At 42.7% G+C, this 72,089-nt stretch overlaps 1 protein-coding gene across 1 annotated transcript; it reads right to left on the reverse strand.

Annotated features, from left to right (window-relative positions):
• Positions 1–1,316: 1,316 nt before the first annotated feature.
• Positions 1,317–29,876, reverse strand: SMURF1 (SMAD specific E3 ubiquitin protein ligase 1). The gene is made up of 17 exons (XM_082671021.1): positions 29,845–29,876; positions 28,588–28,696; positions 26,795–26,928; positions 26,573–26,638; positions 25,253–25,328; positions 23,524–23,765; positions 22,728–22,812; positions 20,950–21,096; positions 19,720–19,918; positions 18,192–18,295; positions 12,290–12,404; positions 10,982–11,160; positions 9,872–10,009; positions 8,806–8,926; positions 7,665–7,866; positions 6,134–6,209; positions 1,317–4,593 (listed from the first exon to the last, which is right to left on the reverse strand). Exons 6-17 carry the CDS (start codon positions 23,717–23,719, stop codon positions 4,494–4,496), a joined length of 1,662 nt encoding a protein of 553 aa, XP_082527147.1. The 5' UTR covers positions 23,720–23,765; positions 25,253–25,328; positions 26,573–26,638; positions 26,795–26,928; positions 28,588–28,696; positions 29,845–29,876; the 3' UTR covers positions 1,317–4,493.
• Positions 29,877–72,089: the final 42,213 nt, after the last annotated feature.

Raw genomic sequence — 72,089 nt, forward strand, 5'->3', positions numbered from 1 at the left:
TGGTGCTGAAGTTTTCACCCATCATTAGAAAAATCAGTGCACCAAAGTGAGGTCTTCATAAAAGACAACCAAAACAATAGTCTTTCATTGTGAAAAGTTTTGATGTTAAATGTCCTTTTAAAATGAAATGTTGGTGATACAGATGATTTTTATCTGGTAAGTATATTTTACTGGTCTATAAAACAGAAAAGTTTGGGAAATACTAGTCTAAACATCTCATGGCTATAAGAGATTCCTTATCACTAAAATAATGTAAGATATTTTTCACCTGTAGCTTATATTTAATTCCAAAATCTAATGAAGAGTCCCCCCCCCCAAAAAAAGTGTGGGCCTATATCATGTATATGTATAGATAAAAAAGCTTAAATAAAACACCACCAAATAAAATTCAGGACTGTTTTTACCCCTATGCCTCATAATTGTAATATGATAAAACAGTTGTGTGCAACACAACCTAGTTATGTTATTCTTTTTTATATTTTTGCATAACATGTATTCTTTTTAGTGAATTATCTAGTTACTATATTCATCTTGAACCTACCTGTCTACCTTCAAATATTCTATTTCACCTATAATGTAAGAATCTTACAACTGTAGACTTCCATTTCTACCCCTCATCCTTGGTGCTGTTGTTACATGTTTTATTTCTACATATGATATTAACTCCACAATACATCATTATTACTTTTGCACTAGACTATGCATTCTTTTTTATTTTTTAATTTTATTTTTGGCTGCATTGGGTCTTCGTTGCTGTGTGCAGGCTTTCTCTAGTTGTGGCGAGTGGGGTCTCCTCTTCGTTGCAGTGCGCGGGCGTCTCATTGCGGTGGCTTCTCTTGTTGCGGAGCATGGGCTCTAGGCATGAGGGCTTCAGTAGTTGTGGGGCACAGGCTCGGCAGTTGTGGCACAAAAGTTTGGTTTTTTATGGCTGAGCAGTATTCCATTATATATATGTATATTTTATATATATATGTACCACATCTTCTTTATCCATTCGTCTGCTGGTGGACAGTTAGGTCGCTTCCATATCTTGGCTATTGTAAATAATGCTGCTATGAACATGGGGGTGCATGTATCTTTTCAAATTGGTGTTTTTGCTTTTCTTCAGGTATATGCCCAGGAGTGGGATTGCTCTATTTTTAGTTTTTTGAGGACCCTCCACTGTTTTCCAAAGTGTTATCAATCTCTCCTACAATTCTGACTGTAAGTTTGCCCCTTTTCTTTAGAAGACCCTTGCCAGACCGCTGACTTCCTGTCTTATGGGATGTAAAAAAAAAAAAAAAAAAAAAAAAAAAAAACAGCTGTTCCACACCAAATAACAGGCGCCAGAAACGTAAAGTTGTGAGTTTATTGCATATGTAACAAAATGAACCTGACCTCCGGGGTCCAGCCTGCTGTACAATCACTGTTTGTTTTGTGTTTCCAGCTGGTTCTATAACCACATTAAATAGAACTAGTATTTCTTTAAATACTTTTGATTTTGACATAAAACAGAACATTTAGTGTACAACTTTCACAAAATAAATCAGCAATAAAAACAGTGGGAAGGATAACAAGGATAGCAGCAATACTTAAAAACAAGACATTACAAAATAAATTAAAAAATACATTATAAAGTGGTTGAGAAACAAAAATAAACAAATTTTTAAAATTCATACTATGTTTTGGGAAGGCTGCCGTGCAGCACACACCTGGCTGCGGACGGGGGCGGAGGGGCGTTTTCTCGGACAGCTCCGATCGGAGGACCACCTGACCTGCATTTGGACCACGCGGCCCGGCAAGCTCTGGGGCCGCAGTTCCAGGCGCTTCTCCCTGCGGGAGTCAGGAGAGCTCCGCCCACTGTCACCCCGGGGCCCCTCCGTTCTCCCCACAGCACTGGCAGAGCGGTGGTTTGCTACATCCCTGAGGGTCGGCTGATGACCGCTGGTGAGGCAAGCCTGGAAGTCGGGCCCTGAAGCATCTGGGCAGAGAGCTGAGGGGACCAGGTGGGTCGCTGGGGTTCCCGAGAAGGGCGACAGATGGGGAGGCTCCCGCAGACCCCAAAACCCACGGCTTGCCTCACTATTCTTTGGTGGGGGTGGTCAGGGGGTGGGGAGTGTTCCAAAGGCCCAACCCACTGTGGACAGTTACGGTTCTAGGAGCAGTGCCACCGACAGCCCTGTTTGGCAGGAGTGACCTGGGGCTCCGGAAGGTTCTGCTGTGCCAGGCTCCACAACAACCCACGCAGCTGGTGAGGTGCCCGCGTCCCAGTACGAAAGCGGAGACCCAGGCTTTGCGGGCAGGTAAGTCGACTTTCCCCAGCAGCCCGTGGAGGAGCCAGGACGTGAGCCTCTGGAGCTTGCCGAGGTGACACCTGACACGTGAGGGTGGCCTGGGGCCGGCAGGGGCACTACCCATCCCACCCCCAGCACCCGCCATCAGCAGGAAGGCAGCTTTAAAGGAGGCAAATGGCACGCTCCTGCTTCCAAGTCTTTCCAACCACTAGACCCTTGTTTCCTTCCTAACTTCCTGCGGATTTTGGCCGACACCACAGGATAACTGGGTGGGCCTTCCCCCCTCAGTCTCGAGGGCCTCAGTTCCCGGATGGCAGTCTCCTCCTTGCGGTTTAGGTCCGTGTTACAGAGGAGACCTGTCTGGCGGGTGAGAGTGGTGGTGGTGGGGGTCTGTCTGTATCATTCATTTCCTCATTCCTCCAGAGGAGGACCCACGGCAGCCAGCTTCCAGGACGCCAGAAGGTGTCATGGTGAACGAGACACAGGAGAAGCCCAACGGGCAAGGCGGGACTTCGGAGAGACTCAGCCCGCAGTCCATCCTGGACGTTCTGAACGGATTACATTCTCCTTCTGCAGCCAAGGCATCCTTCCTATTCTAGAACCTCAGCAAGTCACCCAGAAGCACGGCTTTCTCTCGCTCCTGGAACCTCCAGCCAGCGAACTCCGGCCTGCCAAACGTCAGACCACTGGCTGCTTCCCGGTCGAGCCGAAGAACCACAGCAAGGTGCAGGGGGTAAGTAAGTGCGCCTCCAAACCTAGCACCGTCCACAGGCGTTAGGAACAGAAAGAACAGACGGGACAGTCGGCCAGAAAGCTCCTTCCAAACCCACCTCAGACCCGCAGCTGGATCCCAGCACTGAACTCGGAACCTTACAACAAAACTTCAACAGTGCAAGGTCTTGCTAATGAATTACCCTGCACTCGCCCCCCAAACAAAAACCACCACCATACGGGAGAACTTGCTGCCACTGCTGTTTTTCTGCTGAACTTTATCTGAAATCAAACCACTTTGTTAAAATACTTTTTGATCTTCTGTGCAAATTGGAAAATGCTGGTAGAAACCTAGGGTCAAGGCTTGCTTTGGCCTTGCTCATATCTGGACAAGTGAATGGAGCAGCAGTTGTTAGTGTCACCATCAGACGTTGGGGAAGTGGGCTGAACGTGTCACGGTGGAGTGGCCCCTCTCTGCCTTCAGGTTTCCATCCACGACCTACTTCTTGTAAACGAGTAACCTGGGGTGGATTTAGGTCATGGAGGTTATCCGTTCTCTCTCTCCCTTTCAAGCTAGTTTGCACCAAGCCAGCAGCTACAATGATGGAATTTTGTTCTATTAGTTTAGTGCTTTCCACAAAACGGTTTGTTAGCATGCACGTGGCCCAGTCGACGCCCTTCCAAGTACAGCCTGCGCCTGGCTGCGAGCATCTGAAGCTGGGTTTGGGCTGCTTGTTTATAAGCTCTGTTATGTGGTGTTTTCGCTGGGAAAATATTTCAGACTGGATAGATAACGTGGCTAAAGGGACTCTTAAAAGGAAAGATCATTTTTCTTTATGCAAAACAGATTTTTCAACCAGGAAACCCTGAAAAGAAATAAATACCCAGGCCTCCAGCACAAGCTGCCCCGATTCCCTTACCTTTCCAAAAGGGAAGCACAGTTTTGATGCCAGCTTCCTGCAGTGGCAGAATTCCAATAAGCATATATTATACGGTTATTGTTCAGGTAGAAATTAATCTGCTACCCAGAGCAGGCTGCTAGGATGTGAAATTTGGAATTTGAGCTGCTGAACTTGAAAACCTCAGGTCTGCTTGGAGACAGAAGAGCTAGTCCAGCTACCAGGGCCGAACCCTCAGGCAGCCCCGCTCAGCTCCATAACTGTGAGTCAAGACTCCTCTAAAGCCCCCAGGGCAGTGAGCCTGTCACCAGAAGCGTTACAACCGTAGCAGAATATCCTGTGTGACCGAAGCAGTGCTAAACCTGGCTGCGTTTTATTGGATGGGTGATGGAAGGGGTGGGGGGGTTCTGTCAGGAGGAAAATATGGGTGAGAGCCACCAACTGAAGTCCCCCCGCCCCCTTTGCTCCCCCAACGAGAAGCAGGGGAGACAAGCCTTTCCCTCGGGTGTTCTAGGATTCCAGGGCCTCAGCCGGCTTCGCGGAGGCACACAGAGAGCATCGCTTGGGGTCTGGTGGCCGTGAGCTAGCATCTGCTGCCTTGGGCTGCACTTCACTCCACAGCAAACCCACAGGTCTCCTCCACTGCTGTCAGCAGCTTCTCATAGAGCTTCTCATATGACTCGTAGGGTGGAATGTCGATCCGGTTAAAGCTGGAACGGGACAGAAAGGTGAGAGACTCACTGCTGGTGCCGCCTGGCCTGAGGACCTGCTCCCAGGACAGGGTCAGGGCCAGGCCACAGCAGAGCCTTTGCGGCCACAAGCACACACATGGTGGGGACAGAGCAGAGAGGACGGGAAAGCATCTCATCCACCTGGTTCTGGGAGATGGAGGAGAGTTTTCCCCTCTCCTCTGGTGCTTTTCTGCTTCTTAGGCAAAGATTTTCAGTCAGTCAACACACAGCAAAACAAATCTTATAAGATCTTCCAAGTGAGTATGTACTGCTTAGATTAGGACAAAGCTCTCAACTTGTTTTTACTGTTGTTTTGGGGAGAAGTTATTTCTCAGACCCAGGAACACCACGTTTGCAGAGCACTGCAGCCCAGGCTGGCTGCAGTCAAATCACCACTAACAATTCACTGCCTGTGGATCTAATCCCCTGTGACTTAGATCTGAGAGCAAAACGGGGCAGTCTGGAGTATTTCCTGCAAAAACAGAAACTGTATCTCAAAAATAATAAAACGTCAAATCCCTGATAGAGGATTAAACGACCGGGTTAGCATTTCCTCAGGGAAGTTCATTCCCAAAGCTGTGCCCAGAAGACACCTTTGTAGACGATATTACCTCATAACAAATCAAAAACTGCAAGATTCTGACTGAGAGGACAGAGTGCCTCCTGAATTACTAGAGGTTAAGTGGTTGAGGATGGCTTTTGTCAAGAAGGAGTCGGGCTAAACGGTGTGGAGGCTTCTCAGGGGGCTTAGCACTGGACGTTCTTCACGTCCGTTTTACTCAAAGCACTAAACCATTAGAGAACACAGCCTGCTGGCGCGGGAGCAGCCCTGTGCGTTAGCATGCGCCACCCCGGGACGGCCATCCTGGGCGCAGACCCTGGGCCCGGGGAGGGCGCGTCCTCTATCTCAAGGACATGGAAACCCAGTTTGATGTCATGGACGGCGTGGGAACCCACAGCCTTGGTTCCCAACCAAGAACCTCCCATCACATCACCATGCATCCCGGCAACATTTGCAACTGACTCTCGTGAACCAGAGGTGGCTCTCGTCTCAAGAAATGGCTCCCAAAGTGTATGTAAGTGATTTGATTTTAAACCACAAAGGAAATAACCCACTACGGGTATTGTTTAAGTGAAAATCAAGGGAGGAAACATTTTTCAATACACAAGGTGCATCTGTCATACGCAGAGTTCTGAGAGGAGACCAATAGCTCCAAACTTAAAACTGCAGTGTTCCCTCCTGACACTGCACATGTGTGCGCGCGTGCACGCACACACACACACACACACACACACACACACACACACACACACACGCACATGTGCGGCAGGACCCAGCGAGGTGACGACTGGGGCCGGAGAGCGGCTCCAACGTCAGTCACGTCTCCAGACAAAACTGGGTTCACGAAAGAGCCTCGTGCTGACCCTCACGTGCGTGCTGTCCACTGCAGAGTCCAAGTAAGAAAACAGCTCAGAAAAGTCACGCACGGAGACAGGCTCCCAGGGCGCTGGTCCTTACCAGGTGTGGGCCTTGGGCAGGTTGTCTGTGTTCGCGTCAATCAGGTGGATGGTGAACAGCCGCGGCCCTGCGGCGCCTGTAGAGCCTTACAAGACAGCATTCTAGTTAACACGCTTCAGAGGCCGAGGCTGGGCCCTTGTCGCCACCCCGAGGCCCTGGTGCCAGGCGGCCGTCCTGCCAGAAGGTCACGGGGCTCACACGGCCACACGAGCCTCTGCCTGCTTTCAGGATGCACCTACCGTGACCATTAAGTGACTAACACCAGACATTTTAGAAAATCACAGGAGCAAGGCAGAGCAAAGGCGGGGACCGCTCTCCTCTCACCCGACCACGAGCCTGCTCCAGGGCGCTTATCTGAAAGCAAAATCTTTCAATCGCCAGTGATTTTTTTTTTTTTTAACAGAAATGTCTAGCAAGCAGGATATGGAGTCAGGAAACCTCCCCAGGCAGAGGCCCAGTGGCAAAAGAAAGACACAAAGGCTGGGACCAAAGCCCTAGGACGAGAAGTAACTTCTCTCACTCCAAGAGGGAGGCGTCGTCTACAGGGAACGTACACGTGAAATCTATCTGCTCCGCTAAGTTTTAAAATATTAAGATTCTTCACCTTACTCCTGCCGGTTGTCAGGGTTATCAAGTGACAAAACCCCCTAATTTTACAAATCACAGAGCCCTGAAGAGGCCTTCAAGGACTTTTCCAGTTGGCTGTGCTGACCACGAGCCCCTCCAGAGGCTCAGAAGCCTCGTTGTGGACAGCCTCCCACCCCCTCCTCCTCCAGCCCCCAGCTCCAGACCCAGGTGAGCCAGAGACCCAGCCAGAGCCGGAAGGGATGCATGAGAGGACAGGGACCTAACTGGACAGGGGAGCCTCTCAGGCAGGCCCCTTGTACAGATGAGGAAACCAAGGGCCCGGGAGGACCCCTGGAGCTGTGACCCACATGGCAGCAGTGTGCTCTTAGAGACTCAGGACTGCAGTTAGAGAGCTGCTGTCAGAAAGTTCAAAAATTAACCCATGGTGCATTTTTAAATGGCTTTCTTTCCCCACAGCCTTGCTCTTTGTACCCCCTCTCTGTCACCAATTCTGTTGAGGGAGGGAAGCGGAGGCCCCGGCTCCCCTGGGCCTTCCTGGCTCAGGTCTTTCCAGACCCAGCCCTGTGTGGGCAGCAGCCGGCCGGCACCCACCACTGCTGTGTCACGTGGCTCAGAGGCCCTGGGAAAGGTGGTCTGAGGTGGGCGGGGCTCTGTGTGATGGACATGCCCTCCTACATCTTTCCAGATGTCTTCTTTCACCTTGGGCAAAGGATAGTAGAGCCTGAAGCCCTGGGGGCAGCAGAGAGAAGGGCAACCGGAAGGCCATGGCTCGTGTGGAGGGAAGAGGGTCTCTCCAGCCCCTTGGCCAGGCAACACCCCTGCAGCACCAAGTGTCTGTCATGAAGGACCCGAGGCCATGTCGTCTCCTGGCGACACCCCAGGACGACTGCCCGCCGCCGCCCGCGCCCCAGCCCAGCACCAGCCCCACCACCACGTCAGTCACCTTGCAGCGCCTTGAAGCCCTGGAGGGGGACCCGCGTGGAGCCCGTCACGAACTGCAGCAGCCGGGCCCTCCTCTCCTCGTCGAAGGTCTCCACCGCCTGCCAAAACCACCGGACCACGTTGCTGTCGGCCCCGCAGTGCTTCAGCCGCGTGTTGGACTTCCAGTCGTCCAGGTCGATCTTGTCCAGGCCGCCGATGATCAGCTGTGAGGGCGTGAAAGCAGGTCACCTCCCCGACGTACAAACCGACGGGTGCCCAGCTCCCAGGACACGGAGAGCGTTACAAACCACGTCCCGACAAACCGGACACGCATTCAGACAAGTCGACAGACACGTACACAGCGGGCCTGAGGCCCACGCTCTGTGTCTGCACCTCCGGGCCGGCTGCCACCCCGAGGACGCTGGTGTGGCTACTCATGTGACGTTTCCTTAGCAGCGCGTGCGTGTGTGCGTGTGCGTGCACTGCACTGGGGAGGATGGAGGACCGAAGGACCAGCCACAACAGCTGCATGGAGCCACCCGTAAAGTGGGGCCGCCTCCCGGGGACGCGTGGGGCTTGAAGTCTGAGGAGGAGGGAACAGGTCAGGGACATGCTTGTTGCTGTGACCTGCTCCGGAGCCATCGCTCCCCCCAGGGAGGCACCTCGGGGCCCACAGCTCTGGCACCGCCCTGGGGCCAGAAAGGCCGGGAACAGCCTGAAAGGCAAGGGCTACTTGGCACCAGAAGCGGATGGGGTGCGCAGGAATGGCTTTGTTCACGCCCATGAAGAGGGACCAGAAGCGACAGTAATACTTGGTTCTGGGCCTAGTAACAGCCAGAATCAAACAAAGCAGCTGGTCATGAGAACTTCCTCCATCTGAGGTGACCCCCAGGCGGGGCTTAGGAAGCTGTGCTGCGGGGAGCTTGCCCACCCAACAGGACAAGCCGCACAACGCCCGGCAGGATGTCGCAAGAGTTACCCGGAATCCCTGCCGCCAGGCGGGCACCAGGCCTTGGCATCAACTGCTCAGGCCTCCCCGACCCCCCGCTCCGCCCCCAGCCCTGCCTCTGCTCTCCTGCAGCCCCGGCGGCCCCTGGGCCTGCGGGGATCGAGCAGCCGAGGAGCACCCGTCACGCGCCCCGGTTCCCCCGGCGCTCACGCACCTCCAGCTCCTTCTGGTCAAAAGGCTTCAGTAAGTGTTGAGGGATGAGTTCATTAAACCCCTTCTGAAGAGCCAGGAACTGGGCCTCGATCCCCCTCATAAACCTCCAATTTACATACAACCTGAAAGAAAAATTCACACGTCAGAAGCAATATCAAATGGCTCGTGAACGTCGTTTTTTTCTCCATTAGTTGGTTCTGATATCCGCTGAACCCTGCCCACCATCCTCCCCTAATGGGGAGGAAAACCCCACTGGCGGGCAGTACCCAGCCTAAGAGTCAGGTTAAAACTAAATCAGGGGCTTCCCTGGTGGCGCAGTGGTTGTGAGTCCGCCTGCCGATGCAGGGGACACGGGTTCATGCCCCAGTCCGCGAAGATCCCACATGCCGTGGAGCGGCTGAGCCCGTGAGTCATGGCCGCTGAGCCTGCGCGTCCGGAGCCTGTGCTCCGCAATGGGAGAGGCCACAGCAGTGAGAGGCCCACATACCGCAAAAAAAAGATAAATAAATAAAAAATAAATCAGATGTTCTGATTCTTCGCTTGAAATAGCAGTAGGATGTAACCTGGCCTGTTACAGGTGCCATAATTTAAAAATATGTTTGAAAAGAAAATACAGGGCACAGTGAGAACTACACACCAGTCTGACAGCCTGAGCACAGACATGCCCATGTGTCTAAATTTCCCATGGAAGTCACTAGTCATTTATTTGCCTCAAGAGGTGGGAAAACAGACTATAAAGAGGTGGACTTCCATCACACCAAGCTCAAGGAAGCTTGCCCCAAACTTGAGGGAGGCCTACTCCTCCCTCCTGTGGCTATACCACCTTCACACCCACAATCAGGCGGTCACTGGAAAGCTACCCCTTGGGCTCTGGGTCATGAATCCCCCTTTAACGGGTCAACCCTGGAGCCCACCGCTGACCCTGCCGGTTTCTGGAAGTCTCTGCCGCTACCATGACTCTGGTCCAAGCGCTCTGACGACATAAACATGGCCCCCCCGTGCCCAGGACAGTCCCAGGCCCCGCCAGTCCCAGCGGTAACCCCCAGGGGCCCCAGAGCATTACCTACCGGACGTATTCTTTCTTGTTCTCCTCTGTGACAGGGACATTCCTGCCGTTGGGTTTCAGTTCATGCTGAAGAATCCTCCCGAAAGCGTTGTGCTCCACACAGAACGTGTGGTCCAGCACGGGGGTGATGTCGTTCTCTCTGGGAAGTTAGGACAGAAGATGAATGTCACTTAGGCCTCGGCCACCGCACGGGAGCACATGGAACATTGAATCAACAATCGGTAGGAAGAGGGACCGGCTCCTCCTTTGCAGAAGAGGGGTGACAGTAGTGACACCGCCCTGTGACTTCCTGGGACAGAGCCAGCCGGCTGCTTTGTCCCCTGAGTCTCTGAGCGGACAGGAGGGAAGCATGAAGGGGCAACTGAGTCAAAGGGAAGCCTCGCCAAGAAAACACGGCGCCGCCTTCTCCAGGCAGCCTTCCAAGGGCATCAGTCCAAGGAAGCACTTGAAAGTCAGAACTGGCTCCTTCACCTGCCATGTTTCTGGAAACACAGACTGGGAGGTTCTCTATAGGATGAAGGCCCTGGCCCCCCGCAGACCTGCCTTTCAAGCTGGGACACGTGGAAGGAGGTGGACAGAACACAGGACACGATCGAGTCCTCGGCTTGTCCCCCGGTCCCAGAGCCTGGACCTCTCATTGCCGTGAAATCGGTCCTCACGAGGACCCCCGACACCTACGGTGACCATGTAACTGTACCTGTTGCTTTTAAGAGAGTTTTAGGGTAATCCTAAAACAAAGGCACCTAAATATTAGGGTGATTTTGGATACCTCCTTGGCTGGAGACACCCCAGAGTGTCACAAACCAACCAACCAACCAACCACCAGGCCTGGGGATTAACATTCACAGTCATAACTTAAGGAAACAGCAAAAGAAACGGCAAAAGAAACGAGTCCATGTGATGAGAAACTGGGCAGACGTTACGTGGAAAATGTCAGTTAAGTATTGTTGTTGAACCTACTTTTATGTTTCTGATAGTTTTTCTATTCTCTGATTTCACACCCATCCCCCAAATACACACCCACGTGCACGCTACACAACACAGATGGATTTGGGGCACGCTAAGACGGGTGACGATCGATGCATTTTCAGTTAACTGAGTCAGTACTTACAGAATCCACACTAGGCTCTTATGAAGTTCCGGGTCCACCGACTCCAAGTCAGAAAGCTGGATGGGTTTCCCCAGCAGCTGCTTGTAGAAGGGAACTGTGAAACCCCCGTTTATGTAGTGTCCATGGAACACAGCCAGACCCATGATCCGACCCACAAAATGGAAATAAGACAAGTGGTCCTGTAGGGGGCACCAGAGAACATGAATTCGTGAGAAAAATGACCGGCCAAGGCAGATGGGTATCTTGTACTTTCTCCAGGTTTCTTGAATCAGTTACTCACGGGCTGCACTCATGACCAGATGAAAGACGGCTACATAGGAGGTCAAACTTAGCGCATGACTTTTGGAGAGGTCATCTGAAGGATACCTTAGATTATGCCCTTGGTTCAAACACCTTCTCAGAATTGCTACCTAATTTGTGGGACCCAGTGCAAAATGAAAATGCAGAACCCCTTATTCAAAAGTTGAGAATATCAACATGGTGACGGCAGAGAATCAACCAACCCTGGTCCCTTCTCAACACAGCGCCCGGTGCTGGCACAGGTTGCCGCCGGCCCCTCCCTCCCACTGCACCACAAGGAAATAAAGGGCAAAAGGTAATCCCCCTTCTTCCTCTGCCATCCCTCCCCCATCCCACAAAAAAGGAGCAGAGAAAAAATCCCAAGGGAGTTGAGGCAGGGACACAGAGGAAAATAACTGTGAGCAACCCAAGTAAGAGAACCATCTTAAAACCAGCGCTGTTCTGGTTTGTAACCAGGGAACCTCCTGTTTCTACTTTTAGGTTGGAATTATACTCAGAGAGTTAGCTCCCATGTTGGTAAAAGGTCCTGTCACATCGACTGCTCGTCAGGGACCACGTGCAGGACGCGGCCCCACGTCAGAGCCCTCCTCTTACCCGCTGGCCACCCTCGGACCAGTTACACACACACACCGCCTGTTTCCTCATCTCTCTGACAAGCAGCTAAGAGCATCAGCACCGGTGGCCAAAAAGGCCAATTATGGGAATATTCCCATTTCGACTGGGAGGAGGATGTACCTCGTCACCCACTTCTCAGAATGACACCATCAACAAATACAGCCGTCAAGCCAGAGTTCCCCTGACACGACATACTCACTGATACCAGCCACCGAAGACACGGGATTGAAACCATCCATCCTAATCCAGTTCTCACTCTACCTTGCAATGTTTATTTACCATAGACTTTGAGTAAGTCTACAATGAGTCAACCAAGAATTGAGATTGAAACTGGAAATCCATTTAAGAAATTCTCCAACTAAGTCTCCGACCTCTTTAGTCATTAATACTTACAGGGTTGATGGAAGAATCGGGATTGATTTGCAACATGTAAATGTTGTCCGTGGAATACTGGAAGAGTCCATAATATGGATTCAACATCTCATGGCACAATAAGTAAAGCCACTCCCTAGAAACAACAACAAGACATTTTAAAACTTCCTAATTTCCGATCTTCACGAAAGGACTGATTCACCGTGTCCTAGAAACCCAAACTGGTAAGGCTGCCTGGCTCTGAGAGGATGCGATTTGTGCCGATTGGGCAAATAAGCTTAATGAAGTAAAAAAAATTGCTTCTGGTGGTGTCAGAAATGGATTTTCTGGCCAAAAGTCCAGTAACTCTGAAGCTGAGAAAGAACTGTGGTTGCCTGGAATCAGTACCAGCTCAGAGGCACAGTGTGCTCCGCAGTCCGTCAGCTTTCTTGCACCCCAACTAAGGTTTTCTCTGCTACTTTGCAGAGATCAAGATCTCAGGTGACGATGTTAACAATGTGGTAAAAACCAACAAAAGTGCAACAGAAAGCTGTCAAAAATGCGTGTGCACATACACAAAACAGAAAAAATATATATGCAGAGCATAAAGAAAGATGGGAAGAATTTATACTAACATGTTGACAGTAGCTAACTGGAGAATTCGCATTCTGGGCGTTTTAATTTTTTTTCACTTCTTTCTAGTTTTTAGATTTCGGATGGTATCATGTTATTAATGTTTAAATAAGGAGAAAACATTTCCCAGTCTAGGGAGACAGGGATTATTTAAGAACGACTTTTGCCCTCATAATTTTCTGTCCTGTTGAATTCTTATTTTTTGCCATAAGCGTTATCACTTTTATAATTTAAAGGACTAGTTTAAAATCTTAAAATGTTAATTCTAAGAGTTTAAAAATCTGGATAGGGTACATAAAATGGATTCTTTTCTGAATTCCTTTATGTTTGAATTATTTCATTATAAAAAAGCCCCAAATCAAAACCAATCAAACAAAAAAAGCACTTAGCAGACCCCGTATGGCTCAGCTGCTGCGGCCAGACTGGGATAAGCCCGGGTGTGGGGGTCTGTACAACACGGTGTAGCCTTTTATTCTTTCTACTCAAAACTCCTTTAAATGGACGAATCTTATTAAGATAGCTGCCCCAAGTTTTACTCTGGAATTTCTTACTCCTTCAAACAGAAAAGACAGAATTGAGAAAATACGAAAAGGATAATAAGCACAAATGCAAATCATCTGTCCGAGAGAATTGTGAAAATACACACAAAATGATTACACCAACACAAAGCTGTGTATCCAACTCAAAAGAACAGGAAGAAAAAAAAAAAAAAAAGAACAGGAAGGAACTACCAGAAGAGATGAGACAGACACCAAATCTTACGAAGCCTCTTTACTAGGAAGGCAGAATTTCCCAACTCTGGTGCTTTGATTTATCCCCAAGTTTTGGAGTTTGGATTTACGAAGAATTGTTTTCATAAATGCCAAGGACCTGCCACTGTCTAGACAGGAAGTGATTAAAATACAAGCAAACATCCTGACCGAGCTGTGGACAAGGTACAGAGCACGAGGTATGTTCTGGAAGTGGTCAGGGAAGAGCTAACTACACAGGCAGAAGAGGGAGAGAAAGGAAAAGGTTCAGAGCCAAACACTGAGGAGATGAGCACAGACTGATTCCCATCGACCAACATAAGGGACACAGACACACACGTATGTGTAACACACATGTAACTGACATCTCTCCTCAGCCCTACACGACAGGTGTGAGCCACTCAGACACGAGGAAGACTCAGCTGAAACAATGTGAGATCAGACTGGAGGCAGAAAAGCAGGGCTTCTCAGCTCTTCCCTCTGTAGCATCATGTTAATCAAAGGAGCTACACAAAGACTTGATAACCACGGGAAATGCAGAGGACAGCGAACTCCTAACCAGACCAAACCTAACCCAGCTATTCACGTGCGTGCCTAGGAACCTATAACCCCAGCTGTGCACGGGAGCAACCATAAAGTAAAACAGTTCAGGATACTGACTCTTGAGATATCGCGAGACTAAAAAGGAAAAGGTAGAGAAGAGAAAATGGAAGTAGTTTGATTTGAATTTAGGACAAATATGAATGAGGAAGTAGGAAGAGTCTCCCTGAAAAGGGGGACAGAAAGCCTAAACCCCTAGTCAGGAAACGGAATTCGTGTTTTCAAGGGCAAACAGAAGTGACATTCGCCAGAAGAAAGATGGTTCCTAGAATCAATATTGAGAAGATCAAGGAAGAAACTTGGAACAACCTGGAAAGGAAAAGCATTTCCCATGGAGAGGCAGTACCAGTGCAAGCGCGCTATCAGGAAGGCCGGGATTTTCTGCATCCCTCATCCCAGACGGAGTCGAGATCACCTGAGGAGCACAGCGATGGGAAGAGGCTGGAGGAATGATTCTGTTCTGGGGCCCAAGGGCGCATCGTGGCTTTTGTAATTATTTACTTTTGGCTGCTGAAAAAAATCCCAATTCCACCCAGAAACCTGACGAGACCCCCTAGAATGCTTCTCAGAACCTAATTTTGCTGGTGCTGACTGCTGCAGCGTGGAGAATCCACTTGTGTTTTCTAAATTGTGAGGGTACGAGGCTCTCCTGTCCCCTGGCCCCCAAGGCCGGGCCACTATCACACGTCCGCACAGGAACGAGGGCCCTTGGCAGCATCTACCAGCGGTGTGGTCACTTGTGCAGTTACGATTAATGTCTGGACCTCGTCAGGCTGAGGACTCCTTTGCATGGGGGGGAGGGGGGGTGAAGGGGGCAGGGGACACGTTGCTTTGCCCACATTGTATCCCAAGTACCCAGTCTGCGGTGGAGTCTCAGTGCTTACCGGTTAATGAATAAATACAGAAAACACTCCCTCTGAGGGCCCGAGGGTGCACTGGCTCCGGCGGGGAGGGGGGGCATGCAGCACAGAGGGAGGCTGTGAGGACCACCCGCCTCTGAGCCACAGGGACTGGGTGGGCGGTTCAGTGAGGCGGGAAAGAACAGGGAGCAGTTGGGGGGAGGGGCAACCCGAAATGTTGAACTGTTAGGTTTAAGGGGCTAAATACCCAAGCACAGATGAGAGGCAACTGGTAAACAAGTCTGGAGCTGAAGGAGGGGCGAGGAGGGGCGGCCAGGAGGCTCCAGGGCTACGCTCGGATGCCCACAATGTCCAGTGGGAAGGAGGAGGGGGACGCACAGCAGAGGAGCCTGAGAGGGAGATTAGAGGGAAACCAGGTGCCCTGGAAACCAAGTGGCAAAGGTGTTTCGAGAAGCAGGGGGCCACCAACTACAACGAGTGCTGCTGACAGACCAAGACTGAGTCATCATCACTGGGTTTGGTGAGACGCAGGTCAGGCGGGGGCCTCGACACAAAGGGCTCAGAGGGCAGAGAGATCTGCTCAGAATGTGTTCAAGAGAAAGCGAGGATGTGGAAGCGGGAATTGGGATCACACAACTCTTTTGAGGGGTTTTGCTACGAAGAGAACAGAGGAACAGGGCGATGACTGAGCTATGCATTCTTGAACGCATCTCTGTCTTTCCTGGAGTTTCTAATTGTTTTTCTTTTTCCTGTGCTTTCTTTGCCTTTACTGCCTCCTTTATTGTAGCTTCAACAGGAAGGGGATATAGTATCTAGGAAAGGTTTGGCGGCGGGTGGGGGCATGTTTGTTTCTTTTAAGAAGGGGAGTTGCCGTAGCACACTGGTAGGACCCAAGAGACTTTAAGGGACGTTTTGATGAAAAGAAATAGATGTGAAATAACAGGAAAAGCACAAGGGCCTGGGATGCACTGTGCCAGGGGCAGGACTGCTCTTATACAGGGACATGCATGCGCCACGCAGGGCCACGGTGGGGAAGTCTGACCGTACAAGTACAGACAACGGCAGACTCGATATCTGGTGGTGACGGTGAGGAAAGACCCTTCAGATTGCTTCTGTTTCCTCAGTTAAATAGGAAGCAAAGTCAGCAGCTAAGAGTGAGGATGGGCGGAAGTGACGCCAGAGATCTGAGAAAGAGAACCACGGGGGAACGGAAGTAGGCGCTGAACCCTCCTTGCGGCCGGTGGCTGTCGATGCAGAGAAAGACCGGCAGCATGGAAGTGTGTTCGCCTCCAGCCACATTCAGCTGCTCAGGCAATGCTCAGAGCAGCCTAAGGAGGGGATCTTCAGAGCTGGGGTTTTGCCAGGTAAGCACAGCAAACGGAAAGAGAGGCAAGGAAGTTATGAGGGGGCATGAGGGAGCGATTATGATGGTGGATTACGGGTAAGGAGGAAGTGAAGACAGGAGGGGCGTGAAAAACAGAAAAAAGGTGGTGGAACCTGTGGATGATGGGTGGCCATGGATGGGGTCAAATGAATTAGACGTGCCCAAAGCCACACTCTTCTCTGACAGTGACCCTGGGTGCTGAGAAGCAGCGGAGCAGTGTCTTCAGAGCTCTGAATGAGAACTGTTTTCCTTCTAGAAGCCTATAAAGGGCTAAACTACCAGTCAAACTGTAGATTATAAGACATTTTCAGACTCAAGATCTTAGAAAATCCCCCTCCCCCCCACACACACCCCTTCTAAGAAAGCTACTTGAGGATATATTCCAGTAACATAATGGAGGAAGCCAAGAAGAGGAAGCCATAGGACCCGTACAGCAATGGCTCTAAGCCAAGAAAGCAGTGAAGTCCCTGAAGACAACGGCAGCGGGTCCAGAGAATCAACAGTCAGTCTGGACAGAGTCTCCACAAGAGAGATGCATGGAGCAAAGGGGGCGGGTGAGGATGGCCCAAGGTGAAGTTTAATGGGGCAACAGAGTCAAGACCTGGCTTTAAGAAAAGAAGAAAGAAAAAGAAGAAATTCTTGGGAAAATTAAAATTTGTTCAAAAGGATAAACTAAATGATAGAATACCACTTAATCCCTCAATGAACAATATTTACATTGTCATAATAATATAAAACAATGTACTGATTTTTCAACTCCTGTAAATAATAGGTAGACAAGCACAGGCGACTAACTTAATTTTGGTGACAGAACAAAATGTAAATCTTCAACCTTGATAATATACAAGTGATACTACAGATGACAGAATGTAAGAGGTAAGAGGTGGAAGGAATGCTGGAATGCTGAAGGGAAAGTCAGGAGTATTAATATCCTTTTCGCATGAAAAAGAGAGGTCAAGAGATAATGTCTCTAGCTGACCATGAAAAAATAATGGTGAAAAAACATTATATAAAGTTACAAAGACAATGATAGAACTAAAAATACTGATATTACAAAACTGAGGAGTATTAAATTAGATCCTCACCACAACCATTACCTGGTCTATCTGTGCCTATGACCATACATCATGAAATCAGTAGATAACATCAGAACTTGATCGAGTTGGTGATCTAGATGGTTGGTTATATTAGAAGAAACAGTTAAAAGAGCAGAAGAACAGTTGTCTCAAAGGTGAAAAGAGGTAAGACAGGAAACAGAATATAATCATGAAAAGCTACTATCTTTAAAATCATTTGCATGAACTATTTTGACCAAAATCTCATTTTACAAAACTTGTTTGACACAAATGCAACGTATATGCCTTCCTCCCACCCCTGAAAGTCCTCTAGTGAGAGAAGCAAGGCTGCCTCCGTATTAACTTCGGGTTCAGTCGGGCCACATGGAGAAGGGAGTAAGGGTAGAAGTTTAATAATTCATTCTTTCTAAGAAGGAAAGTGATGGTGAAGCGCACGCGCGTTCTTATGGGTCATGGCAAGATGCTAGCGTGGCACACGCTCTTAGGAATTCTTTTTCTAAGAACGCTCTCTGATGGCAACACCTGAAGTCCTGACTGCTCCAAGACCAGCACCAGAAAGGGGCAAACGACTTCTCTGCAAATATTTGCTCACAGGTGCGCTCAAATCCACGCAGCAGGGAGGGGGGTACACGAGCCTCTCACCTCGCCACCCCGCCATAGTCCAAACCTTCTTCTCCTCGGAATTTCACCATCAGTCGCTTTTTCAAGTCTTTTGGTCGCATCTTCATTATCTGGCGATAAGACTCCTGCACATCAAAATTACAGTTTCAGGGAGAAGAGCTCATCTTATTTTTAAAGTTATAAAATGACGAAAGGTTATTTATAATGGAGCTCAATTACAAATAAGCATCTGAGCTTATTTGTAAGCCTTTGAATCTGATTTTGTCTGGTTCCTATTGAGAATGTTTAGTTGGCATCTAGGACATTGCTGCCTCCTTCACTTTTTCTCCCTCGGAAACAGCAAAGCGCGTGGCAGGTGATACTGTACCTAAAGGAAACACACATTTATTCTCAGCACAATCGTGACTGAAGGGTTGAGCATCCTCGCTAGGGTTGATTTTCTCTGCACAAATTAATTCCAGTGTGTCCTATAAATAATTGATATATTTTAACCAAAATGAAGACATCACAAGAGAGTCTGAATACTGAAAGAATTCTGAGCCTGATTTTACAACTGAAGTCAAAAATCACACTTTCCCACGGAGTCAAGAAAAAACAAGGAGAGTTTAAGTAAGACATAAAGCAGCTTACCAGACACAGAAAACATGCGGTCAGCCTAATAGTCCCTCAGATTCAGCATCTGGAGTGGAACCAGCTAAATGTCTGTAGGTATTTTCAGTGGAAAGGCACTTAAGGATCTTTTCTTGCTTCAAATTTAATGTAATTCAAAAGCTGGGTCCCAAGAGGCAAGAGGATGCTGAGTGGAAACGATCTGGCGGCAGCACCTCAAGAATTCGGCTCTTCTCTGTCCCCGGCAAACATTTACGATGCCCAGTGGGCAAAATCAGGCACTTCAGCTGATCCACTCATCGGGCTGTGCCCAAGCCTCCGTCCCTGCGCGGCCCCCTCAGCTGCTGTGGCCCAGTGAGAATCTGTGTCTCGTTTGATCATTTCTGCCAAGGATTCCACAAAGGCCCAAACACAGCTGAGATTCTACTCATGATCGTGGGCCCGAGAAACGGGCCCTGCCTACCAAAGGCCCTGCCTGTTTAGGGACCCTGATCCCGCAGGGGAGCTGGACAAAGGCCAGAACCCTGCCCGGAACCATCAGTTCTTCCTCCTTCCAGAAGGGACAACAGGGAGGCCACTTAGCTTCTCTGAGGAGGCAACGCCACGAGGGGAAATCGCATGCAAGGCTGCAGCAGAAGGAATGCTTGATTCTAGGAAACCGTGCGGATGGCAGGAAGTAGAATCTGTACAACGCGCGCACAGGGATTTACAATATTATTTAGTACTAGTTTCTGTACAGATCTCTACCTTTTCACTCAGAAGTCATCGATTTTGAAACCTTTACCACAGGAGGAAATACAGTTCCCTCTCTCTGCATTTCATTTCAGAGAGAGGGAACTGCATTTCACTGAGCGATAAAATCAATCTCCGAAACACCAGACAGAAAGCAGAACTCACTGTCTACTGACAGGGAGGAAGATTCTGTGCCCGAACCCCGTACCTCAAATATTTCCTCTCTGGATACTTCGATGCGGCAGTGACCAGCTTGGGGTTGCTGAAGCGAGAGCTCGTGTCTGAGGACCTTCAGTTTCTGGACTAAATCTCTCTCGTATCTCTGGGCGGGAAGCTCCTCGTCTTCCACGGAGCCCTCACTGGGCAGTGGCAGCGGCTGGCTGGGCTCCTTTAGTTGGCACTGGTGACTGGAGAAGAACAGAAGCATCGAGGTCACCCCAAGAGCGGCGGCCAAGGTTGCTGCCAGCAGTGCATCCACACAAAAGGGACTGAGAGGGGAAGTCATTTCACCGAACTGCTAGTCAATATTTCTTATGGAAAAACTGCTGGTGGCCACCCTCAGGCTAAATAGATGTCTAGGATTCAGTCAAGGAGACCCTCCATCTCCGCATCTCATACATTATCGTTGCCATAAGTAAAAACAGAAACTGCTAGCATTCATCGCGCATCTAGTGCGTATCTGTGAGCCTGACCAACGGGCTATTAGATGTGCCTTGGGGGTGAGAGTTAAATGGAGTTGACGAGAGAGCTTTCAAAGCAGATGACCGTGGAGGGGGGCAAAATGCACAGGAGCAAACAAGTGAGATGCAGTGGTAACTACTCCTACTCATAACCGAGAGGTCTCCAAGCCCACTCATCAAAGGCAGAAGTCCAGACCTTCTGGACACAGTAGCATCTGTCCTGTTCAAGTTTTGCCGGTTCTATCAGCTGTCAATGACAAGTGCCCCGTGGGCTCTCATGTTCTGAGGACACAGCAAACCTGGAACGCGGAGTGTGGGAGCCAAGGTCATACCCAGGTCCACAGCCCCCGGGAATGATGGCCCGGGAAGAGGTTCCAGCAAGCAGTGCTCTGGACCAGCCCTCCCGGACAGCGGTGAGCGGGTGGGCACCAAGGAAAGCCCCACTTCACTGCTTCTCTAAGGCCACGTATCCCATCAGAGTGCTGCCCACGGAAGCTTCGTGAGTGAAGCTGCCCCACACTGCCAGCTCAGGGGATTTTATTTAGGCTGCAAGCTAGAACAGGGTGACAACAACATAGGACTTCAGGACCGCTCACAGCGGCTTGAGGGTTTAAAACGCAATTGTCCACCAAGTATTTATCATGTTTTGCTTACGCTTATTCTCTGCTAACCAACAATGCAATCAAGAAATGAAGAAAAAAGTTAGTAGAAAACATGAAATTTCAACGAGGTCCACAAAGATTTGGTAAAAGTCTTACTTCATGATGTGGTGTAACCTTGGGTCTGTAAACTGGGTTGTTCGGTTATTATGATCTACAAAATATATTCTCCCGGAAACTGTACTTCGGACTTCCCAACCGGGTGGCAGTGGTCCAAGTTCATCACAGTTCACGCTGTTAAGGTCTCTACCAAAATGGAAGATACAGAGAGGTTTGTCCATCTGTGTGTGGAGGCCTAAGACCAAAACTTCCGTGAGAGAACCCGGGGCATCCCCTTATCCAGGGGCCGTGTCCCGGTCCTGCTAAGAGGGACAGTCGCGGCGCTACTTACGCCAGACTTGCACTGAGCCCAGGCCTCTGTGCCGCAAGTAGCAGCACAGTCCCGCAGATAGGCCGCACCCCTCAGAGCCTGTGACCATGATAGGGAATGCGGTCTGCCCGGGGAGCACCATTCCTTCCACGAAAGAGGGCCAGAATAGTAGGAAGTATCTGAAGGCGGCTGGAAAACTCTCTGGATTCACAATTAAATGCTCAAGGTCAGAAAGGTTTCTGCATGGAAAAGCTCCCAAAAACAGTACACGTTTTTTCAAGCTGATGGGGACGTATGAACATGCATTCGAAATCTTCCAATTCTAGACATCTGCACCGGGAAGAGGCCAACTCCTTTTTGAGTTGGCTTTGTTAATAAGCAAGTCTTTCTGATTCTAACCTCTTGATTCATTATTTCAGTATACTCCACAGTCATCTGGGAGCACAGCATTACTGACCAAGATGCTTTTCTAATCAGGACCAAAGCCTGACATTCCTTCCAGTGGGTACTAAAGAGACACCTCATTCATTTGCAGGTAATATTTCCATTCTAATTACAGATACTGAATTGTAAATTCAACATAGATTTGGAAAATCAAAGACAGGAAGCTTGTTCTCAGATGAAACAAATTATGAATAAAAAGGAAATGAGCATTACTAAAAATGTTATTAGGAAGTAACGCTATTCTGAAACAAAAGAAAAATTTTTTTAAAGAAAAAAGGAAAGCAAAGCAAAGAGAAAAAAAGAAACTTAACTCCATTACGGGGTGGGGGTGGGGCAGGGGCCTTTTTGACCTGGGCTCAGATGTATGGCCTTGTAGAAGGAATTGGTATAGAAAAGCTTCATCTCCCCCAGGAATAGTCCCCAAGGGACTGAGGCAATAGGAAGAGTAAAGTAGAAGAGAGGGTAATAGAGTCTTTATACCTTCCTTTTTAGCTTTTCATTATGGAAAATTTTAAGGATATAAAAAAAATAGAGAGAGACCATAGTGAATAACCAGCTCTAACAATTGCCAGCTTATCGCCAACCTGTTTCCAATGCTCCCCTATTGGCTTCCCCACCCCGATTATTTAAAGCATCACATCAGACATCATATCATTTCGCTCAGCAATATTTTTAGTTTAGAATGAGAGCAACACATCTTTGAGGGTTTATCGGTTTTTTAAGTAAGTGCATTTGATTTAATCTAGGGGTGAGGGTCTTTTGCAGTTACATGATCTAATTTCAAGATCCAGGATTGCTTTCTAAAGGGCCCCCTTGCATTACAGCAGCTGCTGATCTACCAGCTAGAGAGCCAGGGGCGGTGGGGGGGGCGGGCATCAGAGCTGGGACGGTCGCCCAGAGAGTCTGAGTCCAGCAACCCTGTTACAGGTCCCTCTGTTTGTGCTGCTGCTCTTCCAAGTTCACATCTTCACACCACAGGGGCTCTATCACCCACAGTCCGGGGTGGGGGGTCCAGGCAACTGCTGGAAAAGGGCCTTGATGGTGAGAATTTTAGGAAACCTACCTGGGTATCCTGGGGTCGTGCCACGTGCTAACTCCAGTCTGCGTGTGCAGGAAGTAAACCTGCCCCTGCACCGTTGTTCTCTGTTCTGCATGAGAAAGTGGGGGATACGGTAGTTACATTCAATTCCAAAGAGAGTTTTCAACCAATCCTGTAAGCACAGCGTCCCAGCTTCCTTCCAACAGTCTTTAAAAGCACCGAGAGAAGGGTTTGAAGCGCAGCAGTTAACTTCTGCCTGGCATCTGCGAGTCACAAGCCCTGGTGGACCTTACTTCTCCTGTTCCCACTTGGAGGGGCGGCCACCCCCCTGGACCTGCCACCTCGGGACTGACTCTACCTTGACCTCTGCCCCTGCATTAGCTCTTACTTCCGGTCTGATCTGCCACATCTACTTGGATTCCTCCTGCATTTAGGTGCTCCCTCTGTGGTTGTCAAAAGATCCCATCCTTTCACTCGTACCCAAGGCCGTCCTCCCCACATTCAAATCCCAGGGCACTACAAATACCCCCATCCAGGCCCCTGCCCCACTCCTCTCGGTTTTCTTTGACATTCATTTGCCTAAAATCTTCACCCAACTGCTACACTGGGAGATTGGAGCCATTGCGGACAAATTCATGACAAGAAAGATTTGTCAACCATCTCGGGTTACTCTTCTTTACACTGACACAACCATCGTGGGGCACACCTCTGCAAACATCAGCACTTCTGGCAGGTACGAGTCACTAAAAAAAGCTGAAAACATTAAAGCTGTCTGAAACATCACCGATCGCACTCGGGACAGCGGGGTGGATGCTCTCACCGTAGCCTTCGGGCAGTTCCGGGGACTGGTGGCCGTGAGGTCGGTTCTGCGGCGTCTGGAGTGACCCTCGGACCTCAGGACTTCGCAGTCGCTGGGCCTGAAGTCTTTGATCTTGACTCGGGGATTCCACAGACCTGCAGCCACCCCCGCCAGCAGCAGCCCCAGTGCCATCCGTGTAAGGGGCTGGTTCCTCCATGAAGCAGCTGAGTGGCCTTCCCGGCCCTGAGTCTTCGTACGCAGTTCTAGAAGGGGAAGACCACAGCCCACATCACAATGCCGGCTGAAGACTGAGAAGCACCCGTAAGTTCCATGCCACGCTCTCACTTCCATTTGTTTTGCTTTTCTTGAGCAATGTGATAGAATGTCCCCAGTGCTTAGTTTCATATAATCCGTCCTGTCCTGTTTAATTGGAAAGCCAGACTTTTTCATGCGGAGCCCGTGACCAAAGGGAGCCATGTGTAAAGTGCCACTGAGGCCACTCGTGGGATTTCATCCTCAGGCAGAGGCAAACGGTTGGAAAACACCAACCTTGTTCTATAAGGAGCTCAGAAAGTGAGATTTCAGCTTTCTTGACTCAGAATCATATCCAAACATTCCATTTTCCTTGTCATTTTATTCTATAATAGAACTCCTGGTTACATAAAATACCACAATGACTTTAAAAGTGACTTTTAACATAAATCTTGATCCCCTGAACAACTGTGGAGACAATTTACCTTAATAGGCTATCTTCCCTTATAAGCAAGTACTTCTGAAAAACGTTCTACATTGAAAAAGTACAAAGAGACACACAAATTGAGAGACTAGTTCAGTGAATGCCCTGGGCTCATCACCCAGCTCCAGTGATTGTCTCGTGGCCACGCGCCCAACTCCTCCCCCCTGAGCTGGAGTATTCTGAAACCAATCCCAACATTTTACCATTTCATCCTTAAATATTTCAGCACAGACCTCTGGAAGATAGGCCTTTTACCATTATCATGACCCCAAAAATGTACGTTAATTTTTTTAATATCATCAAATACCAGTCAGTGTTCAAATTTCTCCAGTCAACTGTCTCATTAATCAGGATCCAAACGAGGTCCATACACCGCATTTAACAGGTGTGTCCCTTAAATCTCTTCTATTAACTTATAGGTTCTCTTCCTTCCTTTTTAGTTATTTTTCTTGCAGTGTATTTGTTGAAGACACCAGGTTGTCTGCTACACTCTACAGGGTGCCCCCCTCTGGATGGAGCTTCTCCCCGGGGCTGTGCAACCCATTCCCGTCCCCTGGACCTCCAAGATGTAAGTTCATGTCAGATTATCCCTCTTTCATGATGTTGTCAGCAAGTATTAACGACATTAATAGTTAACTCATTGGGGAATTGAAAAATTGTGATAGTGACCAATGAGAATTTTTGAGGGTGTTTTTCGGTTTTGGGGTTTTTTAGAATTTATTTCTCCCTGTATCATTATGAACTCAATGGATTGCTTTAATCCACTGCAGTTATAATTCTTTACTGATGCTCTTTGGCCAGAGGGAACCTCTGTAAATTGGATCCTGAGCCTTTGGGGCACTACCCCACTAGTTTAGACAGCTTCCTTTACAAACGAGGAAACTGGATCCCAGTGTTATCCCAAGACTGCACCTCAAGTATTCAACGCATTGAAAAGGTGTGAAGGAAACTTTCATGCAGTGCGAGAGCCTGGGCAGCAGAGAACTCAGTGGGCATCGCTGCAGTGATACGTACCCTTCATTTTCTAACAGCCCTCTGCAGTCTACCACGGACCCTCCAGTGCCTATTCTGTCTCGTGTCTGTAAACTGACTAAAAAGAAAAGAACATCCTGCATTAAAATCCAGTGGTATTTTATACAACTCTAACACAGTGAGCCATTGCAAATGTGTAATTTATGTATGATATTATTTTAAAAAGTGAGGCATATGTCTATACATACACATATACATTCCTATGCTTTCAAGTATGAAGCATCTCACTCATTGGCTGCACAGAACGCATACCACTTGGAACACTCCTTGTAAACGTGGAGCAGAAAGAGATGCTGTGTTGTCTGTGCTCTTCATCAAGATAACAGAACACAATTTCACTTCCTCCAAGGTACCTTATATTTTAAGAAGATTTTGACTTATGTTTAATAAGGACACAGAGAGCACTGTCAGTATGTGCAAGGTCTGGATGCACCTACGTGTCGATTCTCTGTCCCTACTATGAACAACAAAGACACTTATGAAGCTGCTTCCAGTTATTCATTTTTCCCCGGCACATCCCTCCACAAAGAAAAGAAGAAATCACAAATAGAAAGGCAGTAAGTGGGAACTCTGTCGTGACACGAGTTTTCAGATGGATATCCACTGTCCATTTATCTTGGCTCAGGTCTACATAAGACAATACGTAAAAGATTTGGGGCCATAAGTCACTCTGGTGTGCTGCTGAAATACTGTTTTCTTTGATTGCTTGCAATGCATACAGTCAATATTTGGGTTACCCTGAAATGCTAATAAAAATGGGATGGATAACAGGATGAGCTACTTAACAGATAAATTACTTCCAATGGAATACCTCCAGTCAACGCTTTATGACATGAGCACATTTTATTTCTTCATTCTAAATAAGTCAGTCCTCTGTAAAATCATATTACGTGGAAGTCTTCAGAAATTCTCTTTGCCTTTTACATATATGATGGGTCCTCCTGAAGAAACTATTTAACTCTTGCATATGTGGCCACCATTTTTATCATCTGCATTTGGATAACATGACAAATTGTCAACTCATGTGATGATTAAAATTACATTACAAATTATAACCCTACATCTTTTTGTACCTTAGTCATTTTAACTCCACCTTGAATGACAGAATGAAGGGAATTAGATAAAATAATAAAAACCACATAAGATGAAATTGTTTAGTCCTGGAGAGATGGCCCCTGTATGGGGCCTGTCCTTCGAAGTATGTCACCATCGGTCAGTGCCTTTATGTGTTTTCTCAGTGATGAAGAGCTGAAGGTTAAGTCTGTAAAAATTATCTCTTTATACAGATGAGAAAGTTCTTACCCACTATTTGGCCACGAACTGCATCAGTATCTGAGGGGTTTAGTTTGCATAGATCCAAACGCTGGTCTGCAAACAAACAATTCAAAACTTAACCCAGGGAAATGTTAGCTAGAGAGGAAGGCAGGAATTCTGTATTCAGTATTCAAAGAAATAAAATAAAAAATGATGCCCCATAAGCCTTCTTCAGTTGCATTAAGAGGCAGAAAAACGTTGGGTTCTTACATCCAGTATCTTTTAATCTGCTGATGGCATTGGAGAGCAGCCGCACGCACCCCAGGAAGCCAGCTCCCTGCTTCTTGTGAATTTTCTTGTGGTTCCACACGCTGATGGTTATAGAATCCGTTTTCCCAACATATCTGAAACCAACATGCAAACTCATTTTTAATTGTATTTCTCAATTGCGATAGCCCATTGAGATTTTATCTGATTGACTTGTTAGTCCAGAAGAATCCTTTTAAAATAATTTTGCTCTATATCCACAGCTAACAGGCACTTAATAAGTATATATCTACTAACTCAATGGGCTGGGAAAGGACTACAACTGGTTATGTAAGAAACACATGCAGACAACCACATAATGATAATAATCTTATAACAGAGGTTTACTATATTTTTATAGTTCCAGAGGATAATGGCAGGATTCAAAAGTTCCCACCAGGACTTCCCTGGCGGTCCAGTGGTTAAGACTCTGCACTTCCACTGCAGGGGCACCGGTTCGATCCCTGGTCGGAGAACTAAGATCCTGCATACCGCATGGTGTGGCCAAAAAAAAACAAAAACAAAAACAAAACCCCAGCAATTAGGCTTAATAGAGAATACTAATTTGCAACAAAGGACTACTTACATCCATCCAAAGTACACAAAAGGGCACTAACTCAGACAGGAAACCTGCCGCTTTCTCTCAGTGTAGGTCAACCACAGAAGGGAGCTTTCGGGACATGGACTGACAACTACTTTCCAGGCTACTTCCAGTGCCACAGTGTAACTGCAAATGAGCCTCAGGATCCAACTACTAAAAATCCCACTCAAACCCAGTTCAATTTGTGTTAGTAAAAAGCCAATAACAATCACTCAGCATTACTTGGACAAAAATTTCTTAGCAGGGACATGAAAACATAGGTGCCTAAAAAATAGATTTTCAAAGTGCGATCCACTTAACAAATGAATATAAGAAATCGTCTGATGGTGTGTGGGCTTACATACCTCCAGTCATACCAAACTTTATTTTCTCTTGCAGAAAATATATTTGTACTAAAAAGCAAAATTTTTAAAAAATCAACAGAAATATATATATATTATATATTTGTATCATAAATATGTAAAATAATAATAATGGGGGCTTCCCTGGTGGCGCAGTGGTTGAGAATCTGCCTGCTAATGCAGGGGACACGGGTTCGAGCCCTGGTCTGGGAGGATCCCACATGCCGCGGAGCAACTAGGCCCGTGAGCCACAACTACTGAGCCTGAGCATCTGGAGCCTGTGCTCCGCAACGAGAGGCCGCGATAGTGAGAGGCCCGCGCACTGCGATGAAGAGTGGCCCCCGCTTGCCACAACTAGAGAAAGCCCTCGCACAGAAAGGAAGACCCAACACAGCAAAAATAAATTAATTAATAAACTCCTACCCCCAACATCTAAAAAAATAAAATAATAATAATAATGTATTTCAAATAATGCATTTTACAACCATGTTCTGGGTTTTGCTGAAAAAAACAGTAGCATATAGAGGACCTGAACTATGGCCCTTTTTTCCTGTTAGTATGGCCAGGAGATTGAAAGTTTGAAGACCACAGTTACAGAAGCAAACCATTAAAATATATGAAAATGTCAAACACAAGAACTTCCAAGTATATGAATTCTAAAAGTAGGCAGTATGTATTTGTTTGGCCATCCACGTTTGTTATCAGTAAGAAGTTTAATAATCCCTTTAAAAAAAAAATAATTAAATGCTTCTCTTACAAGTTAGATACCAACTTTCCTGCCGCTCCCCAAGTGGCTTATAGGATAATCAACTCACAGATCGTAGTGCTGGTTCCACTTTGGGTCCAACGTGTTCTTCACAGTGTCCGTTGAGTGGCACTGCCCAGATCCATCCACAACAATCTTTGCAAAAGGGTCAGGGAGTCCTAGAGGAGAGGGGACAGCCACACTGGATGAGAAGACAGAACCCAGTCCTGCAAGTAAAGTGAGCTTCAAGGTCATCTATTTGATTAAGAAGACTACCCTGGTATATTTTTTTCTCAAGTTTAAGGTTAGTTTCAATCAGCAAAATAAATTCTTTCCATTAAGCTTTCTAAGAAAGACAACCCAGAATGACATCCTCCTCAGATTTTTAGAGGCTAGAAATGAAAACTCTAAAAATAGGCTTAAATTCAAATTTCCATTTCTGATGATCACTCAGTGGGGCTAGCTAAATGGAGGGAAAGGTGTCTACAATTATTTATATTTATACTTTCTAAAAAATAATAATACCTAGAAATCTTGTTCATTGGTCTTCGTCTGTTTTATCTCTGGAAGCAAGTATTCACCGGGTTTTACTTAGGTAAGTTGCTAAATGCTGGAGTATGAATCAGACAGGTTTATAAGATCAGAGAGGCGGCCAGGTAAGGGTTTTAGAGATAGACCTGGACGTGAGCCATCACTCTGGAGCTTCTTAGCTACTTGAATAGAGCCTGCGAACCTAAGTCTCTTTACCTTTAAAGCATGAGATGAACCACTTAGGAACGGAGCAGCATTCTTGTGAGGATCAGAAAGAGTGTGAAAAATATCATGCTGCAGGGGCCTACTTTATAGTAGGTGAACTTGTGAGGTGATTCCTTCCGTTAGAAAAGGATCCTCCATTTATATTTTTATTACAATTCCTTTAATTACAAGGCTTTTAAAGTGTGATTTAATTGATCAAATTTGACCAACAATTTTACTCAAACCCAGACGTTTTATAGAAAAATGTCTGTATTGGAGCTGAGGATACGTCACCCAGGAAAAAGCAATACATTAATGGATGGAAAGACAGAAAACAGGGTGGTGGCTGGAATAGGGAATGAGAGAGAGTTGTTCTCGTACGAGTTATAAATTCTGTGCCTTGGAGCTATGGAGTCTCTATGTGGTAGTCAACTGGGAAAGGAAGCTTGTCAAACTGTGGATTTCTAGTCAGCAAAGGGCAGAACTTTTAGGAGAATACTCCCAGGGTTGCTTTTTTTTTTAAGTTTTAAATTTCAGAAATATGTGAAGAACATTAATATTGTAAGAGAGCAAAAATGGGTGTTTTACTTACTGAAGAAGTCTTTCTTTGCAAGGTTCTTGGCACATAATACTAAACACAAACAAAAAAATGCTAGGGTTAGCACTTATGGACAAGATTTCCATCATAGTTAGTTGCTATGGACGGAATCGTATCCCCACCCAAAATTCGTATGATGAAGCTCTAGCCTGCAATGTGATGTTTTTAAAGGTGGGGTCTTTGAGAAGTGCTTAGGTTTAGATGAGGTCATGGGGATGGGGCTTTCATGATGGGATTAGTGCCCCTATAAAAAAGAGACCACAGAGCTTGTTCTCACAGCAAGAAAGAAGGCAGGAAAAGGGCCCTCCCCAAGAACGTAATCTGTCAGCACCTTGATCTGCGGCTTTTCCAGCCTCCAGAACTACAAGGAATAAATGTTTGTTGTTTAAGCCACCAGTCCATGGAATTTTGTTATAGCGGCCCAAACTGACTGAGGCACTAGCCTATATTTGCAATGGGGAAAAAAACCCTCAAAATTATCTTTGCCATAGATTGTCTTTCAAATTTAGCGTTACATTAAACAAAAAGCTGACAAGTAACAAAAAGTCTTTTCTCCTTCCATTGGGCATCAACTATAACAAATGCAAAATGTTTTAGTTTAAACTTAAAATCTTTAAACACATGCAGATGGATTTATCAATGTGCTCTTAAAACTCACAGGATCACATTAATACCAATTCCAATTAAGACCTACAGTATTTACCTTCATAGCTACTGCTAACAATAAAAGGAACTGTCCATTTTTGATATTCTGATAAATAATACAATTTTGTAAATGTAAACTTTGGTATGTTGGAGAAAGAAAGGGGAGAGTTACAGAAAATACGGGGCCATCATCAAGTGTTGTGAAAGACAAAATGCATGATAAGAATTTCGCACAATGTTGGCATACAGAAAGAATGCAATAAATACTAAGTGTTGTTAGTATTTTATTAATGAGGGGGGATCGATTACTGGTAAGAAATCTTGTCACCAGATTTGTTACATGATTAAAGCTACTATATCACTAATGTCTCTTACACTTAAGCAAACTTCACAAATTTTGCTAATTTTTAAGAATATAGTGTTTTATTATGAACTTATACTGTTTCACAAAAATATATTCATATTATATGTTGTTCTGCAAACTTTTCACTTAGTGTTTTTTATATAACAATTTTTATCAAGATATAATTCATACACTATACAATTCATCCATTTGAAGTGTATAATTCATTGGTTTGTAACATACTCACTGGGGTGTATAACCATCAGCACAATCAACTTAGAACATTTTCATCATCCCCAAGAAAGAAATCCTGTACCCATCAGCAATCACTCTTTATTTAACCTCAAACCCCACCAGTCCTAGCAACCACTAATCTACTTTATGTCTCTGGATTCTCCTGGACATTTCACATAAATGGAATCATAGAATATGTGGTATTTTGTGACTGGCTTCTTTCACTTAACATGTTTTTAAAGTTCATCCATGTTGTAGCATGAATCAGTTCTTCAATCCTTCTCATGACTGAGTGATATTCTATTGTATAGATATACCATATTTTCTTTATCGACTTATCAGGTGATGGACATTTGGCTTGTTCCTACTTTCTGGCTATTGTGAATAACGTTGTCCAGGTTGTTGCGTAGACTTATATTTTTACTTCTCTTGTAAACCTATGAATGAAGTTGCTGAGTTATACGTTTAACATTTTTAGGAACTGGCAGAATGTTTCCCACAGCATCTGCACCATTTTAAATTCCCACCAGCAGTGTATGAGGGTTCCAGTTTCTCCCCATCTTCACTAATACTTGTTATTGTCGGTCTCCGTGGTTTTATATCTCTGTGGTTCTAATTTTCATCTCTCTGATGACTAATGACTTTGAGCATCCTTTTGCGTGCTTTATTAGCTATTGATATATCTTCTTTGGAGAAATTTCTATTTAGATTTTTTTTTTTTTGCCCATTTTTAAATTGGGCTATTTGCCTTTTTATTATTGAGTTGTGAGAATTCTTTGTATATTCTAAATACCCTTATCTATAGCTATCTATATTCAGTTGCACCCCCCCACCACTCCATGTCACACGTTCCACATCCATGGATTCAACCAACCATGAAATGAAAAAATATATTTTTTTAATTCCAGAAAGTCCCAAAAAAGCAAAATGAATTTGCTGTACCCCGGGCAACTATGTATATAGTATTTACATTGTATCAGGTATTATAAGTAATCTAGAGATGATTTAAAGTATATGGGAGGATATGCATAGATTATATGCAAATACTATGTCATTTTATATAAGGCACTTGAGCATCCGTGGATTTCAGTATCCATCGGGGTGGGGGTGGTGGTCCTGGAACCAATCCCCAGCAGATACCAAGAGACAACTGTATATAAATATCTAGGTATCTATAGATAAAATATCCTTATCAGATATGTGATTTGCAAATATTCTCCTACTCTGCGGGCTGGCTTTATACTTTGTTTGAAACACCAAAGTTTTTAATTTTGATCAAGTCCAATGCATCTATTTTCTTTGGTTGTTTGTGCTTTTGGTGTCATGTCTAGTAAGACTTTGCCTAACCAAAAGTCTCAAAGATTTACTCCTATATTTTCTTCTAAGGGTTTTATACTTTTAGCTTTCTTTTATAATTTTAGCTCTTAAATAGACATTTAGGTCTACGATCTATTTTGAGTTCGTTCTTGTATATGATGTGAAGAAGGGGTCCAACTTCATTCCTTTGCAAGTGGATATCCAGCTGTATCAGCAACATTTGTTAAAAAGCCTATTCTTAAAAAAAATAAAAAAGAGCCTATTCTTTCCCCATTGAATTATCTTGACACCCTTGTTGGAAATCAATTCACTGTAAATGTGAGAGCTTATCTGTGGTCACTCAATTCTATTCCATCGATCTACAGGTCTCTCCTCATGCCATGACCACTCTGTCTTGATTATTGTCTTAGTCCATTTGGTCTGCTACAACAAAATACTATGGGACTGGGTAGCTTATAAACAACAAACATTTATTTCTTACTGTTCTGGAGGCTGGAAGTCCAAGATCAGGGTACCTGCATGGTTGGGTGAAGGCTTTCCTCCAGTTTGCAGACTTCTCGTTTTATTTATACAGAGCAGAAGGGGCTAGGACTCTCTCTGGCATCTCTGTTATAAGGCACTAATCCTACTCATTAGGATTCTACCCTCATGACTTAAATACCTGCCCCAAAGGCCCCACCTACTAATACTATCACTTTAGGGGGTTAGGGTTTCAACCTATGAATTTGAGGGGGACACAAACATTCAGACCACAGTAATTACCATAGCTTTGTGGTAAGTTTTGAAACTGGGAGGTATGAGTGCTCAAACTTTGTTCTTTTTCAAGACTGTTTTGGCTATTCTGGATCTGTTCAACTGTCATATGAATTTTAGGATCAGCTTGTCAATTTCTACAAAAAAGCCAGCCTGGATTTTGATAGGGATTTCACTGAAGCTGTAGGTGAATTGAGGGAGTATTGTCATCTTAGCAAGATTAAATCTTCAAATCCATGAACAAGAGATGTTCTTCCACTTATTTATGTCTTCTTTAATTTTAACTGTTTTATAATTTTCAAAGTATACATTTTATACTTCTTTTATTCAATCTATTCCTAAATATTTTATTATTTTTATGCTATTATAAATGGAATTGTTTTCCTTTTTTTAATTTTGCAATATTTCTTATTATTTTTGAAGAAGATATCAACTTTGGAGTAATTCAAACAAAGTTACAGTTTGTTTTTTTTTAAAGAATCAATTTTATTTATTTATTTTTGGTTGCGTTGGGTCTTCGTTGCTGCGTGTGGGCTTTCTCTAGGTGCGGCGAGCGGTTGTGGTGCACGGGCTTCTCATTGCGGTGGCCTCTCGTTGCGGAGCACGGGCTCTAGGTGCGTGTGCTTCAGTAGTTGCAGCATGTGAGCTCAGTAGTTGTGGCTCACGGGCTCTAGAGCGCAGGCTCAGTAGTTGTGACATATGGGCTTAGTTGTTCTGCGGCATGTGGGATCTTCCCGGACCAAGGATAGAACCCGTGTCCCCTGCATTGGCAGGCGGATTCTTAACCAATGTTTGCAGGAAGCCAAGTCCCCAACACATTCCAGACTTCTCATATGGTACCTCTGGGATCTCAGGGCCTCTCACTACCAGAGCTGGACCAGACGTTTCCTGCGTCCAGGGTTGCTGCCGTCGCTGCGGCTGCTTGAAACTCCCCAAAGTTGCGAGCCAGCGACTGGAACTGTTTTCTTAATTTCATTTTCAGATTGTTCATTTCTAGTGTACAGAAATACAACTGACTTTTGTATATTCAACTTGTATCTTTCGACTTTGTTGAACTCCTTTATTATCTCTAATACTTTTGAATTTTCATATATAAGATCACATCATCTGCAAATAAAGATAATTTTACTTCTTCCTTCAAAATCTGGATGCCTTTTCTTTCTTTTCCTTGTCTAACTGCCCAGTACCTTCAATACAATATTGAATAGAAGGGGTGGACATCCTTGTCTTGTTCCCGATCTTCGAAGGAAAGCATTCAATTTTTCAACCATTGAGTATGGCGGGAGCTGTGGGTTTTTCATAGATGCCCTTTATTAGGTTGGGGAAATTTCCTTCTGTTCCTAGTGTATTGAGTGCTTTTATCATGAAGAGGTGTTAGCGTTTGTCAGATGCTTTTTCTACATCTCTTGAGATGATCATCTGGTGTCTGTCCTTTACCTATTGATATATGTAGTACATTAACTGATTTTCAATGTTAAACCAACCTAACAGTCTGAGATATTGGGTTGGCCAAAAAGTTCGTTCGGGTTTTTCTGTAACGTCTTATGGAAAAAACCCAAACGAACTTTTTGGCCAACCCAATAAAGTCCACCTGATTATGGTGCATAACTGATTCTTTTACCGTGCCTGGGCTTTTCTTTGCAGAAAGTGTTTTCAATTACTAATCTATAATTTATTTACTCTTTATAGGTCTATTCAGATTTTCCATTTCTTCTCAAATCAGTTTTGGTAGGATTATGGCTTTCTAGAAACTTGTCGATTTCACCTATCAATTTGTTGGCACACAGTTGTTTACAGTATCTTCTGATAATCCTTTTTATTTCTGTATAGTCAGTATTAATATTTCCTCCTCAGTGTAATCCTTATTCCATTGCTTTCCAGTGGAAACACACACACACACACACACACACACACACACACACACACACACATACAAACTCTTCCATCTTTTTTGTGGCTAGATCATAATTTATTACAGCTCCTGTTAGTGTTTTATTTCTTGTTTCTCTAATTACAAAGGTCATATGTACTTATGAAAATATGAAAACTCACAAATGTGTGAATAGAAACTGCATGCCTCTAAAACCTCATCGTTACTCTTTGTTTAGCATCTTCCTGGCTAGTCTCACACGCTTATTTTTTCCCATTTAACTTTAGAATTATTTTCAGCAAGTTTAAAAGAAATGACTTCATAAATAAATTTGAGGGGAATTTACCTCTTTACAATATTAAGTATTCCCATTCTTGAATGTAGCATGTTTATCCATTTATTAAATTCTTCTTTAATGCCTTTAAGTGATGTTTTCATAACATATTTCATAAACGTGTTCCACATTTCTAATTGGGTTTACTCTTAAGTGTTTCGGTTTTTGTTACTATTGTAAATGGAAGAGTTCCTTTCATTGCACTTTCTTTTTCCTTTTTTAAATCGTCAAGATACCTGTTTTTTTTTTTATTGCACTTTTCAATTGTTATTTGGTTATAGGAAAGTGATTTTCTTAGATAATTCTAAATCTGCCACCTTTTTCACCTCTCCTCAAATAGGCCTGTGATGTCCTGTTTCTTTCCACTTCCCTTTGCTTTTACACAGCTGCTTCCAAAACTTAAGTTGAAATCTTCGCAATCTGCCTAGAAACCTGGTCCTCGCCCAGGGTTCACGACTTCAGATCATCAGCAACACCATCAGCTGCACAGGCCAGAATCTGTGCGCCGCGCTTTGACTTCCCAGCCTCTCTCAGGGGTGCTGACTTCTCACCATCTCCACCCTTGTTCAAGCTCCCAACATCAGCTATCACAAAGTCATCTCTTCAAAATTTAAATCTCATGTCTCTTTCCTTTTTAGAAATTCCCCAGTGGCTTCCCATTGCAAAACTCCAGACCTGTCAGGCTCTGAGCCCAACTTCCCTCACCTCCAGCTTCAAACATTATCCAACCAGCTCGGGGCTCTTGTTTTTCCAAGGTGCTGATGCTGGATTGCTTCTGACTGGAAGAATTCTGGTAACGTCTCAAAAAGATTATGTACATATGTTCATATGTATAAGACTAGCAATGTCTTGTTCATATGTACAAGATTAGCAGTGTCTTAATTTAAGGGTCATTCCAGTGGAATCTGGTTATATCGAAAAGTGGAGAGGGTTTCAGAAGAGTCAGCACAAAGAGAACTTTGCCTCGATTTTGTGCAAAGATCATTTAGGGTCACACTGAGTTTAGTTCATGGCATATGATTTCTCCTAGTAGAAAAATTCTGTGATCTTGAGATAGAATTCTCTTTGTCCTCTGTACCAGATATGATAAAAGATAATTTATTACACAGCATAAAATCCCACTCTATCTAGATCTACCACTCATTTTTAAAGAAATGTTATGCACCAATTATGAGTGAGATTCTGGGGATACAACAGTGAGCAAAAGAGACATTTACTCTTAGAGAAAATGAAGCTTATTTTTTCAGAGTATACTACCGCATGGTTTCTTCAGCTCCAACTCTGAAGTGCCCCTCTACTTTGGACAAATCATGTCTAAATCCCGTAATTTCCTAATCACATACCATAGTTTCCTAATTTGGGGGGATAAAGAAAGAACAAAGTACACAATGTTCACTTAGCTTCTGAAAACACATGGGAAGGAAATGTTTTGCTAACATTCAATTAGTAAATCAAGCTTCTTTACCAGGTCCCTGACAGAAGCATAGGGTCCCCAAAATACTATTTGTGGTTTCAACCCACTCCCAGGATAAGCTACAACAACGCAAATTTAGTACTTTATTACATCAACTAAGAAATTGTCGGGGAGAGAGATAAATTAGAAGGTTGGGAATAACAAATACACACTACTATATATAAAATAGATAACCAACAAGGATCTACTGTAGAGCACAGGGAACTCTACTCAATATTTTGTAACAACCTGTAAGAGAAAAGAATCTGAAAAAGAACATATATATGTACATATACATAACTATATATATATAAATGAATCACTGTGCTGTACACCTGAGACTAACATGACATTGTAAATTACCTATACTTCAATAAATAAATAAATAAAATTACACATATTTTCTAATTTGTGTCAATGTTTCCACTATTTTTCAGTTCTCCAAGGCTAGAAACTTTGGCTGTAATTTTCAGTCCTCCCTCCTCTTATGTTTATGTGTGTCACCAAGTCCTATCTTTTCTTTCTTCTGAAATTTCTTGAACTTGACCTTTCCCCTACCTGTGCACCCACTCTCCTGTTCTGGGCTCCACCCACTCGCAACTTAATCTAAGAGCAACAGGGCCCCCAGCCCCCACTCAAGCCTCCCAAATTCACATGACATTAAGCCACCAGATCGATCTTCTGAAATGCCATTTTCATGTTGTGAGGCTCAAAACGCTCCAATGGCTCTGCATTGTATTCTACGGCAAATCTGACTTTCTCCCTGGGTTTTCAAGTGCCCCATCCCCTCGTATCACTTACATTTCCGCTGTCCTTCATTGCCCCTCCTGTGGGCCCCAGCCATGACCACCTCTAGGTGATTATTCTCGCTCCTTGATGCACTTGACAATCCCTCTCTCTTCCCTGTGCTTGGTCTGGGCAAAGCCCACTTTCTCAGTGACGTCTCATTCAGGCCAGTGTTCCCCTAATATCACTCTGTGATAACACTTTCACTAGTGCCAAAATTAAAAATATAAGGACGCTATCGTGGAGGTTTTCATAAAACTGAACTAATTTATTTTAAATGCCCGCCCTTTGTTCTAGTGTAATGTCTTTTCCCTTTTTTTCATGTTAAAATAGCTTCCCCTTAATGAAATGAGGTAACAAAAAATGGTGATAATTTCAACAATGACTTGGCATGACAAAAAGTTGGCAATTTTAGGTTGATAGCCACAATTACATAAATTTTTTTTTTTTTTCCTGTACGCGGGCATCTCACTGTTGTGGCCTCTCCCATTGCGGAGCACAGGCTCCGGACGCGCAGGCTCAGCGGCCATGGCTCACGGCCTAGCCGCTCTGCAACATGTGGGATCTTCCCGGCCCGGGGCACGAACCCTCATCCCCTGCATCGGTAGGCGGACTCTCAACCACTGCACCACCAGGGAAGCCCTACATAAATGTTTTGACTGATCTGGGAATCCCTTCTCTAACCACCAGCAATCTCTTCCTTCTTTTTGCTCCCATTTACTTGAAGGGCCACAGAGCTGAGCGCTCAAGGTCTCTGCATTCAGGTGGCTTTGTGCCCCCAGCTAAGTCCTTCTGAAGAAGAAACCCCTGCCCCAACCCTGTCTTCCACCCCTTTAGACATGGGCTTCACGTGGTGCTGGCCACCCAACAGGCACGTAACACAGACTATGATGAACCAGAAACAAAAAGCCAAAGAGAGAAACAGTGATAAAAATATAGAAAACTAACGTATCTCAATAACTTTAAACATCTAAGTGAAATTTTCATTCATTAGGAAATATAATTTCCCACCTAGGATAATTTCCCACACCTAGTGTGTTTTCACTAACATGCCATTTTCTAGGCCAGAGTCACTCATCTATCAATTCTCATACTTTAGGAAATCCTCAAATTTACATTAAGTGGGGGGGGATCACATTTCAGTTATATCAACAGACTCAAAATGCCAAAATCGTCAGTCCATACAGAGCTGAACTCTGTTCCATTATTTGCTTAATGAAATAAACAACTCTTTCTTACCAATAAATCCTTCTCAGTAAGTTTAGACACACACACAAGACACATACACGTTTCCACTCTTCAGATACCATTCGATGATAAAATGATTTCTTAAAAAACAAGGTCCTACTGTAGAGCACAGAGGAACTATACCCAATACCCTGTGATAAACCAGAATGGAAAAGAAAATGAAAAAGAATGTATGTATAATATATGTATAACTGAATCACTCTACTGTACAGTAGAAATTAACACAACATTGTAAATCAACTATACTTCAATAAAATAATTTTTTTTTAAATAAATAAAATGATTTCTTCTCTGCAGGGAAAATGGTCTAAGTTAACAAAACACACTTTAGCAACCACAAGCTGTCCCTGTCGGCTTTGGAGGTGAGGGTTACTCTGGGAAACTGACAGCCCTTAGATGGGCTTCCAAACGTGTTGTAGCTTCATCTTCTATACGTGTATTCAAGTAAAAGATAAGTGACAAAATACCGTGAATTATTTGAGCTCAGAAGTGTGGCAGAGTTCAGCCCATACTCCCAAACCCTGCTGGGGGCGGGGGGGCGGGCGGGTGAGGCAGGGCTGCTGTGGCAGAGACTCTGCCTCTTCTCATGGGGCAGTGCTCAGCTCCAAAGACCAGGGGCTGTGCCCGCTCCTATGCCTGTGCCCCTGGGGCTTTTACCTACTTTGTTTTCCACCTAACCTTTACGGGATGAGGCAAGTGGACATGAAGGGAAGCTGTCACTTTCTCCACTTTCATTGGCTAAATTATTAAGACTCAGAAAGATTAAGCAGCCAGCCCCACTTCTACCCCATTCCATATTACACTGTCACAGCAGCATCCTCGCTGTTATCAGAGCTTGAAACTAAATCCTCTATTATTTTTATGCCGCTTCATGTCTGCCTCTCCCCCACAAAAATGTCCACAGAAACAAAGACTGTGTCTTTCGTAGGCACTACTGTGTCTAGAGCTTGGTATGGTGCCTGGCACAGAAAGGTTAACTTTTACAATATTTGCTGAGTAAACATTAGGTTTATTAGGTAATAACCTTTCCCCCCGCCCCTTTCCTTTACTGTCTAACTACTGACTAGGACATAAGCACTAAGAAGGAAGAAACTATTTTTTGAACCATTACATTCCTAGCACGGAGCACGGGACCTGGCATAAATTAAATGCTCAATAAACGTTTGCTGAAATAAATGAGTGAGTGAATGAGTGAATGAGTGAATGAATGAGATAGTTTTGCTGGAGCCTCCACTGTGGTGTCTGACTGCCACCCCATACTCCACCAGGGCTCCAGGGCCTGGCAGATTGCTCACACGCTCGGCCACCTGATAGATCGTGTTCTTCAGAATGAGTTTATGCTATTTCATAAGGTATCATTAGTGACATTTGGTTGGCACTAAGGATAAAAATGTCCCCCTGCAGTTCCAAGCCAAAGGTTAGATGACAGTGAGGGAGAAATGCAGTACATGTTAAAAACAAGTAATGAAGTCCAGAGGGCGTTTGGAACTTTTTATTTGCACAAAGCCCTCATTAATGAATGAAGTCATTTTTACAACTTAAGGGATGATTTTCAAGGACTGATGAGGATATTACATTCCAAGAAAATCTATAACTGAGGGACATTTTTAAAATTTTTTTAAACTTAAATTTTAAAAAAATTTAAAGTTTAATCTTAAAATGTTGCTTTTCTTGACATCCTGGATTTGCCCCACAAAATCTACAGGAGGATGACTTCTTCCTGGGTGAAGGAAGACGACAGCCCTCAGAGGAAGCAATTTCCAAAGCTACTGTTGGCTTTTGTTTGATTTTTCTTTTCCCAAGTATTACAGGCTAAGCACCTTTGCCTTGGAAGATAAGAAAAATAGCTCATTTAATTTCTATCTCCAGATCCTGTTTCTGTCTTAAATAAACCAAATGGGATGTTTTTCAACCACATCAGAGTGGAACAAAGACTTCAAGAAGAATTAGGGGGATTTTCTAGGTAGAAGCATATTCCCCTGCTAAGAATATAGGAAAATTCAGGTTTTCATTAGAGAAAGTTTTATCTAAATAATTAAAGTTATATTCCAAAATTAATCAGTTCCTTTGATCAATTATCAATGTTGTCTCCCTAAATTTGTTTTTCTTTTGAATAAGGACACTTTTCTTTCAAGTGTCCTTATTCAAAAGCCATATGTGATGACAACGTTTATTAACTCCAAACTTAAAAAATAAAACTCCAAGACTTCAGCCCGGATGTCTAGTATCTCATTTCCTGAAAAGCTCATGGTGATTTTACAACCAGGAACTAAGGAGCAATTTGCAACTTGAGCTTCCAAAGCCACCCTGGAAAGCAGACTGTCTCCCAGGCAACCATCTGACCAATTCATCTGCCAAAAACACTGGATGAAATCTATCAATGGAATCGCAGTGGGAGGTTTGGAAGGTTTGGAAACTTTGTCATTGTTTTGCCAGACTTTCAAAATACAATCTAATTCCCCTTCCTAGACCTAATAACAGCAGCTAAAATGTATCAGATCCTTACAAGGTAATTAGGCACAACCCTAAGTGTCTGACAAGCATGATCCCGTTTTTTCAACAGCACAATTCCATGAGATAGTTACTATTATATTCATTTTCCTGATGAGAAAACTGGGGCTTTACAAGATCACATAACTTGACCAACAAAAGTCAGTTAGTAAAAGCTGCTGCTTCTGCGTAGTGCATCCGTTTATCCATTTAACAAACACCCGCTGATGACCCACCATTGGCCAAGCCCTGTTTCAAGCTCTGAGAATTCCATGAAGAGCAAAACAAAACAAAAAGGTGCTTGTCCTGGGATACTTCTCATGCCTGAAGGTTTGACTTTTAAGGAAAGTAAACTAAGATCATCTTTTCTTTTCTTTTTTTTTCCCTTTTAAACAACTGCTTAAAATTGACTTCTCAAACTTGAACTATCTTCCTAAGGCTATACACTGTAAAAATAAAACTCAACTTTGTCAGGAAGGAGATGAATTTTAACCCCAAAAAGCTTGTCATGAAGTGAATGATATTTGATTGTCACCCTAGAAGGAAACTGAACGATTTCCATTAACAGGAGATAATCCAGGGTTAACAGGGAGGAGAACCTCGCATAATCCCAAACATCCTCACCCACCTGACTTCTAAAGACCTGTTAATATACAATGAAGCTGTGCTCTTCTAACAAGGTCATTTTAAACAAGGTGATAACTGCTGAGGGTGAAGGGGAAATGGAGGGATTTCCTGGGAAGAAAGCTAGAGTTAAGCAAACTCATCTACAACCTAATAATAATCAGTCCCGACCTAAAACAAATAGGCAGGGAAAAAGTAATAATTAATAAATCATAGCCAGAGAAAGTTCTGTCCACATTTCCTTTCAGTTACTGAGCTGACAAATGAGGCTTTATTAATTTGATGCATAGAAAGGTCAACAGAAAACCGAAAGGGGAGGACAGAGTTTAGCAAAGCAACACATGCAAATATCCCCACACATGGCTATGAAAAACCCACAATACGCAATTGCCTCCAAGTCCCTTATCATTGCTTTCTTATTATCATTTTATAGTGCTAGTTTCTAAAGCACTGAAGTATTTAAAGGTATCATTTGGCATGGTTTTATCATAAAATCTTCTATAATTACAAAGCAAATCATTATTCACATCACAACACAAGTCAGGGTAAAGTTAGTATGCTCAGTTTAGTCAAGAAAAATAGAAGAGCAGGAGATTGAACAACTTGCTCAAGGTGACCTTGAAAAGTTAGTGATGGAGACAAGAACTTGATCCATCCATGAATGAAATGCACGTACCTCACTGCATTATGCTCCTTAAGATGACTGAGTGTTAAGACTTAAACAATTTGTTACAACATTAAAAATTTTAAGTCTACATGGTCAGTATCGGATTCATAAGATCATTTAAATTAAAAAAAAAAAAAGATCTTGACCCAGCAATGCCTACTTAGGTATGTAATTAACAGAAAAACACTTAGACATATGTTCATCATGTACCGTTGAGATGATCGTCAATAGTACAATGAATAAAGAAGTTGTGGCATTCATAAAATAGAATATTATACAGCAGTGAGGAAAGCAAACTACACACAGAATTATGAATGAGTCTCACAAACACAATATTCAATGAAAAACAAAATATATTGTACGATGTAATTTATACAAAACACAAAAACAGTCAGACTAATGTACACTGTTGAAGTCAGGTGTGATTATCCTTTAGCAGGAAAAGTAGTAACTAGAAGTGATCATGAATAATGTATGTGGGGAACTAGCCAGGCTCTGCTTCTTGATCTGGGCACTGATTACACATGTGTGTTCAGTTTGTGAGAATTCAGTGAGCTTTACACTTAAATATTTCTAAATCAATCATAAAAATCAATAGAACAGAATACAAAGCCCAAATATAAACCCATAGGTATGAGATCAATTGATATTCATCAAAGGTGCCAAGATAATCCAATGAGGAAAAAGCAAAAAACAGTCTTTTCCAGACTGGAAAATGGGTCATCCAGTTGAACTAAATGGGATACCCTTGGTGGGGGGGGGGGGGGGGGTATAAATAAACAACCCTTACCATACATCATACACAAAAATTGACTTGAAATGGAGCATAGACTTAAACAAAAACACGAGGTACCATTAAGAAAATGCAAAAAAAAAAAAGAAAATGCAAAGGTGGGACTTCCCTGGTGGCGCAGTGGTTAAGAATCCGCCTGCCAATGCAGGGGACACGGGTTTGAGCCCTGGACCGGGAAGATCCCACATGCCACGGAGCAACTAGGCCCATGTGCCACAACTACTGAGCTTGCACGCTAGGGCCCGCAAGCCACAACTACTGAGCCCTCGTGCCACAACTACCGCAGCCCGCATGCCTAGAGTCCATGCTCTGCAACAAAGAGAAGGCACCGCAATGAGAAGCCCGCGCACCGCAACAAAGAGTAGCCCCCACTCCCGGTAACTAGAGAAAGCCTGCGCGCAGCAACGCAGCCAATAAATAAATAAATTTTAAAAAGAAAAAGAGAATGCAAAGGCAAGAGAAAATTCTCCCAGTCAGGAGAAAATCTTCACAGTGCGTGTATCTGGCAAAAGACTTGTATGCAGAATTTATAAAGAACTCTTCACAACTCAATAATCATAAGAAAAACAACCCAAGTTAAAAATGGGCAAAAAACATAGGCACTTTATCAAAGAATGAATGGTCAATAAACACATGAAAACATGCTCAACATCACTAATCATCAGTGAAATGCAAATGAAAACCACAAATGAGGTACCACCACATGCCCGCTAGAATATCTAAAGTCAAAAAGTCTGATAACGCTATGCACCAAAGGCACAACTTTAAAACAATGGCTAAAACTAACATTTTTTTCAGAAACATATATATTGTCAAAATTGATCCCCCCCCAAATAGTAAAACCCTGACCAATAACCATAGAAATTGAAATGGTAATTCAAAATCTACCCACAAAAACAAGGCATCAAGCCCAGATAGTTTTACTGGAGAATTCTATCAAGATTTCAAGGTACAGAGAATTCCCACCTCATAAAAACTATTCCCACCTTATTAAAAAAAAAAAAATGGGGGGAGAAGCCACTCCAACTGAGTTTATGAGGCTCACACTAAAACCACAAACTACAGGAAAAGAAAAAAAAAAAAAGAAGTATAGGTTCGAGTTGGCTTGGACCACGTGACTGCAGTACTTCTAGCAGAAGCGGTGTGCGTCCTCACTTACGGGTCAAAGTCTAGAATAACTAGTAAGAGATCTCGTGCCTCCGCGAAGCCTGAAGCCACCGTATGGTGGAAAGGTAGAGCCTCTCTCAGCTCTGATATCCTAACAACCGTGTGGAAAACAGCCTCCACTGGCGCACCATGATCACGTGCAAGAATTCAATAACGGTTACCTGGGGAATGGGGGTGGGTATAAGAGAGGGTGCAGGAGAACACCAGGGCTGGAACTGGTGGGCAAGGGGGTCTGTAGCCTAAGGTTTTTGTTCTTCCTTACGGAGAGTGCATTTATATATTGTTTCTTAATTAAAAATAAATCTCATAGGTCCAAGAAAAAAAGACAAAGAAAGAAATGGACAGAGGAGTGGAAGAAGGAAAACTTGAAAGGGGAAAGAAAAGTTGAGGGGAAAGGGGAGGAAATTTAAAATTTAACATCAGGAGAAGAATCTCAGTATTCGTAGAATCTTGGATTGGAAGAGCTCTTGAGACCACCCTTTTAAACAGATATGAGGCTATCTAAACTATTTACTGGTGCTTTTGTTTTTTTCTGTTTATCTTCTTTTTAAACCAGGGGAAAAATAAATACAATAAGATCTGTTTTTCAAAAAAGTTTCTAGGTTTTATTCTGTAGGAAGCCATGTCCCTAATATGAACAGATACATCTAGACATTTAGAGAGAGATTTAATAATGATTAACTGTAAAACTAACAGTAACAATAGCTAATATTTATTGAGCTTATTCTGTGCCAAACATTATTAATAGAACTTTTCAGATTATGTCTTATTTAGTACTCACAACAGATAAGGAAACCAAGATTAGGTGAGATTAAATTACTTGCCCAAGACCAGAGAGCCTGTAAATTTCCTCCTTGAGTCTGACTCCAGAGCCCAGATTCTCTACTGCATGTACTCTGATACAGTATGTTTCAAAAAGGTATAATTATGGTGACAAGTTGACATACAACATAAGGAAGCCAGAATACTCTAGAGAAACATATTTTTGTTTAAAAAGCAAACAAATATGACTTAAAAAAGTAAAAAGGGAACTAACTCTGCTAGATCCTACTTCTAACTAGAGAATGAAAAAAATAATTACAAAGCAATGGTATCTCGTTAAGGATACATTTTAAAATACAACAACTTGCTAAATTATAATTTACAACTATAAAGCTCATGCTTTTAAAGTATGAAATTCAATGATTTTTAGTATATTCAGAGTTGCACAACCATCACCACCATTTAATTTCACGACATTTTCATAATCCCCCAAAGAAGCCTTGTACCCATTAGTGGTCACTCCCCTCATTACCGGCTTCCCCAACCCCTAGCAACCACTAATCTACTTTCTGTCTCCATGTGTTTGCCCACGCTGGACATTTCATATACAGGGTCATGTAACAGGGAAGAGCTAAATCGACTCCACTTTGGATCGGTTTCTTTGACTTTAACCTTTGCTTTTTGTTGCTTTTGTTATTATAATCATACATAATGTCCTGCCTCAGGGAACCCTGCCCACCTGTGAATGGCTGCAAGAAAAAAGAAACTAACACATCCCCTCAGGGAGGCTGGTCATTCCAGGAGATATCTGCAAAACTTACGGCCTTTTAACTTTACTTCCTCATCTCCTCCCCCTCTCTGTGCTATAAAAGAAATTGGCATCCAAACCCCGTTAAGATGGTTTTTCAGAGGCACTAGTCTGCCATCTTCTCGGTTTGCCGGCTTTCCGAATAAAGTCGTGTTCCTTGCCTCAGCACCTCGTCTCAGATTCATTGGCCTGTCGTGCGGCGCGAGCAGAGCGAGCTTGGACTCGGTGACAGTCATAGAATATGTGGCTTTTTATGACTGGTTTCTTTCACTTAGCATGGTGATTTCAAGGTTCATTCATGTTGTAGCAGCAAGTATCAGTACTTCATTCCTTTCTGTTGCCAAATAATACTCAGTTATATGGATATATCCCATTTCATTTATCCATTCATCAGATAATAGACATTTCAGTTGTTACCACATTTGGGCTACTGTGAATGATGCATAAACATTCACCTAACAAGGATTTACGTAGACATATGTTTTCAATTCTCTTGGGTATCCACCTAGGAGTAGAATTACTGGGTCATATGGTAACTCCATGTTTAACATTTTGAGGAACTGCCCAATTGTCCTCCAAAGTGGCTGCCCAATTTTACATCCCCACCAGCAACGTATAAAGGTTCCAATTTCTCTGCATCCCTGCCACCGATTATTTTTATCTGTCCCAGCACCATTCGTTGCAAGGACCTTTCTTTCCCCCATCTAGTTGTCTTGACATCACTGTTGAAAATCAGTTGAATGTAAATGTGAGGGTTTATTCTGGACTCTCAGTTCTGTTCCATTGATCTTTATACTTCTACCCTTACTGTCAGTAACACTCTGTAGTAATTACCATAGCTTAGTAGTAAGTTTTGAAATCGGGAAATGTGAGTCTCCAATTTTGTTCTTGTTTTTTCAAGACTGTTTTGGTTACTCTAGATCCTTTGCATTTCCATATGAATTTTAAGATCAAATTCTGTAAATTCCCCAAATAAAGCCTCCTGAGATTTTGATAGGTTCTATGCTGCATCTGCAGATGAGTCTGGGCACTTAACAACGTTAAGTCTTCCAATTCATAAACATGGATGTCTTTCCATTTTTTAGGTCTTCATTTTCTTTCAACTATGTTTTATAGCTTTCAGGGTGTAAGTCTTGCCCCTCTATTGTTGAATTTATTCCTAAATATTTTACTGTTTTTGATGCTATTTTAAAAGGAATTGTTTTTAATCTTTTTCAGTAGATTAGTGGTTGCAAAGGGGGTTGAAATGAGGGGATTTGGGGGTGACAGCTAAGGGGTACAGGGTTTCTTTTTGGCGTCATAAAAAGTTCTACAATTGACTGTGGTGGTGGTTACACAAGTCTGTGAATATACTAAAAACCACTGAATGATACACTAAAATGGATAGATTTTATGATATGTGAATTCTATCTCACTAAAGATGTTACTCAGAGAGAGAGAGACAGAGAGAACCCTATTGAGTAGATAAATTCTTTGCATTTTGTACTTTTTCATTTATCTCAATAGGAAAGAGGGTCCATTTCCCTAGGCCAATGTCAAAAAGACAGTGCTTAAGACTGATGATTCACTTGGAAATCTTAACTCCCATTAAATTAGTCTGAAACAAAGTCTGATTGCCATAATATTAAACTAGGGAAGGAAAAAAACAACAGCAACAACAAAAAACACCTCTGTTTACTTTTATAATGTTGATCAAGTACATTTTAGATCGACAAAAAAACCTACCCATTAAACAAACCAACTAAAGACTGCTACAATGATTTCAAAATTATTGGAATAGTCTCAACTGAAATCCCTGCTTCCTATGTTGACTCAAACTCAAATTATTCTTAAAACATTATCAAAATTCTTTTTGATAATATCTCAAGGGTCTCCACTACACAGACTGCTTTCTTTGGAGTTCAAAACACAAAATAAAATTTCTCTTGAGCTACTTTACCGAATTTATCACCCAAGTATGGTTTTACTGAACCTGACCCAGACCACCACGTAGCAATTTTTGCCTCTGGGCCTTTCTTCCTGTTGCATGCTGTCCTCTTTCTGTGACATCTAAGCAGTATTTTTCGGAGCCAGAATGTGGGTTCAACAATAGTGCATGCTTTACAATAGTCAAGACATGGAAGCAACCTAAATGTCCATCGACAGATGAATGGATAAAGAAGATGTGACACACACACACACACACACACACACACACACACACACACACAATGGAGTACTACTCAGCCATAAAAAAGAATGAAATAATGCCATCTGCAACAACACAGATGGAACTAGAGATTATCATACTAAGAGAAGTAAGTCAAAGACAAGTTATCATATGATATCACTTATATGTGGAATTTTTTTTTTAAAATGACACAAATGAACTTATCTACAAAATAGAAACAGACTCACCAGACATAGAAAACAAACTTACGGTTACCAAAGGGGAAGGTAGGGGGAAGGATAAATCTGGAATTTGGAATTAACAGATACACACTACTATATATAAAATAGACAAACGTTGGGAATGATATTCAGTATCTTAAAATAACCTATAATGGAAAAGAATCTGAAAGAGAATATATATATTACATATAATCACTTTGCTGTACAACTGAAACATTGTAAATCAACTATACCTCAATAAAAAAATAAAAATTCAAAAACAAAAAAACAAATAAAAAAAATAGTGCATGGCCCAGAGTAGGTGTCCAGTCAATACCCGCTGAGAGCTCTACTTCTTATTTCATGCTAGACTCTGTCCTAAGCACGTCACCTATGCAACCTCCTGTAATCCTTCCACAAGCCCCAGGAAGAAACTAAGGGTCTAAGAAGTAACCTACCCAAGACTGCACACAATGAACCACTGTCTGGTCACTGAAATTCTACTCATTCTTTCGGTTACAGCTCAAATCTTATTTTTTCCCTGTTAGGCCATCAGTGATTTCTCCTTTCTCTGAACTTCTAAAGGACTTCCTGCCTTTGACACATATCTGTACCACCCGGAACTGTATTTTTAAAGTAGACTTTAGTCTTTGGAGCAGCTTTGGGTTCACAGCCAAATTGAGTGGGAGGTAGAGAGATTTCCCATATTCTCCCTGACTCAGCCTTCCCCACCATCAACATCCCTCACCAGAGTGCCATCTTTATTACAATGGATGAACCCACACAGACACATCATTATCACCCCAAGTCCATAGTTTACCTTAGAGTTCACTGTCAGTGCTGTACATCCTGCGGAGTTGGACATACACACCATCATAGTATCACACAGAACAGTTTCACTGCCCGAAAAATTCTGTTTCGCTTATTCATCTTTTCCTCCCCGCTAATTCCTGGCAATCACTGATGTTTTTAACTACCTCTACAGTGCTGTCTCTTTCAGAATATCATATGGTTGGAATCATACAGTACGTAGCCTATTCAGATTGGTTTCTTTCACTTAGTAATATGCATTTAAGGTTCCTCCTTGTCTTTTCATGACTTGATAATTCATTTCCTTTTAGTACTGAATAATATACCATTGTCTGGATGGACCACGGTTGCTTTCAAGTTCTGGCAATTATGAATAAAACTGTAATAAACATCTGTCAACAAAAGAATTAATCAATAGTCAATCTAAGAAAGAAACAGACAATTTGGTTTGAGCCAACCTAAGAATTATAACCCAAGAGACAGTCTTTCAGAAAGCTATGAGGACTGTTCCACCTTTTAGAGGTCAAGGCACAGTTATATAAGTTTTTGAGATGAAGGGTTATACATCAGAATAACATATTGACAGTTTCATAGTCCAACAAGGCCAGTCGTGGGTTACTGTGACCCCTTACAGCAGCGGTCCCCAACCTTTTTGGCACCAGGGTCCGGTTTCATGGAAGACAATTTTTCCATGGACGGGGGTGGGGAGATGGTTCAGGCGGTGATGCGAGCGATGGGGAGCGGCAGATGAAGCCTCACACGCTCGCCCTCCACTCACCTCCTGCTCTGCGGCGCAGAGGTTGGGGACCCCTGCCTTACAGGATTGAGAAAGGACTGTTATCTCCTAAGGAGTTACCTTGCTGGCGCCAGGGGAAATTGCTTTTTGTTTTGGCGAGTAGGCATTCCTGTGTCTTCTAAGGGGATCTAGTTAATGTGTAATGCAGATGCACAATGCTCATTAAAGGGGAGGGGGCAGTGGCTCAAAAGGGCAGAGAGAGAATTTTATGTTTAAAATTTTTCTTGTCCTGCCTTAAAAATAATTTTATTTCATCACATCCACGTGCAGGTTTTTGTTGTGGACATAAGTTTTCAACTCCTTTGGTTAAATACCAAGGAGCACAACTCCTGAATTATGGGGCAAGAGTATGTTTAGTGTTGCAAAAAAACTGTCAAACTATAGTCTAAAGTGACTGTACCATTTTGCATTCCCACTAGCAATGAATGAGAGTTCCTATCCTTCCACGTCCTCGCCAGCATTAGATGTTGTCAGTGTTTTTGGATTTTGGCCGTTCTAATAGGTGTGTCGTGGTATCTCATCGCTGTTTTAATTTGCATTGTCCTGATGCCTGTGATGTGGTGCATCTTTTCATACACCTATTTGCCACCCGTATATCCTCTCTGGTGAGATGTCTGTTCGGGTCTTCTGCCTATTTCTTAATTGGGTGGGTGAGTGGGTTGTTTTCTTACTGTTGAGTTTTAAGCGTTCTATGTACACCTGAAACTAAAATTATAAATCAACTATAACTCAATTTTTAAAAAGAAAAAGAAAAAAGAAAAGAGTTTTATTATTTTGGATTATCAGTCCTTTTATCAATCAGACATATCCCTTGCAAACATTTTCTCCCTGTCTGTGGCCCTTGCATTGTTTTTTGTTTTTTTTTCACATTTTTATGTCTTACAAATTGGGCTTAAATATACTCAGTTATTTTGAGCAGCCATACTGCTTTCCTTGGGAAGTAATACTACCTAATGTTTAAAGTAACTTTAATGAAAATTCTTATCATCCATTTAGAAGACAATGGGTGGCCTTTCTGTTTAGTGGCAGCCATCAGTTAAGCCAGACAGGTGATTCGCAGTGTACTGGGAGCTATGGAGGAGAAAGAGGCTCATGTATCCCAAGTTCTCTAACCCCAACCTTGTCCCATAAACCATGCAACCTGGGTTCGAGGCTGGTCCAGGTTATGTCATTTATTGGATTTGTGTCTACTGTAGTGGATGCAAGTGCCCAGTTCCTAAGTGTGCAACCCACAGCAAACCTAGCCATCATGGTGCCACCCACCTGCAGTTTACATGGAGCCAGAACTGGACACCACTAGCACCCTACGAGTCCTGAACTCTTACTACACTGGTGAAAATTCCAAAACTAAATTCTTTGAAGTTATCCTCATTGAAGCAATCCATAAAATTATCAGAAAGATCAGAAGAAATCAGGGGTAACGCCAAGCCAACCCATAAACACAGGGAGATTCGTGCCATAACACCTCCTGACTACAATCCTGTGGCTTTGGAAAGGAACACTAGTTTCATGACACTAACAGCAGTTCTCGTGCTGAGGCTTGAAAAAGTCCCAGTACTCTCCAAATCCGCAATAACCACTAACTGAAGCAAGCTCTGTAAAATTCAAACCCAATAAATAATAATTTTTACTTAAAGTCAATATGGTAAAACAATTGACGTCTGCACCTTATTTCATGAATGTATTGTCAGTTACGAAAAGTCAGATTTAACAGTGGTGCCAAGCCACTACAATGGGAAGACAGCAGTCTTTTCAACAAATGGTGCTGGGACAACTGAGTAGCCACATGCAAGAGAATGAAGTTTGACCCCTACCTCACATTATATATAAAAGTTAGAAGAAATCATAGCCCTGATTAAATAAATCTTCACATCTGGGACAAAGCAGTGGTTGCTTAGATGTAGCATCAAACCCACAAGCAACAAAAGAAAAAATAGGTAAGTTGGACTTCACTGAAATTAAAAACTTCTCTGCTTCAAAAGATACTATCAAGAAAGTGAGGGCTTCCCTGGTGGCGCAGTGGTTGAGAGTCCGCCTGCTGATGCAGGGGACACGGGTTCGTGCCCCGGTCCAGGAAGGTCCCACATGCCACGGAGTGGCTGGGCCCGTGAGCCATGGCCGCTGAGCCTGTGCGTCCGGAGCCTGTGCTCCGCAATGGGAGAGGCCACAACAGGGAGAGGCCCACGTACCGCAAAAAAAAGAAAAAAAGAAAAAAAAAGAAAGTGAAAAGACAAACTACAGGATGGGAGAAGATATATATAAATCAAGTATTTATAAAATCTGGTAAGGGACCTGTATTCAGAATATATAAAGAACTCCTACAAACCAACAATAAAAAGACAACCCAATTAAAATATAGGCAAAGGATCTGAACTGACATTTCTCCAAAGAAAATATACAAATGGCCAATAAGCCCATAAAAGATGCTCAACACCAGTAACCATCAGGGTGATACATATAAAAACTACAATGAGATACCACTTCACACCCACTAAGATGGCTAAAATAAAAAAGATAAGACAAATGCAAGGGTTGGCAAGGATGTAGAGAAACTAAAACACTCATACATTGATGGTGGGAATGTAAAATGGTACAGTCACCGTGGAATACAGTTTGGAAGTTCCTCAAAATGTTAAGCATAGAGTTGCCATGTGAACAAACAATTCCACTACTAGGTATGCTAAAGAGACTTGAAAACATATGGCCACACAGAATCTTGTACACGAATGTTCATGGCAGTGCTATTCTTAATAGCCAACAAGTAGAAACAACCCAAATGTCCATAATCTGATGAATAGATAAATAAAATGTGGTACAGCCATACAATGGAATATTATTCATCCATAAAAAGAAGCACTGATATATAATCTATGCTACAGCACAGATACACCCTGAACATTTTATAAGTGAAAGAAGCCAGACATAAAGTACCGCATATTGCATGATCCCATTTATATGAAGTGTCCAGAATAAGCAAATCCATTGCTACAGACTGAATGTTTGTGTCCCCTCAAAATTCACACGTTAAATCTTAACACCCAGTGTGATGGTATTTGGAGGTGAGGCCTTTGGGAGGTGATTAGGTCATGGGTGGAGCCCTCGTGAATGGGATTAGTGCCCTAATAAAAGAGAGCTCCTTTGCCCCTTCAGCCACAGAAGGACATAGTGAGAAGATGGCCATCTATGAACCAGGAATTGGGCCTTCACCAGACACCAAGTCTGCTGGTGCCACTTCCGAGACTCCAGAATTATGAGAAATAGATTTCTGTTGTTTATAAGCCATCCAATTTTATGGCATTTTGTTATAGCAGCCTGAACGGACACCTATAGAGACAGAAAGTAGATTAGTGGTTTCCAGAGGCTGGGGATAAAGAGAGGAATAGGGGTGACTGCTAAAGTATGTGGGGTTCCTTTTGGGGGTGATGAAAATATCCTAAAATTAGATGGTAATTGGTTATACAACTCCATGACATACTGAAAACACTGAACCATACACTTGAAAGGGTAAAGTTGATGGTATGATAACTATATATCAATTGAAAAATTAAATGCAATAGTGATTTGAGGACTAATGGAAGTGGTATTTGTTCCTCATAAGACATACCCTGCAGTCTTAGCTTTATCTTATTAGAGAGTTATAGGACACTGTTTTAAAATGCCACATTGTGTGGAATAACAAGTGTCAATAAATTCTTTAAACTAGCTCAACAGACACAATAAATCAACAAGAAAAACAAACAATAGCGCAAAGCAGATCCCTTTTGTTCATTACTCATCAAGTCATATCAATTCATCCTTTGTCATATCTTTGAAATCTGTTCTTTCCAGTCCCGCTGCTGCTGCTAATTCCAAGCCACTCTTGTCTCCTGTCTGGGTTATGACAATAGGCTCTGGCATCTCTTTTCTAGAATTCATTTTAATCATGAAATAATTATTTGTTGGCTAAATGAATGAAACACTATTACCCCACACACACATAAACCTCTGAGCTCAGCACTGCTTACAAAATACAATATAAAGTCCTCCCCGTCCACCCTGCCCCCGCAAAAAGAAAGAGAGAGTGAGAGAGAGAGAAAGAAAGTATAAACGCCTAGCATCTAGCATGTAAAGCTTACCATAATCCTGTCCTACCCATTTTCTGGTCTTATCACCCGTCCGGCCCATAAAGCTCTTCCCCTTCGGTCAGACTACTGCTGTGCCTCTCCCGTTGCGGAGCACAGGCTCCGGACGCGCAGGCTCAGCGGCCATGGCTCACAGGCCCAGGCGCTCCGCGGCACGTGGGATCCTCCCGGACCGGGGCACGAACCCGTGTCCCCTGCATCGGCAGGCAGACTCTCAACCACTGCGCCACCAGGGAACCCCTCTCTCAAGCTTTTTTAAAAAAATTATTTTATTGAAGTATAATTGATTTACAATGCTGTGTTAATTTCTGCTGTCCAGCAAAGTGATTCAGTTATACATATATATATATTCTTTTTCATATTCTTTTCCATTATGGTTTATCACAGGATATTGAAAATAGTTTCCTGTGTAATACAGTAGGAACTTGTTTATCCGTTCTCTATATAATAGTTTGCATCTGTTAATCCCACACTCCCCATCCACCCCTCCCCCACTGCCCCTCCCCCTTGTGATTTTTTAACGCTCTGCTTTGCTTGAGACCCTCCCACTGCCCTCCTCCTCCTCTTCATCCGTCCACATCTCTGCTTCCAGTTCAAGTCTCCCATCTCCTATCATCTGTCCCCTATCGTTTACTGCCCTGTTGAGTTACTTACATTTTTTATTAGTTACTTATATACCTCTCCAAACAGATTTTAAACTGAAAGCAGGATCCACGACAGAAATGAATCTAAGATTAACATCTCGCTCAATAAACTCCACCACATGGAATCAGATTTCAAAATGAGCTGTACAGACAGATCACAAGAATTCAGAGAAACACAATATTATTGTGGGAATGCTAAGAAAGGTGGTTTTTGTTTGTGTAAGTGAGACAAGTGGGTTTCAAAGGATGGGTAGGTTTTGGATTTATGGACAGGAAATATTGTCAGATCAGAGCGGGCTGGCAGGGGCAAGGAGGCATACCCGGGATCCATGTGTCGACTGCTTGCATTTCGCTGGGAGGACCTAGACACAGATACAGATTGAATCTTTAAAATGCAATTGATTAGTTTTTTTGTCTTCAGAAGCCTTTCAGATTTTTACACTATTCTTCAAAATAATGTTGGAAAGGGCTTCCGTGGTGGCTCAATGGTTAAGAATCCACCTGCCGATGCAGGGGACACGGGTTCGAGCCCTGGTCCGGGAGGATCCCACGTGCCGCGGAGCAACTAAGCCCGTGCGCCACAACTACTGAGGCTGCGCTCTAGAGCCCACGAACCACAACTATTGAAGCCCGCACACCTAGAGCCCGTGCTCCGCAACAAGAGAAACCACCGCAATGAGAAGCCCGCGCACGGCAATAAAGAGTAGCCCCCGCTCACCGCAACTAGAGAAAGCCCACGCGCAGCAACGAACACCCAACGCAGCCAAAAATAAATTTATTTCAAAAATAAAAAAGAATGTTGGAAAGTAAACTAGCATTGATCCACTTAACTCGAGGTTTGCACAGACACCATCAAAAGTCTGTTTTCAGTCTGTTACTCACCTGTGATAGGATTTGGGGTTAACTTTTCTGCAAACCTACCTGCATGGATCTTTTTATCACACTACTATTCTCTGCTCACTCAACTTAAATCTCCAACAGGAGAGTATGTGTGCAGCAGAAAGAGGCTCATTCTTCCTATTATAATATTATCCCAAATGCTTAAAGGATGTGTGGCCTTCACATGATAGCATACAAAAGGACTTACACCCTGAAGAAAAAAAAACAAAAAAACAAAGCACTGAGAACTATATTCAATATCCTGTGATAAACCGTAATAGAAAAGAATATGAAAAAGAATGTATATATGTAGAACTCAATCACTTTGCTGTACAGCAGAAATTAACACAACGTTGTAAGTCAACTATACTTCAATAAAAAAAAAAAAAAAACCATGAATTTATGAAGCCTGGCAACTAAAAAACAAAAAAAAAAAAACACACACACACACATGTTCATGGACATGAATTAGTAAAAGTCAGTTTGGAAAGCGTTGGTGGGAAACCGGGGGATAACTGCTGATGCTCCTTGACCCTGCGCCATTTTTCCCAGCAGCAGCTGAACACACACCCTGCCTTCTCTGTGGTCTAGACCAGGTGGCCTGAGCTCTGGGTGTAATCTCAGTGTTTTGAGCAGGGGGCATGAAAACACAGCTCTTCACAAATGGATCTTCTACTAAGTGATCATGATTAAACCACCGTGGAGATGAAACAACTTATCACAGGTTGAGAGCTGGAAACCTGCCCCTTTCTTCCCCTACAGCCTAAAGCTCTCTCAGGGTTGGAGGTGGGGACATCTTGCTGTCGGGACCCCTTGTCTCTTCCTCCCACATAAATCCACACCCCCTTACAGGCAACCCCTCTAACCCAGCACATAGGGGTGATGGGGAGAGGGAAAAAAGGAAAGGGGAAGAGGGGGAGAGAGACTGCACTACATTTTAGGAGGGAAATAAATTAGCAGTCTCCACCTTCTGTCCTAATATATTAAATACCCCCCAAATTTTTCATTAAATGCACAACTTGTACTAGAAGAAAAACTAATATGACATGTGCAAGCTGTCAGAGTTCCTGGTATTTAATTTCACCACTCACCAAAAACGGTTCAATGAACTTAATACCCTGGTATTAGAAGCTTTTTCTTAAAGTGGAATTCGTAAGAGATGATAGGTTTTCTATATAACATTATTTTCACTGCCCAAGGTTATAATGCCAACTTTAAAATGCCACATTCACAAAAATCTACTAGGCTTTAATCCTATAAAGATGTTATGAAGGTCTTAAGTAACAGCTATGCTCTAGATCAGAAACTGGCAAACTATGGTCTGGAGGCCAAATTTTGTGAACAGGCCTACTGCCTGTTTCTGTAAATAAAGTTTTATTGGAACACAGCCACGCCCGTATGTTTACTCAGTGTCTGTGGCTACAATGGTAGAACTGAAGAGTTGCAACAGAGACCAACTCTTGGCCAGCAAAGCATCAAATATTTACTGTCTGGGCCTTTCAGAAGGTTGCCAGCACCTGCTCCAAATGCACAGGAGTACTGACTGTACATACATAATAACCTCAGTGGACAAACTTCTTGGGGATTCATGGAGTCAGAAAAACACAGCCCCAAACGCTGCCCTGGCTTCAGACTATTCATTTATTTCTATGGATGTTAAATACAAACAAAATTCAGTGAAACTCATGCAGCACGTACCCACCAAACCTGAACCAGATGTAAGAAATAATCGTCCCCCAAGAACACCAAGAAGCCTTCCTTTCGATCTTCATAGCAATCTGTGTTGTAGTCTACTGAAAAATGCTTGCAGGTTACAAGTAGAAAATGATAGAAAACTTCCATGTGTGTCTCTGAGCTTCTGGGCATTCAAAGCACTCTGCTGAGTTTTGGCTCAGAAAAACCCCTCTGCCGCTGTTGGGAGCGGGGAGCAGAAAGGGCCGCTGGGAGACCTCCACTTACCAAAGCGCCAGTTAGGGCTCTCCAAGAGCCGGGATGGCTCCCAGTTCATTTCGCCTACAAAACACTGTGTGAGTATGAGAAGCCCTTCCCTAAAATCACCGGGAAAAAGGACCCCTGTCTGGAATAAGTAAGACTTTGAGGCAAAGAACACTCTCAAGCCAGTCATTTGGAGAACTTTAGAAACAGAGAGCACTCACGAAATGCTAACTTTCCTATAGACGTTAGGACCTAAGAAGGTCAGAAATACATACAGGAAAGCAAATTTAAGTGCCGTTCTTTACAAGTTCAGTTTTGGACGGCCAGGAAGATGACCGACACAAGCACCTGATAGCAAAGAGTCTCAAATTCACCACCTTCCTCAAAACCAAAATGTTCCTTGCCCAGATCCCCATTCCAGCTGAACCCTAGCTAAGGCCTACTCTTTCTAGCCGCCCTTGACTTCTACCCCAATCTAAGGTATGATCACTTGGATCACTCTGGGCTCTACCTCTGCCCTTGATTTCTCCACCTCTGGACAACAGGTATAACCTTCCTCCCTCAAGTGCACTCCTCTTTGCCTAACCACCTTCCAGCCTCACCTGGATGTATTCAATAACGACAGCTGCTATTATTATTAACCTATCTTAATAACTATCACTAACAGCACTAGCACTTATCAAGGACTTACTCTATGTCTCCCAATGTGACAGTGACCTTACTCACTGAAGTTCACACACTTCTGATGTAGGTTATATTTATCTCCATTTTACAAACATGGAAAGAGAAATAGGGAGGTTAAGTAACTTGCTTAAGATAATACGTCTAATACAGATGGCCAGCGGGCACATGAAAAGATGTTCAGCATCACTAATTATTAGAGAAATGCAAATCAAAACTACAATGCGGTACATACCACCTCACACCGGTCAGAATGGCCATCACTAAAAAGTCTTCAAATAACAAATGCTGGAGAAGGTGTGGAGAAAAGGGAACCCTCCTACACTGTCGGTGGGAATGTAAATTGGTACAGCCATTATGGAGAACAGTATGGAGGTTCCTCAAAAAACTAAAACTAGGGCTACCATATGATCCAGCAATCCCACTTCTGGGCACATAACCAGACAAAACTATAATTTAAAAAGATACATGCACCCCTATGTTCATAGCAGAACTATTCACAATAGCCAAGACATGGAAACAACCTAAATGTCCACTGACAGAGGAATGGATAAAGAAGATGTGGTACATACATACAATGGAATATTACTCAGCCATAAAAAAAGAATGAAATAATGCCATTTGCAGCAACATGGATGGACCTAGAGATTATCATACTGAGTGAAGTAAGTCAGAAAGAGAAAGACACATACCATATGATATCACTTACATGTGGAATCTAAAAGACACAAATGAACTTATCTATGAAATGGAAACAGACTCACAGGGAACAGACTTGTGGTTGCCAAGGGGGAGGAGGGATGGAGTGGGAGTTTGGGATTAGCAGATGCAAACTATTATCTATAGGATGGATAAACAAGGTCCTACTGTACAGCACAGGGAACTATTTTCAATATCCTGTGATAAACCATAACAGAAAAGAATATATATATGTATAACTGAATTACTTTGCTGTACTGTAGGAATTAACACAACATTGTAAATCAACTATACTTCAATAAAAGAAATTTTTTAAAAAAGATAATACATCTATTAAGTGGTGGGGTCAAGACTCCAATCCTAATCTTTCAAGTACAGCTAATCCTCATTATTCGTGAATTCGGTATTTGCGAACGCGCCTACTTGTTAAAATATGCTTGTGACCCCAAAATCAATACTTGTGGCACTTTTCTTGTCATTCATAGACACACGCAGAGTGACATGAGCAGTAACTTGTCACCCAGTGTGCACATTCCCAGCTGAGGTTGAACAGGTGATATTTTGCCTTCTTGTTTCAAGTGTCATACTATCAATATATACAAGTGTCCTTTCTGTGGTCTATTTAGTGCCACATTTTCATACTTTTGTGCTTTTGTTGGTGATTTTGCTATTTAAAATAGCCCCGAGGTATAGTGTTGAAGTGCTATCTAGTGTTCCTAAATTCAAGAAGGTGATGTGCCTTACAGAAAAATCACGTGTGTTAGATGAGCTTCTTCCAGGATGACTTACACAGGGGTTGGCCATGAGTTAAATGTTAATGAATCAGCAATTACCTTAAATAAGATGTCAATGGCCAAACCCTGTGCCATTGGAGAAGTAGAGATGATTGAGTCTCTGCCTCTTTAGCAGCAGCAAAGACAAGAAAATGGGTAATACAAATAAGGTTCTGAAGACACTGCTATAGGAAGATGAGAAGGGGGACTGGCCTCTGCAGAGCAGGAGGGGCAGGGGGAGGGGACTCTATAGAGAAGGAACATACATGAAGACATGTTTGGGAGGCACGGTGCATTCAGGGCAAAGCGTGTGCTTCTATGGGATGCTTGGTTCAGGAGCAAGAGGAAAGGCTACAGCCAGACTGAAAAAGGTCTTATCTGCAAGGCTCAGGAATTTAGACTTTAGAACCTGGGCAACCAGGAGCCAGACTTTGTTAGGAAGCTATAAACTCTGGTACTGGAGTAGAAAATGAGAAGGAAAGGGGAGAGGCAGGAGGCAGGAAGACTGACCTATATGGAGTTTGTTTGAAAAGTCTAAGGAGGTCTTATTCTACTTTTCCCTCCCCCTGCGGCAGCTAGCACAGTGCCTTGGGTATAGTAAGAGAAGATAATGTTGAACTAAACTGACTCTAAGAGAAAAAGACCTAAATTTCTTACGAAGTGCTTTCCTGCTTTCTAAGGCATAAAATCCTTTCTCAAGATAAGGAAAAAAAAAAAAGAAGAAGCCACATGGTGTACACTCTGACAATGCCTTTCACACCATTCTAATATATAGCTAAGACCTTGAAGAACGCTGCTTCTCACAAATTTTCCGCCTTTGTTTTATCACATTTTCACTGTCTCAAAATATTGGTGGGAAGAGTTAAAAAACCTGCAAAGCAAATATCCTGACCAGAGGATGCCACATCTATATTTTTAATAATGAAACCAAGGAAAGGGTTTAATACATAGATAATGCCAGTTCAGTGTTTCTTCAAAAAACTTGGACTTGCACCAAGATACAAATCTCCTATGCATATTCCCAATAACTAAGACCTGTTCCAGAAGTTGAATGCAATCTACTATTGATTGTAATTGCTATCAAAATTCCAGCTCTTTTTTTTGCATAAATTGACAAGCTGAGCCTAAAATTTATATGGGAATTCAATGGACCTAGAAGCCAAAACAATCTTGAAAAATAGAACAAAACTGGAGACTCACATCAATTTCAAAACTTATGACTGAGCCATGGTAATCAGGATGGTATGGTACTGGCATAAGGTAGACGTATATATAGATCAATGGACTAGAATTGGGAGCCCACAAATAAACCTTTACATTTATGTCAATTGATTTAGGACAAGAGTGCCAACATAATTCAATGGGGAGACCATAGTCCTTTCAACAAATTGTGCTGGGATACCTGAATATCCACACACAAAACAATGAAGTTGGAGCCTTCCCTCATACCATACACAAAAATTAACTCAAAATGGTTGGATCATGGACTTCAAAGCAAGAGTTAAACTATAAAACTCTTAGAAGAAAAATAGGACTGAATATTTATGAGGTACCTTAGGTTTTGCCAGTGGTTATTTAGATATAAATTTTTAGATGCCGAAAGTGACAAAAGAAATAATATATAAATTGTACTTGATCAAAATTTAAAACTTCTGTGTATGAGGACACTGTAAGTAAAAAGATAATCCACAGAATACTTCAAAACTATTTGAAAATATATAAGAGACCTGTATACAGAATATATAAAGAACTCTTACAAATCAACAATAGACAACCAATTTTAAAATGGGCAAAGGGTCTGAAGAGCCATTTCTCAAAAGAAAATATACAAATGGTCAATAAGTACAGGAAAAGAGGTTCATCAGAGAAATGCAGATCAAAACCACATTTAGATACTACTTCATAACCATTAGGATGGCTACAATAAATATGACATTAACAAGTACTGGTGAGAATATGGAGAAATCGGAACCCTTTAACATCACTGGTGGGATTGTAGAATGGTTCAGCCACTTTGGAAAAGGGTTTGGCGGTTCATCAGAATGTTGAACATTGAGTTGCATATGACCCAGCAATTCCACACTTAGGTGTATACCCAAGAGAATTGAAAATGTATGTCAACATAAAAACTTGTGCATGAATTTTCATTAGCAGCATTATTTATAATAGCCCCAAAGTAAAAACAATTCAAATGATGAATGAACAAAATATGGCATATCCATACAATGAAATATTATTCTATCATTCGGCAAAAAAAAAGGAATGGACTGCTGATACATACTGCGACATGGATGAACCTTGAAAACATTATGCTAAATGAAAAAAAAAAAAGACCACACCTTGTATGATTCCCTCGATATGAAATGCCCAGAAAAGGTAAAAATAGATTTCAGGGGCTGGGGGGAGGGGATATAGGGAGTGATTGCTAACAGGTACAGGGTTTCTTTTTAGAGTGATGAAAATGTTCAAAAATAAGATAGTGGTGATGAATATACCAAAGGCCACTGAACCTTTGGTATACCAACGCCATGAATATACCAAAGGCCACTGAATTGCATGCTTTTTACTTTTAAAAGGTGGATTTTATGGTACTGAATTATATCTCAGTAAAGCTGTTTTATATATATCTGATGGTACCCACCTATTGTTTATGAACTAAATTGGCATCTGTGTTGATGGGTTATTTTCCCTTCTATAAACAATCAATTTAAGATTTATTTGGAAGAATACGGAACCAAAAAATCATCACAAAGGTGAGGTGAACAGCACAGAGATATGACTCTAGGAAAGATTTTTAACCTTAAATAATGCCAACATGTTATACTCTTTCTAAATATATAGGATAAAATCTATTTTAAAACTGCCAAGCTAAGCTCTTCAGTTTGATCAAAAGTCCCTGTTTTTACAAAGTCCAGAGCTATTCAGGCATGTGGGCTAAATAACAACAAAGGGGGAGAAAAGTACGTGGTAAAGACATGGGCTGTAACAACTTAATCAGTTGGGACAGAATGGAAGTACAGCCGTTTATTTCCTGTGTTCAGAGGGTTTGAAGCAAATTATGCTTAAATCTCAAAGAGTTTTATTTGCCTTTTATTTTAAACAATTGGTCCAGGATCATTATTAATAACTGAGGCTTATAAATATCAAATAGTCACTTAAATATACTGAGGTTAGCAACAGGCCAGATGGCAGGAAATCTATGAATTTAGTCCTGGAAAGATGTTGCACTTCAGTAAAAAAGGAAGAGAGCAACAAGAGCCTCAATATAAAAATGCAAATTGCAAGTTCTGAGCCCAACATTATAGAAATAGATATCCAGCCTTCCCAGGTGATGTGTATAAAGGAGCACATTTATTTGAATATGTTTTATATCTTTGTTAGAACAACAATCATTAACTCATAGCCATAGTTTAGAAGTTAATACTAGACACATTCTATCAATGATCAAACTGAGGCTTAAACAGAAGATTTCCTGATATGGGATGAGGAAGAGATGAAATTCAGCCACACCCTGTGAAGCAACAAGAATTTTCAAAGTCAGAGAGAGATATAAAACAATCCGCATCAAATTTTAAATCCAGATCCAAGAAACAATGGCCAGAGATAAACCTGGTAGGAAAAAGAACTCTTTACTTAGTAAAGTGATTTTGAGACTTTTTTTTTAGTAATTAGAGGAAGAAGTTTTTAATCTCACTCAATAAAATTTTCAGCCATTTATTTCCATTTTAGAATTCAGTTCGATCTTCTGAAAAGTTACCAGTGAACTTGATTCTTGTTGAGGAGCAATGCTATTGTTATGTCCTGAAGAAATCTGGGGTCCAGGGTGGGGGATAGTGATAAGAATGTCGCATCAACATGACATGCAGTTTCCACTAATTTAAAAACTAAGGTACCATGTTCCTGGCTCACATTTGGATCGGAAGTTCAGACATACAAATAAATACACTACAGGAGACAGGCACAATTAAATTTCAAACTGAAACACAATACATATATTTAATCTATTGTATGAGGTACAATCAATTTCTGTAAATGGGGGTAGCAATTCCACATCTGAAGGTCCAGAGATTTTAATCTCACACTAAAGGGGAAAAAAATGATATATACAAAAACACAGAATAATTTAGTTTATCTCATTTTGCATTTCCATATCTAGGCAAGTTCAAAGACTTTTAATATGCTATTATGGGGGGTAAATAAAATATGATATTATGGTGTGCATTTGAAAATTTGTAATACGGCATCACAAGTTGCCTTTTACAGGCACATACTAAGATTCTGATCCCATTTAAATCTATAATCTACACAAAATTTAGGCAAAATATTATCTTCTATAAACAGTAACTTGAAATGTCTATACCTAATTCTAAAATCTCGCTGATGTTTTAATGGAATCATCTCAATATTTTTCTGTTCTTTGTATATATTACTAACATCCTATACATCTGTCTCTAAAGAGTTTTGAAAGAGAAAATGTCTACTCAATAGTCATGTGAATATTACAACAAAGGCATGCCATATGACGGGAAGGGTGTTATCTTCCTGGAGTCACTGGTTAAAGAAACCTAGGACTAGGGAGGAAAAGATCTGGTAGAAATTCAATAATGGAGCAGGGACTATACCCTGGTCTAATGTGCAGATGTGATACTTATAAACAAAAGTGGGTGGAGGACAATCATACAAAAGCTAAAACTACAGACACCTGCTACCTTTAAGCCGAGTCTATGCAAACCTGGAAGTTCTCACAGCGTAGCTACACTGTTCTGCAAAAATAAGTAGACATTGAGAAGTATACTGTATTATGTGGAGAAACCAAAGGAACTAAAAATAGAAAACTCAAAGAGGAGAAAGGAAGGGAAAGATATTGTCAATCGCGCAGGCTCAGCGGCCATGGCTCACGGGCCCAGCCGCTCCGCGGCATGTGGGATCTTCCCGGACCAGGGCACGAACCCGCGTCCCCTGCATCGGCAGGTGGACCCTCAGCCACTACGCCACCAGGGAAGCACGATATTGTCCATTTTTCAGCCTAATCTCTTTTGTGCTTCTTTATTATTTTATTTATTACCACATGCAAGGTATTAACTTTTTTTAAATAGAAATTTTGAGAATAAAGTTGCTAGATTTCCCTACATATAGATCTGTTTCTAATATGAAAAACAAATTAGAAAACATTAGTATGATCCCATGACAGTAGAATATGGTGACGACAAAATGACAGCAATAAATGTTGATCTAGGCCTAGAACAAAATCTGTAGGCTCACATTCCTCACTCTGTAATCAATAGTCATGGGTTAATAGCGGGACGGTGTGGGGCAGGGGTAGGATATGCAGGCAGCTTTCACTTTCTATAGCAAATAATTCTATAATTTAAAAATTGAGTGTATATTACTTTTGTCAGGGATTCTAACGATAAAGAATATTAACTAAAACATATATGCTCGGAAAAAAAAATTGAAACAAAATCAGTAAAAGGTTAATAATAGTATTTGTGGGTGAGAGAGAGAAGAATGGGCAGGTTACTTTTTTCTTCATATTTTTCTGTTTTTTCCCCAAATATTGTACAAAGAGGATATATTCCTTTATAATGGGAAACTCGTATTATTTTTAATGATTTTTAAGAATATATTCAGATGAAAATCTTCTAATACAGGCAAGGTGACCCACCATATCCTTAAAGGCACTCAGCTTTATAGAATATCAAAATACAATATTTATATCAATTCTAAGACCTGTATTTTAATGTCTCTGAAGTTGAGATGCACTTACAATCAATCAGCCAGTGACAACTAGGATGTAGTTGTCATTACCCGTGTGTGTGTGGAGATCAAAAGTAACAGCATTAATACTTAGAGAGATAACAGAAAGCTAAACATAGAATTACCATATGACCCAGCAATTCTACTCCTAGGTATATATACCCAAAGGAATGGAAAGCGGGGACTCAAATCATACTTGCACTCCCATGTTCATGATAGTACTAGTCACAACAGCTAAAATGTGGAAATAGCCCAAGTTTCCATCAACTGACTAATGGATAAACAAATTACACTATATTCATACAATGAAATATTATTCAGTCATAAAATAAAAGGGAATTCTGACACATGCTACAACATGAACGAACCTTTAAAATATTATGCTAAGTGAAAGAAGCCACATACAAGATGACAAATAATATATGGTTCCACTTTTAAGAAATATTTAGACTGGGCAAATTCATAGAGACAGAAAGTAAATTAGAAGTTCCCGGGGGGGTTGGGAGAGGGGGAAATGAAATGGTATTACTTAATGGTTTGAGGTGATTAAAAAAAGTTTTGGAAAGAGATAGTGGTGACAGTGGTGATGGTTTCCACTGAACTGTATACTTAACTTTTGTTATATACATTTTACCACAGTTTTTAATTAATAATATACGAAAATGCACTGAATTTCACACTTAAATGGGAGAATTGTATGGTATGTGAATTTTATCTCAATAATGTGGTTTTTAAAAACTTAGACATAAGAATGGACCACTCTTCTTGTGGTTGCCAAGGGGGAGGGGAGAAGGAGAGATATGCACTGGGAATTTGCAGTTGGTAGATGCAAACTATTACATTTAGAATGGATAAACAAGGTCCTACTGTATAGCACAGGGAACTATATCCAACCTCCTGGGATAAACCAGGAGGAGTAATGGAAAAGAATATTTCAAAAAGAATGTATAGGGCTTCCCTGGTGGCGCAGTGGTTGAGAATCTGCCTGCCAATGCAGAGGACACGGGTTCGAGCCCTGGTCTGGGAAGGTCCCACATGCCGTGGAGCAACTAGGCCCGTGAGCCACACTACTGAGCCTGCGCGTCTGGAGCTTGTGCTCTGCAACAAGAGAGGCCGCGACAGTGAGAGGCCCGCGCACCGCGATGAAGAGTGGCCCCGGCTCTCCGCAGCTAGAGAAAGCCCTCGCACAGAAACGAAGACCCAACACAGCCAAAAATAAATAAATAAATAAAATTAAAAAAAGAAAAAAGAATGTACATATGTGTAAAACTGAGTCACTTTGCTGTATAGCAGATACTGGCACAACATTGTAAATCAACTATACCTCAAATAAATAAATAAATAAATAAATGAGGGAGGGAGGGAGGGAGGGAGGGAGGGAAGAAAACAAAAAAGAATGGACCACTCTTCCAAAAAAGTTCCATTGCCAACACTCCTTATGGCTAGCATGTAGAAATACACAAATATTGTTGACTCTGGGTCAAACAGTTCACTCAGAAGAGGTAAACACTGAATGTGATGATATTTTAGGAATTCTTTAATCTACTTTACTTATACTTTTTAATTATAATGCAGAATACAACATGATAAAATATCTATACTTAAACAAGTCTCTCCTTCAATAGTATAAATAAAAATTATAGATAATAAGAAAGCACTGTCATTTAATTCACAGCATTTTTTCTCTTTTAGTGGTGCATATAATGACATCTCACAATCAATCTGGTTTGAGATTTGAGTTGAGACTTATTAAAAAGGATGAGGAAATGGGAGACATTTGCTTTTAATTTTCTAACAACTATGCCCACACCACCCAGCACCATATATATATGCCTGTGTGCATGTACACATGGGCCCTTTCCCTGACTTCCTGTGAAATTGAATATCAATTTTCATTCCAACAAAGTAATTTTTGGAAAGTAATTAAAAAAACATGGGGAAGAGTATTTAAAACTAATCCCAGTTTGCCAATTCAATGTTTGCTATTCCAAGTACTAAAATAAATGCATGGCCTTCATGTTAAGGTATGACAAAGCAGAAATCTGATACGGATATAATGTCTATTACTCAACTGAATCCATGACTCAGAGTATTTTAAATATACATATGGAAACTGGAGTCTTTTCATAACCAGACTACAAACGAGAAACTCGTGCCAAGACGTGACAAACACAAACCTTAAAAAGCTTCACAGATTTAAATCTTCCATTTAAAACACAAACTATGTTATCGATGCTTTGATATAATCCTGAAAATGCAGCAATGCTGAGTTTAAAATCCCAATAACATTTTCTGGTTTTGATGATGGTAATCACTTGTTCTATTAATGGTAAACACACACTGTATAACACATACAAGTTCAAAGAGGGAATTCACAAATTGCTGGAGATAACTTTTGAGATTTCTTGTAACATATTTACAGTGGACATCTCTGGACACATAACTGGAAGAAAAGTCTTCTAAAACTTTAGAATTTTTACAATAACTTAAGAGTCAGTTTGGTCACTACAGAAGTAACGTATGCTCATCACAGAAGTCAGAGTAAATAATAAAAGCACCTATAACCTCACCACCTAGCCACAACCCTTATGACTGTTTTCAATTGGAGTGTGTCCTTGTCAGAGAGCATGCAATGAAGTGGCTAAGTGCCACTTAGTTCTGAGCTCCCAGGTTTAAATCCTGCCTCTTCCACTTACTATCCCTGTGCCCGTCTGACAAATAGGAATAATAATAGCAGCTACTTCACTGAATTTTTAAATATAATTATCCTACCCATACAGTTTTGCTACCTGCCATTTTCACTTAATAGAATGTATGACAGTTTCCATGTCAGTAACTATTCTTCTATAAAATGTTTAAGGGTCACAATGCATTCCATTACATGGCTGTTCTATAATGTATTCTGATCCCTATCTCCAGATATTTAAACTGTTTCCAATTTTTTGCTATTATAAGGGGGCACTTACATGAGGAGATGGAAGGAGTGGACGGTGGATGTCTTAAATCTCAGTGACATTGACGAGGGCTGCACACAGACCAGGCTATCTGCCTATGAAATGGCTGTCGTGCTTCCTGAACACCCAGGCTACTCAGTTCTTGCCTTTTCTCAAGTTGGGTGCTTAGCCTTCTAGCCATTCTAGGAGTTCTCAGCAGCCTTCTAATAAATTATCTGATGCTTAAATTAGCCCAACTCAGTTTCTGTTGCTTGTAACCAAAACACTTTACATATACACACAACATCATTCTCTTCCTTATTATTCCATTGCACACACACAAACAATAAGCTACACAACCAACCAACCTTCACAAGAGGCTACGTCCCAGGAAGCAGTCGGTAACTAGACAGCTGCAATGCGAAGCACCCAGGTTCTCAGACAGACATTTTATTCCAGTAAATAAAGACTTCACAAGTCTTCGTGCACTTACAGGCCTAGGATGCTACAACGTCACTAATGCAGAATTACACAGAATATATCACCTACAGAAAGGCTAATCTAATCTTTCTCAGAGGAAAAAGCTCAAATTGCACATTATACCCAAATACTAATGCTATCAGGGACCTCCCTGGTGGCACAGTGGTTAAGTATCTGCCTGCCAATTCATGGGATGCAGGTTCGATCCCTGGTCCGGGAAGACCCCACATGCCGTGGAGCAACTAAGCCCGTGTGCCACAGCTACTGAAGCCCACGCGCCGAGACCCCATGCTCTGCAACAAGAGAAGCCACCGCAATGAGAAGCCCACGCACCACAACAAAGAGTAGCCCCCGCTCGCCTGCGTGCAGTAATGAAGACCCAACGCAGCCAAAAATAATTTTAAAAAGATACTAATGTTATCATCATAGTACTACTACTATTACTACTACTAGTCGCTAATATTTATATACCACTCTACTGTATGCCAGGCACTGTCGTAAATACTTTACATATTAGCCATTTAATCCTTGCAATAAATCTGTAAGTAGGTACTATTATCCCCATGTAATGTGTGAGGAAACTGAGGCATCAGAAAGATTGAGTAACTTGCCCAAGGTCACACAGCTATTCAGGATTCAAACTCAGGCAATCCAGCTTCAAAATCTTGTGTCCTTGCGACTTCTCTGGTGGCGCAGTGGTTAAGAATCCGCCTGCCAATGCAGGGGACACGGGTTCGAGCCCTGGTCCGGGAAGATCCCATATGCCGCAGAACAAGTAAGCCTGTGCGCCACCACTACTGAGCCTGCGCTCTAGAGCCCGCGAGCCACAACTACTGAGCCCACGCGCCTAAAGCCCATGCTCCGCAACGAGAGAAGCCACTGCAATGAGAAGCCCTCGCACCCCAACGGACAGTAGCCCCCACTTGCTGCAACTAGAGAAAGCCCATGTGCAGCAACGAAGACCCAACGCAGCCATAAATAAATAAATAAATAAATAAATAAATAAATAAATAAATAAATAAATAAATAAATAATCTTGTGTCCTTAACCACCATATTTACTGCATCTTGATTTCTGTCTTAGAATGACAGATGTTTGAGTTCTGCTCAAATATTGCATTTTTATTATTATTTATTTATTTGCAGTACGCGGGCCTCTCACTGTTGTGGCCTCTCCCGTTGCGGAGTCCAGGCTCCAGATGCGCAGGCTCAGCGGCCATGGCCCACGGGCCCAGCCGCTCCGCGGCACGTGGTATCTTCCCATACGCGAGCACGAACCCACGTCCCCTGCTTCAGCAGGCGGACTCTCAACCACTGCGCCACCAGGGAAGCCCCTACATTTTTATTATTATGTGTCATCGTTGGTACTTAAACAGCAAGAGGATACTTACCACACATATGGACTCCAATAAATACCCCATCTTCTACTGTAGCTTCTCTGGCCAAGACTAGGATCCCACACACAGAATTCATCATCCCCCTCCCCACAAACAAATGCCAAGTGCTGTTCCGCTTCTAAGCCTTCACTCAAGCTATTTCCATTACTTTAAATGCCCTCCCACCCCCTCACCCTTCTACCTATTTCCATCCAGTAACGCAATGCCAAGTTTGAATGCCACATCCTCCACAAAGCTTCCTCAAGCCCATCCAGATGGAATGAATTTGCTGGCCCCCTATATACTTGTGATTCTGTTTACCTCCAGTGGAACATGTATTACAGTCTGCTAGTTTTCCTCCCCTTCCCTCCCCTCCCCATGTAAGAGTCTAGAAAGCAGGGACTACATCTGATCAACTCCCTTCTATTGTTTGGTATCCTCCACTGTATAGAAAAAAGTTATTGCAAGAAGTAGATGCTCGATTCATGACTACTGAAGTTAAGGAAATAAATCAAGGTTGTGAAGACTTCTCCGTCAAGACAGATTATCTAAGGAAGCAAATGGAAACTATCAAAGACTTAGAAAAACTTAGGCTATCGTTACACTACTCTAAGCCCCTGTAAATCTAAATCTAAAAACCTATCATTAGGAGACACTCTCATTTGTGAAATTTTATCTCAGTAGGTGCTTCTATGGTCTGAACGTGCACACCGTGGGAAATCAAGGAGGAAACTTTTTGGAAAACTATTCCAAATATTTGGTAAATATTGGGAACACAAGGTCACACGAACCACAAGGAAAAAGCCTACACTCTGGCTACCGCCAGAGCCAGCCAGCAGAGGGTCTTCACTTTAGGCAAAGCAGGCTGGTGGCCAGCCCCCGAGTGATGAATCCATTGCCTTCTGAGATCTCTTTTCTTCCTTCAGATGGTTTTCCTCAAGTGATTTGTGGATTAAATCAAAGCTAAGAAGCTCTTGGCATGTTTTTTGTTACCTGCTCATCACTGCAGTGAAGATGACATATTATTCCCTTTGTATTTTTCCCAGATTGGATAAGTAATTGTGGGAAATGGTAGGGAGAAATCCAAATGTAGTTATAGTTATTAACCACATGGAAATAATCTACTTAGATTCTGTGATCGGTTTATGGTAAAGGTGCAGTCCTGTGTCACCAAAAGGAACAGGATTTAACAAAGACAACCCACTGCCCACATCACCTGCACATCAAACACAGAAAGGGCTCTCCCCACCCTCACTGGGTGACCCATTAACTCCCCTGCCACGAGGAACCCTCGGTGGGAGCATCTCAAAGCATGCATTCTTTCCTGGAAACGAAAACCTTACTTTAAAAAATATGAAACCTACATTGTGATCTTCCTGATTGGGCTTGGTTGATTCCTCATGATCCAGACTCATAAGGAGTTCCTGGAAATCCCTCGCACCGAACACAACAACAGGAAGACAACTGTTCTCAGACACAGAGGAAGGTGGATAATGGCCTCTAACAGTCCCGGCTGGAAAGGATCATTCTGTCCTGGCCGCAGGGCTGCCCTGTGCAATACAGGGCAGTTATAGGAAGGAAGCAATGTTAAGCTGGTCCCAGCCTTCCCAAAGCCAATTCCAAAGTGGCATCAAATGGTCTCCCCAGAGAAAAAAGTACGCTTAACAAAATCTCACTTGCTCTCTTGAGTAT

Source organism: Grampus griseus (genome assembly GCF_964374135.1).
Source record: "Grampus griseus genome assembly, chromosome: 14".
In the NCBI taxonomy this organism is placed as follows: Eukaryota; Metazoa; Chordata; class Mammalia; order Artiodactyla; family Delphinidae; genus Grampus; species Grampus griseus.

Coding starts and splice junctions, on each gene's coding strand:
- SMURF1 (XM_082671021.1), bottom strand. CDS start 23,719: ATGGAGGAACCAGCCCCTTACACGGATGGCACTGGGGCTGCTGCTGGC. Junction 22,813..23,523: donor GGAACTGCCCGAAGGCTACG/GTGAGAGCATCC, acceptor TTTCTCATGCAG/AACAGAGAACAACGGTGCAG. Junction 8,927..9,871: donor AACAAGAAAGAATACGTCCG/GTAGGTAATGCT, acceptor TTTTTCTTTCAG/GTTGTATGTAAATTGGAGGT.